Source organism: Arvicanthis niloticus, chromosome 4 (genome assembly GCF_011762505.2).
Source record: "Arvicanthis niloticus isolate mArvNil1 chromosome 4, mArvNil1.pat.X, whole genome shotgun sequence".
In the NCBI taxonomy this organism is placed as follows: domain Eukaryota; kingdom Metazoa; phylum Chordata; class Mammalia; order Rodentia; family Muridae; genus Arvicanthis; species Arvicanthis niloticus.
Window position 1 is genome coordinate 70,417,655 of NC_047661.1, and position 72,089 is coordinate 70,489,743.

A 72,089-nucleotide genomic window follows, 5' to 3' on the forward strand; every position below is an offset into this window, starting at 1 on the left:
TGAGAGTATTTATGTTATTAAAGACCCTCTGGCAGAGAAATCAAGCTATTAATATGATTCACTGTACACCTTTAATGATTTCTGGTTACTGGTAGAGAGGTTCTGTATTTATGTTAACAGGAAATGAAAAAAGGCTTCAAACCCCTTCCAAAGTAATATGGATCAGATATGATACGGGAAGACTCCTTAAAGATCTTGGCTATAGACAGAAAAGAAAAAAATCAAGACCCAACGGGACAGGTAACTTGATCTGCTAATTCCTCAACATGGGAACCACTCAATAACTGGGTTAGTCATAACATTGTCTCTAGCCAAAATTTCAGCTAAATTTAGATAACAAATCTTGTTGGTTATATAATCCTTAAGACTTTCATCCCCTCCTTCATATGGCATGAATGAAGATTTATCACAATTGGTTATTGATCAAATTAACTCATAAAAAGAACAGTTGTCTTTCACCTGCTCAAACAAGGAGCAAAAAGTAATTCTTAACTGATCTGTGTACCTTGCACAACTCATACAAATATCTTAATAGTACTAACATTTTGGTTGTGAGATTCATGTATTGTAGAATGTACAGCTCTGGCCAGATTCATCCTCAGGAACACTGAAGTGACCTGCTGTTTTATCCCTGTGCTTTCTATGCTGTCCAGAGACTTGAATCCAGAACATCTTCAGGAATAACTGATGATTTCAGATGGCCTTGCTTCATCCAACCTTTCAGACAGATCCAATCAGAACTTCAGTCAAATCCTGAGTCTTCAAAGCATACAGAGACTGGATAACAAATGCTAATGCTAGCTTTCTCAAGTTTAACCAAATTTTCTAATTTTCCTACCCTTCTCCACCCCTTTAAAGAATTTCTTGTTGCCCCTATTCAGCAGGAATAAGTTATAGAGAGTTGTCATCCTGATCTCTTGGGTTTGGTGTCTGGTTATGGTTATTTTATAAATTATAGCTAGATTGCCTTTTAAGGGATAATTTGGAAATGGATTATTAGTCTTAAGCAAAGCATTACATAACCACAATCTAACATGGGTAAAAATCTTTATAATTGATACAAATTGACATTATAATTTTATATTGGTACAGAACTTATGGATTGATGCAGATTTAAATTTTTCTTTGATATAATTTTTTCTATTGATACAAAATTGAAATTAATATTGTTATTCTTAGATAGGTATTGTGCCTATGTAACTAATTTAAGAATAGAAGGCTTAGATTCAATCCTATTTTAAAATTCAATATTGTATTTATTTACATTTCAGATGTTATCCCCTTTCCCCATCCACCCACACCCCCATTAATCCCCTATCCCATCCCTCCTCCTCCTCTTTTGCTTTTATACTGTTTAAATTACATGCAAGTATTAAGGTCAGTTCTAGGTTGAGGAACTAGCAATACAATAGATGCAAATAGTCAAGAAACAAGCAAGACAATAAACCCAGATAGTCAAAGAACATGCACAACAATAAACAGAGTCCTGTGATCACTCCTTTGATCACTATTTCTAAGGGCTTATCAGGATGACCAAAATATCTGAGCCTACTTTCCTGTCCTGGCCCAAAGTCATTTTCATGCCTAAAGCCTACTTCTTTGTTCTAGCTTAAGATTTAGATTTCTGCCTGAAATTACTTCTTTGTTCCAGCCTAATGTTAGATTCCTTCCAAGCAGCCCATTTCTTTGTCCTTGGCCAATGTCAGATTCCTGCCAGGCAGCCCCCAAAGCTCTCCACATCTTCCCCTTTTTATTGCATAAAGCAGACTGAGCCTGTCTTAGGTGGTTCTGACAAGAATTCTTTCCTTACCTGTTGTGGAATATGCATTATCAAAGGCAATGCACTTCAGTCTTAGGTTGATAAAGCTCTGTACAGAATTTTACCAGTCCTTGTTTTTCCAGCCTGTTTAATTAATAATTGTCTGGCTGGGCAGGGGGTCCATTTTCAGTTTCAAATCATGTACTTTGGCTGCCAAACTGTTGGTATAGTTAAAGAGGACAAGAATGGCTAGCATGATCAAGCTATATATGCCTTCCTAAGGTTTGACCAAAAGGGAAATACTGATCTCAGGCTATGGATAATTTTATTGGTACTATCTGCAGCATCAAAGCTCAACAAAGCAGCATTCTTTAAATTCATAATCTCACTATGCAAAGTTAAAACACCCGGAGAGGTGTTAGAATTATGCCAAATACCCTACAGGTGCCTTTAAACTTTTTTTCTAATTATAATGACAATCATTGTAAATTTTTGAAGTAACACTACTCCAATGGTATTTGTCATGACACTTGAGATAGCTCCTAACTCTTGAACCCTGAACCTCCTTCAGATAATTTGAATAGGATATAGAGCATCAATCTATTGTTCCAGAAACCTAAATAAATCCTTTTGTATACTCAATACATTAGTAACATTTTTTTGCTAGATGGTTAACAAAAATAGCTGTCTTAACTCCATGTGTCAATGCTATTGCAGAAGCAGTGATGCTAGCAATTAATGAAATTAATGCTGTTATACCAGCAATAATCAACCCTGCTACTCTCTTGCTTCAGCTTTAAGCCTAACTCACTTCTTTCAGCACTTTCAAGCTTTTTGTCAGAGAATCAAGGTTTTCTAATACTCTGGGCAGTAAGACAAAAGCTGATTGATAGACTCCCATAACAGACATGCCAGGTTTCAACACACTAACACAATTAGAAAGTATACAGTCAATGCAACTTACAATAAATGCTGTAGAAGAGACAAAACCAACTTTAGCTTGACAATTAAAAGATTCTTAACACATGCACTAACATTTGTTTGAAATCCAGATCCTGTCCCAACTGTATCTCTTGCTATCATAACATCATAGAGAACTGCAGCTAACTTCCAAATATGTCTCTGAAAATGTCCAGATCCAGCCTTCCAAATAAAGACTGTTATTTCCATATTGGATTGATTTCTAGACCAGTACATGATTGAGTCCAAATAACTGGTCAACTTTAAGAAAATACAAGAGTCATTATAATTTCTCTTTTTGATTCTCTGTCCCACAAGGTCTAAAAACTTGAGGCAAGGCAGCTTGTCCCATCTGGGATATAGGCAAGAAAAGGTGGGTCAGGAACATATGTCCAATAAAGCTTCCCAGTCACCTTTGTCAGGGCACTCAGCAAGCTCACAGGTCAGCATCATTCTTTGTCTCAGCAACAGCATGTCTCACCAATCATTCTGGCAGCCATCATGCTCCTACAGCATCCTGAAGAAAAAACACAAACATGCCCTCTTCCCCACATTAGATATTCCATTGCGTAAATGTACCACATTTTTTGTATCCATTCCTCTGTTGAAGGGCATCTGGGTTCTTTCCAGCTTCTGGCTATTATAAATAAGGCTGCTATGAACATAGTGGCGCATATGTCTTTGTTATTTGTTGGGGCATTTTCTGGGTATATGCTCAGGAGTGGTATAGCTGGGTCCTCAGGTAGTGTTATGTCCAATTTTCTGAGGAACTGCCAGACTGACTTCCAGAGTGGTTGTACCAGTTTGCAACCCTACCAACAATGAAGGAGTTTTCCTCTTTCTTCACATCCTCGCCAGCATCTACTATCACCTGAGTTTTTGATCTTAGCCATTCTGACTGGTGTGAGGTGGTATCTCAGTGTTGTTTTGATTTGCATTTCCCTGATGACTAAGGATGTTGAGCATTTCTTAAGGTGCTTCTCGGCCATTCGAGTTTCCTCAGTTGAGAAATTTTTGTTTAGCTCTGTACCCCATTTTTTTAATGGGGTTATTTTGTTGTTTGGCGTCTAATTTCTTGAGTTCTTTGTATATATTTGATATTAGCCCTCTATCAGATGTAGGATTGGTAATGATCTTTTTCCAATCTGTTGGTTGCCGTTTTGTCTTGTTGATAGTGTCCTTTGCCTTACAGAAGCTCTGCAATTTGATGAAGTCCCATTTGTCGATTCTTGATCTTAGAGCATAAGCCATTGGTGTTCTGTTCAGGAACTTTTCCCCTGTGCCTAGGTATTCGAGGGTCTTCCCCACCTTCTCTTCTATTAGTTTCAGTGTATCTGGCTTTATGTTAAGGTCCTTTATCCACTTGGAGTTGAGCTTTGTACAAGGGGATAAGAATGGATTAATTTGCATTCTTCTACATGTTGACCTCCAGTTGAGCCAGCACCACTTGTTGAAAATGCTGTCCTTTTTCCACTGGATGGATTTAGCTCCCTTGTCAAAGATCAAGTGGCCGTAGGTGTGCAGGTTCATTTCTGGGTCTTCAATTCTATTCCATTGATCATCCTGTCTGTCTCTGTACCAATACCATGCAGTTTTTATCACTACTCCTCTGTAGTACAGTTTGAGGTCCGGAATGGTGATTCCCCCAGAAGTTCTTTTATTGTTGAGAATAGTTCTTGCTATCCTAGTTTTTTTGTTATTCCAAATGAATTTGTAAATTGCTCTTTCTATCTCTATGAAGAATTGATTTGGAATTTTGATGGGTATTGCAGTGAATCTGTAGATTGCTTTTGGCAGGATAGACATTTTTACTAGGTTAATCCTGCCAATCCAGGAGCATGGGCGATCTTTCCATCTTCTGAGATCTTCTTCAATTTCTTTCTTCAAAGACTTGAAGTTCTTGTCATACAGATCTTTCACTTGCTTGGTTAGATTCACTCCAAGATATTTTATTTTATTTGTGGCTATTGTGAAGGGTGTCATTTCCCTAATTTCTTTCTCAGCCTGTTTATCCTTTCAATAGAGGAAGGCTACTGATTTGTTTGAGTTGATTTTATATCCAGCCACATTGCTAAAGTTGTTTATCAGGTTTAGGAGTTCTCTGGTGGAAGTTTTAGGTTCACTTAAGTATACTATCATATCATCTGCAAATAGTGAAATTTTGACTTCTTCCTTTCCTATCTGTATCCCTTTGACTTCTTTTTGTTGTCTAATTGCTCTAGCTAAGACTTCCAGTACTATATTGAATAGGTAAGGTGAGAGTGGGCAGCCTTGCCTAGTCCCTGATCTTAGTGGGATTGCTTCAAGTTTCTCTCCATTTAGTTTGATGTTGGCTACTGGCTTGTTGTATATTGCTTTTACTATGTTTAGATATGGGCCTTGAATTCCTGATCTTTCCAAGACTTTTAACATGAAGGGATGTTGAATTTTGTCAAATGCTTTCTCAGCGTCTAGTGAGATGACCATGTGTTTTTTTTTTTTCTTTGAGTTTATTTATGTAGTGGATTACATTGATGGATTTCCAAATATTGAACCATCCCTGCATTCCTGGGATAAAGCCTACTTGATCTTGATGGATAATTGTTTTGATGTGTTGTTGGATTCGGTTTGCAAGAATTTTATTGAATATTTTTGCATCAATATTCATAAGAGAGATTGGTCTGTAGTTCTCTTTCTTTGTTGGGTCTTTCTGTGGTTTCGGTATAAGTGTAACGATAGCTTCATAGAATGAATTGGGTAGTGTTCCTTCTGTTTCTATTCGATGGAATAGCTTGAAGAGGATTGGTATTAGGTCTTCCTTGAAGGTCTGAAAGAATTCTGCGCTGAAACCATCTGGCCCCAGACATTTTTTGGTGGGAAGATTTTTAATGACTGTGTCTATTTTTTTAGGTGTTATGCGACTGTTTAGATTGTTTATCTGCTCCTCGTTTAACTTTGGTACCTGGTATCTGTCTAGAAAATTGTCCATTTTCTCCAGATTTTCCAATTTTGTTTGTAGTAGGATCTGATGATTTTTTTAAATTTCCTCTGTTTTTGTTGTTATGCCTCCCTTTTCAGTTCTGATTTTATTAATTTGAATGCTGTCTCTGCGCCCTTTGGTTAGTCTGGCTAAGGGTTTGTCTACCTTGTTGATTTTCTCAAAGAACCAGCTCCTGGTTTTGTTGATATTTTGTATAGTTTTTTTTTGTTTCAACTTGGTTGATTTCAGCCCTGAGTTTGATTATTTCCTGCCGTGTACTCCTCTTGGGTATACTAGCTTCTTTTTGTTATAATGCTTTCAGGTTTGCTGTCAAGTTGTTAATGTATGCTCTTTCCAATTTCTTTTTGTGAGCACTTAGAGCTATGATTTTTCCCCTTAGTACTGCTTTCAGTGAGTCCCACAAGTTTTGATATGATGTGTCCTCATTTTCATTTAAATCTAAAAAGTCTTTAATTTCTTTCTTTATTTCTTCCTTGACCAAGTTTCATTGAGTAGAGCATTGTTCAGTTGCCAAGTGTATGTGGGCTTTCTGTTGTTTTTGTCCATGTCAAAGACAAGTCTTAGTCCATGGTGGTCTGATAAGGTACTAGGGATTATTTCAATCTTCTTGTATCTGTTGAGGCCTGTTTTGTGACCAATTATATGGTCTATTTTGGAGAAGGTACCATGAGGTGCTGAGAAGAAGGTATATTCTTTTGTTTTAGGGTGAAATGTTCTATAGTTAAGTCCAATTGGTTCATAACTTCTGTTAGTTTCATTGTGTCTCAGTTTAGTTTCTGTTTCCATGATCTGTCCATAGCTGAGAGTGGGGTGTTGAAATCTCCCACTATTATTGTGTAGGGTGCAATGTATGCTTTAAGCTTTAGTAAAGTTTCTTTTATGTATGTGGGTGCCCTTACATTTGGGGCATAGTTGTTCAGAATTGCGAGTTCCTCTTGGTACATTTTTCCTTTGATGAAAATGAAGTGTCCTTCTTTATCTTTTTTGATTACTTCTGGTTGAAAAATGATTTTATTTGATATTAGAATTGCTACTCCAGCTTGTTTCTTGGGACCATTTGCTTGGAAGATTGTTTTCCAACCTTTTACTTTGAGGTAGTGTCTGTCTTTTCCACAGAGGTGCGTTTCCTGAATGCAGCAAAATGTTGGGTCCTGTTTACGTATTCCGTCTGATAGTCTATGTCTTTTTATTGGTGAATTGAGTCCATTGATATTAAGAGATATTAAGGAAAAATGAGTGTTGTTTCCTGTTATTCTTGTTATTGACAGTGGAGATATGTTTGTGTAGCTACCTTCTTTTACAGTTTTTGGAAGATTACTTTCCTGCTTTTTCTAGGTTGTAGTTTCCCTCCTTGTGATGGAGTTTTCCACCAATTATCCTTTGAAGTGCTGGGTTTGTGTTGAGATACTGTGTAAATTTGGCTTTGTCATGGAATATTTTGGTTTCTCCCTCAATAATGATTGACAGTTTTGCTGGGTATAGTAGTCTGGGCTGGCATTTATGTTCTTTTAGGGTCTGTATGATATCGGTCCAGGATCTTCTGGCTTTTATGGTCTCTGGTGAGAAGTCTGGTATAATTCTTATAGGTCTGCCTTTATATGTTACTTTGCCTTTTTCCCTTACTGCTTTTAGTATTTTTTCTTTGTTTTGTACATTTGATGTTTTGACTATTATATGGCGGGAAGTATTTCTTTTCTGGTCTAAACTATTTGGAGTTCTGTAGGCTTCTTGTATATTTATGGACATCTCTTTCTTTAGGTTAGGGAAGTTTCCCTCTATAATTTTGTTGAGGATATTTACTGGTCCTTTAAGTTGGGAGTCTTCCCCCTCATCTATTCCTATTATTCTTAGGTTTGGCCTTCTCATTGTGTCTTGGATTTCTTGTATACTTTGGGTTAGTAGCTTTTTGTATTTTGCATTTTCTTTGACAGTTGTGTCAATGTTTTCCATGGTATCTTCTGCACATGAGATTCTCTCTTCCATCTCTTGTATTCTGTTGGTAATACTTGTGTCTATGACTCCTGATCGTTATTTTAAGTTTTCTATCTCCAGGGTATTCTCCCTTTGTGATTTCTTTATTGTTTCTACTTCCATTTTTAGATCCTGCATGGTTTTGTTTAATTCCTTCTCCCATTTGGTTGCATTTTCTTGCAATTCCTTAAGGGATTTTTGTGTTTCCTCTTTAAGGGTTTCTATCTGTTCTTTGAGAGTGTTATTTATGTCTTTCTTAAAGTCCTCTATCATCATCATGAGAAGTGATTTTAATTCTGAATCCTGCTTTTCTTGTGTGATGGGGTGTTCAGAGCTTGCTATGATGGGGGAACTGGGTTCTGATGATGCCATGTAACTTTGGTTTCTGTTGCTTAAGTTCTTGCGCCTGCCTTTTGCCATCTGGTTAAATCTAGTGCTACCTGTACTTCTGTCTCTGATTGAAGCCTGCTTTTCCAGTTATCTCCCTTGTGTCTGGTCTTCTAGGGGTCCAGATGTCTCTGTGATTTTTTTTCCAGCTGCACTGATTACGGTGGTATCTCTAGGATGCCTCAGGATATGGTGCCTCCAAGGTGGCAGTCTGGCTAGGTGTCTGCTGTTTTGGATGCAGTGTCTCCTCTTGGATATCTCAGGATATATTGTCTGATGCTCTGAGTTCAGTTGTTCCTCTGTGGCTCTGGGTTGAGTGGATCTTCCAGTATGTCTCAGGCGGAATCTGGGGTCCACACAACAGCTGACCTGGCAGAGGTCTGGTCCAGGCCTCAGACCCCGGAGATGGGCAGAAGCGGGGTGCTAGCAGGCAGGGGCGGGGGGTGGGGGAGAAGGGTATCTGCTGGAATCTGAGCACTCAGGGCACCCAGCTATGGGCTCATGGCAGTATGTGGGTTTTCCTACCTAACACTGGCTGTGGGATCCTTGGAGCCCCCAGAATGTCTCCAGTGGGATCAGAGGTGCACTCACCAGCAGGCCGGGCAGAGGTCTGGTCCAGGGCTCAGACTGGAGAGGGGCGAGTGGTGGAAGGGGAGTGCTAGCACTGGCTGTGGGATCTGTGGAGCCCCCAGAGTGTCTCCAGCGGGATCCAGGGTGCACTTACCAGCAGGCCAGGCAGAGGTCTGTATATTGCTTTTACTATGTTTAGGTACAGTCCTTGGATTCCTGATCTTTCCAAGACTTTTACCATGAAGGGATGTTGAATTTTGTCAAATGCTTTCTCAGCATCTAGTGATATAATCATGTGATTTTTTTTCTTTGAGTTTGTTTATATAGTGGATTAGATTGATGGATTTCCATGTATTGAACCATCCCTGCATTCCTGGGATAAAGCCTACTTGATCATGATGGATGATTGTTTGATGTGTTCTTAGATTTGGTTTGCCTGAATTTTATTGAGTATTTTTGCATCGATATTCATAAGGGAGATTGGTCTGAAATTTTCTTTCTTTGTTGTGTCTTTGTGTGGTTTAGGTATGAGAGTAGTTGTAGCTTCATAGAATGAATTGGGTATTGTTCCTTCTGTTTTTATTTTGTGGAACAGTTTAAAGAGAATTGGTATTAGGTCTTCTTTGAAGGTCTGATAGAACTCTGCACTATAACCATCTGGTCCCGGACTTTTTTTGGTGGGGAGACTTTTAATGACTGCTTCTATTTCTTTTGTGGTTATGGGACTGTTTAGATGGTTTATCTGAGCCTGATTTAACTTTGGTAACTGGTATTTGTCTACAAAGTTGTCCATTTCATCTAGATTTTTCAATTTTGTTGAATATAAGCTTTTGTAGTAGGATCTGATGATTTTTTTTAATTTCCTTGGTTTCTGTTGTTATGTCACCCTCTTCAGTTCTGATTTTATTAATTGGATACTGTCTCTCCTCCCTCTAATTAGTCCGGCTAAGGGTTTATCTAGTTTGTTGATTTTTCTCAAAAAAGCCCAGCTCCTGGTTCTATTGATTCTTTGTATAATTCTTTTTGTTTCTACTTGGTTGATTTCAGCCCTAAGTTTGATTATTTCTTGCCTTCTATGACTCTTTGGCGTGTTCGCTTCTTTTTGTTCTAGAGGTTTTAGGTGCTGTCAAGCTGCTAGTGTATGCTGTCTCCAATTTCTTTTTGTAGGCACTTAGAGCTATGAGTTTTCCTCTTAGCACTGCTTTCATTGTGTCCCATAAATTTTGGTATGATGTATCTTAATTTTTATTAAATTATAAAATGTCTTTAATTTCTTTCTTTATTTCTTTTCTGATCAAGTTATCACTGAGTAGAGCGTTGTTCAGTTTCTATGTGAATGTGGGCTTTCCATTGTTTTGGTCGTTATTGAAGACCAGGCTTAGTCCATGGTGATCTGGTAGGATGCATAAGATTATTTCAATTTTCTTGTATCTGTTGAGACCTGTTTTGTGAGTAAGTATGTGGTCAATTTTGGAGAAGGTACTGTGAGATGCTGAGAAGAAGGTATATTCTTTTGTTTTAGGATGAAATGTTCTATAGATATCTGTTAAATTCATTTGGTTCATAGCTTCTCTTAGTTTCACTCTGTCTCTGTTTAATTTGTTTCCATGATCTGTCCATTGATGAAAGTGGGGTGTTGAAGTCCCCCACTATCATTGTGTGAGGTGCAATGTGTGCTTTGAACTTTAGTAAGGTTTCTTTTATGAAAGTGGGTGCTCTTGCATTTGGAGCATAGATGTTCAGAATTGAGAGTTCATCTTGGTACATTTTTCCTTTGACAACTACGAAGTGTCCTTCCTTATCCTTTTTGGTAGCTTTAAGTTGAAAGTCAACTTTATTTGATATTAGAATGCCTACTCCAGCTTGATTCTTAGGACCATTTGCTTGAAAAATTGTTTTCCAGCCTTTTATTCTAAGGTAGAGTCTGTCTTTGTCACTGAGGTGCATTTCCTGTATGCAACAAAATGCTGGGTGCTGTTTATGTATCCAGTCCTTTAGTTTATGTTTTTTTATTGGGGAAATGAGTTCATTGATGTTAAGCGATATTAAGGAAAGGAGATTGTTTCCTGGATTTTTGTTTCATTTTTTTTGTATGTGTGTTTTGTTTTGTTTTGTTATTAGCAGTGGCATTATGCTTGTGTGGCTATCTACTTTTGGATTTTTTGGAAGAAGATTACTTTCTTGCTCTTTCTAGGGTATAATTACCCACCTTGTATTGGAGTTTTCCCTCTATTATCTTTTGTAGTGCTGGGTTTGTGCAAAGATATTGTGTAAATTTGGTTTTATCATGGAATATCTTGTTTTCTCCATCCATGGTAATTGAGAGTTTTGCTGGGTATAGTAGCCTGGGCTGGCATTTGTGTTCTCTTAGGGTCTGTATCTTAGGTCTTAGGATCTTCTCACTTTTATAGTACCTGGTGAGAAGTCTGGTGTAATTCTTATAGGTCTGCCTTTATATGTTACTTGACCTTTTCCCCTTACTGCTTTTAATATTCTTTCTTTGTTTTGTGCATTTGGTGTTTTGATTATTATGTGACAGAGGAATTTCTTCTCTGGTCTAATCTATTTGGAGTTCTGTAGGCTTCTTGTATGTTTATGGGCATCTCATTCTTTAGATTAGGGAAGTTTTCTTCTATAATTTTGTTGAAGGTATTTACTGGCCCTTTAAGTTGGGAATCTTCACTTTCTTCTATACCTATTATCCTTAGGTTTGGTCTTCTCATTGTGTCCTGGATTTTCTCGATGTTTTGGGTTAGGAACTTTTTGCACTTTGAATTTCTTTGACAATTGTGTCAATAATTTCTATGGTATCTTCTGCACCTGAGATTCTCTCTTCTATCTTTTGTATTCTCTTGCATAGATGCTTGCATCTATGACTCTTGATCTCTTTCCTAGGTTTTCTATCTCCAGGGTAGTCTCCCTTTGTGATTTCTTTATTGTTTTTACTTCCATTTTTATGTCCTGGATGGTTTTGTTCAATTTCTTCACCTGTTTGATTGTGTTTTCTTGTAATTCTTTAAGGGATTTTTGCATTTCCTCTTTAAGGACTTCTACCGGTTTACCTGTGTTCTCCTCAATTTCTTTGAGAGTGTTATTTATGTCCTTCTTAAAGTCCTCTATCATCACCATCTGAAGTGATTTTAAATCTGAATCTTGCTTTCCTGGTGTGACGGGGTATTCAGGACTTTCTATTGTGGGAGAACTAGATTCTGATTATGCCAACTACCCTGGGTTGCTGATGCTTATGTTCCTGTGCTTGCCTTTCGCCATCTGGTTATCTTTAGTGCCACCTGTGCTCACTGTCTCTGACTGGAGCCTTTCTTATTATCTTGATTGTGTCAGAACTGTTTGACATGGGTGTTGCTGCAGGGATTAGAGCTCCTGGGAGTCCCACCTCCTCTGAGTTTTGTGGGAGTGGGTGCAGAGCTAGAGCCCAAGATCTGCTTGGTGCTCAGCGCAAACTGGAAGGAACCAGTACCCCTGGCCAGGAGTGAATTTCTGGGTCCCATTGGGTCCAAGTTATTTCCTTATGGGGGCAGGTGTTGCTGTTTCCTTACCTAAGATGCTGTAGGGGTTAGAGCTCCTGGGAGCCCCACCTCCTCTGGGTTTTGTGGGATTGGATGCAGAGCTGAAGCTCAAGATCTGCTCAGTGCTCAGGCTCAGACTGGAAGTACAGATCCAGTCCTTCAAATAACTGCTAGTACAAACTGTTTAGGATGACTAAGTAATGCAAGTTAAAGGCCAGGTAATAAACTCAAGGTTATATTAGATTCTGATCTAACTATATTAAGGTGCATTTGGTAATATTTAATTAGAAATAACTAAGATTAGTCATGGTTCAACAATTCAGATATACTTTATATAGATAGATATTCTTCAAAAACGAGAAATCCATAGACTATGACATTTAAAATTATTTCATTATTAATAAATTATTTGACTAGAGACATGTCTCCTCCTGATAGTATCCCCTTCTTTGTTCAAAGAAACTGACCATCAAAGCCTCCATATGTGATTGCTCCAGTTGTAGAAAAATAGCCCCTGGACAAAAATTACCCTATTTATCGACAGATAAAAAATATTGTTCAAGAAAGAATACACAATGCAGGATAGTTGACAGTTTAGCTCTGCCAAGACAGAGTAAACAAGTCCTTTATAGTCCCTGCTTCATTTCAAGGTCTGTAAGATAGTTCTGGGCTAGAAGGCTGAAGACTGATGTCCCAATATTTTGAGGAATGAGGGACTGTCCAGGTAACCAGTTGTCTCTACAAACTGGTTAAGTTTCAGAAGCTATGTGTTGTGCTTTTTATATCTTCAGGTAATATTTAATTCACTCTTGGATTTCTGACTGGGTTGAAGACTAATGATAGTCTCATAATGAAACTCAAGGTGTTCAACATTGAAGAAGATGATACAGAAAGGATGGTTTTCAGATGGTAATACAAATTAAAATTAAACATAATTCATATATAGAATTGTAAAATATTTAAGTCAGGATAAATAGTAGAGTACTTTATGTAATTGACAAATATGATAGACTGGATGTTAATTATATATCATACCTTGCGAATTACGTAATTGTTATGGTTATGCTCAATTTGTATATGAGAGAAGGACCTGTTTTTTTTTTTTTTTTTTTTTTTTTTTATTTGGACAGAAAGGGAGAGATATTTGGAATTGGGTTTTTTTAAAAGATACTTTTAGGTTTATTTTTTAAAAAGATACTTTTAGGTTTCTGTATTTCAGCATTTTGCCTGCAGAGATGTCTGTTGCACCCACCACACGCATGCCTCTTGCTCACTGAGGTCAGAAGAGAGAGAACATCAATCAGATCCCCTGGAATTAGAGTTAGGGAAGATCATGCACCACTATGTGGGTTCTGGGAATTGAACCTGGAATCTTTGCATGAGGAATGAACCACTGAACCATCTCTCCAGCCCCTTGTTTTTTCTTTTAGATACATGGAAAACCACAGAGCCAAAGTACGCAGAGAAATGGAGAAATTTTCCCTTGATAGGGAAGAGGACAGAGATTTAATTAGCATGGTGTTCTATTGCTTCTATTGTTTCATTATAAAACTGATACATGCTTATTATAGAATGTTTTAAATGACTACATTATTTTTAAGCTCCCATCTGTTACTTCTTTTTTGAGGGGGGTATTTTTTATTGGATATTATATTTATATTTCAGATTTTATCCCCTTACCCCATTCCCCCCACCACCCAGGAACCTCCTATCCCATCCCCCCTCCTCCTGGGAATTGGTTTTAATGCTTCATCTTATTTCAGCTCCCAAAAGTGGCACTTCCGGACTTGAGGGTCCCTGCCTCCAACTGCCTTCTATTGATAATAAAGAATTGTCATACAGCAAATGACTGGGCAAGGAGTTGGGGCAGGACTTTTAGACTACATGGGCAAGGACCAAGAGAGAGAGGAAGAGGCAGAGGAACTGTCATGACTCAGAGGCAGAGGTAGCAGATTTAAGAGCTGCAGGAGAGAAACTATCCAACAATGTAAGTGGAAAGGGAATGTGCCACTATGGGCAGAACATCCCACAAAGTAACAGAGTAGCAGAGATGAAATATGGAATTTAAAAGATGTTAAGCCAGGAATGCTGGAGGGAAATGTGTGCTAGTCAAGGTATATCAAAATTTGCAGCTGTGTGTTTCCTTCATGAATTCACAGAGCTCTTAGGTGTGTGGAAACCAAAGCAGTTTAACTAATTCACTCCTAAACAAATGGCCATTGTCAAGGATACAAATAACAATAAATGCTGATTTATGTGTAGAGTAAGGAGAATTTTTTTATACATCACTGCACATAGAAGTGTAAAGGAGTCTAGCCACTTTAAAAAATAGTATGGTAATTAATAAAACAAAACAAAACCTAGAAATAGAACTCCCAATGACCCAGAGATATCACTCTTGAACTTATGTCTGAAGGACTCTATATTCTAACAGAAAGACTAATGCTCACCCATCTTCATCACTGCTATGTACACAATAGCTACAAAATGAAATCAACCTCTATGTCTATCAACTGTAGAAAGAATAGTGAAGATGTGGTACATACATACAGTGCAATTTTATTTGGCACTAAAAAAATACAAAACTTATGAAAATTTTAGGTAAAGTAATGAAAATAGGTGGAACTATATTGGATGAGGTAATGTTAGCATCTGAGAATTATTAAAGGAAGACCCCAGACTCAAATAGTATAAAAAGGCAAAGAACATTTATTCTGCAGAAACAACAAGCATGTGAGGAGTCAACCATTCATCAAAATAGAGACCAGGAGAGGAGCTCAGATGCCCGTTTTTATGCAGGGCTATGGAATTTTTCTGGAAGGGTTATGTAATCTCTGATACTATTGGCTAGGTATGTGGCTAGGCATGTGGTAGTTACATTAGTACAATTTCTGATTGTTTGCTATATTAATGTTACCACTTTTGGTCAAGCCTTAGAGAAATTTCAGGAAGTGCCCCAATTCAGGGCTCATTATCTTTCTAAACAAGATGTTTGAGAAACTGACTCAGCTCCGGGCTTATCCTCTGACAATATCAAATGTCAGGGCTGCAAATGGATTAATAACACATTGTCTGTGGCTTTCCTGAGGAGCCTTGCCTGCTTCATTAGGAAATTGAATCTTAAGGCCTAATATGGCTACTTGTTCTAAAATGAAGTGGGTTAAGTCCTCTCAGTAACAGAGGTCCACAAAGAAAAATGCTGTATGTCCTCACTTATATATGAATCCTATATTTGAAACTTTATTTGCTTGTTTAATTTGATGTTCAAGTAAAAACTAGAAAACTAGAAATGGTTGGGGATTTTAGTTTGTTTGTTTGTTTGTTTGTTTGTTGATTTTTGGTTTGGATTGGTTGGTTGGTTGGTTGCTTTGATTTGATTGTTTTTGAGACATACTCCTGGCTGGCTTGGAACCCATTATGTAGACTAGGCTGACCTTGAACTCATATTGCTCCATCTACTTCCGTTTCAAGTACTGAAACTTAAGCTGTAGACTACCAGTTTAGAAAAGGGCTATTGGTAGAGGGATGGATTAAGAAAGTTGAGATCATACAATATAGATAAAATGAAAGCATAGATGGAGAATACATGGAGTTGAAAGGTTTCATTTGGTGTGGAAGCAGTGGTGTGATAGAGGAGAAAAAAGTTAGGGATGATGACTAACCAAAATGAAGGGTGTATGAAAAATCTGTATGAAAATTTAGTATCCTATAACATAGTATCTTGTGTAATTTTAAAAGGGTTTTAAGGGAGAGAATCAACATGGTTGAATGTTGATGCTTCTAGAATCAGTGGTTACTAAACAAAATTCCCAGGACCCTGTATAGAATAATTTCTTATGAGTTGTTGGTTAGGAAAGCCTCAGAATTACCCAAACCAATGCAAGCTATTGTAAAACTGTAACTATATAACCCTATAAACAACTCTGCCCCATGTTTGCTTATGTATATTATATATATATATATATATGTATATATGCACATACATATACTATATCTACATCTACATCTACATACAAGACCAAGCCAGCACAGTCAGTCAACAGAGGCTCAAAGGAAGAAATGAGGATTAAAAAAAGAAAAGGCAATTAGACAACATTATAACATGACCTCTGCAAATGCTGAAGCCTTTTTTTTTTCCAGTCTGCTTTTATACCATTCTAGGTACAAGCAAAGAATAGGATCAGTTCTAGATCAAAGACAAAGTAGTCAAGGAGCAAACAAGGCATAAACAAAGGTCCCATGATTACTGTGTTCAGGGACTTATTGAGCCAATCAAGACACAAAGAATACATTCTTCAGCTGCATTCATATTGAGCTTTGTCCTAGCCCAATGTCAAATTCTTGTCTGAGCCTATTCCCTTGTCCAACTCAATGTAAATATTCTTGCCAAATTCCTGGAAGCATCCCCAAGAGCTCTCCACATTTCTCCTGTTTTTTTGTTTTTGTTTTTTGTTTGTTTGTTTGTTTTTTGTTTTTTTTCCATAAAAAAGATTGCATCTGTCTTAGGCTGTTCTGACAAGAATGCCTTCCTTACCCATCATTGAATATGTATTATCCAAAGCAATTCATTTCTGTCTTAGGTTGGTAAGGCTCTGTGCAGCATTTTATTCATCATTGACTGCCAGCCTGTTAAATTAATTATGCTGGCAGTCTGGGGATCTATTTTTAGTGTTGAGCCATGTATTTTGGTCACCAACATGTTAACGTTGTTAAAGGCAAGTTTTATCAAAATGGGCAGGAATAAAAGTATTTCCAGCACAAGGACCAACATGATTAAACTATATATGCCATTCTTGAAGCTTGACCAAAATGGAAACACTGATTTTAAACCATGAAAAATTTTATCAGCAGTATCTGCAGCATCAAAACTCAATGGAGCAGCATTCTTTAAATTCATAATTTCAGTATGCAAAGTTAAAATGTCCAGAGAGATGTTAGAATTATGCCAAGTACCCTGCAAGTGTCTTGAGTTTTTCCCCAATTATAGTGGCTGTCATTGTAAACTTCTGAGGTGGCAGAAATCCATTTGTATTTAGCGTGACACTTGAGATGGCTTCTTATTCTTAAACTCTGAACCTCCTCTCCAGTAAATTAAGTAATATAATAAAGAGCGTCAATCCACTGCTACAAATGCCTATTTAAATCTTCTTGAGTACCCAGAGCATTAGTAACATTTTTTACTAAATGATTGACAAAAGTGGTTGTCTTAACTTCTTGCATCAAAGCAATTGCAGAAGTGGCAGTGCTAGCTATTAATGCAATCAAAGCTGTTATACCTGCAATAATCAAGTCCACTACCCTCTTGCCTCTGCTTAAAGCCTGACTCACTTCTTCCAATATTTGTAAGCTTTTTTTTTTTTTTTCAGAATTCCAAGGTCCTGTTATACACACAGGCAATAAAAGAAAATCTGTGTGTGTGTGTGTGTGTATGTGTGTACACATATACATACACATATATACATATATATGTATGTGTGTGTGTATTTATGTGTCTGTGTATTTCTTTAGCTACTCACTAGTACTAGATTATCAGACCTTATTGCTGAGGCTACAACCTACCTTATGTGCAAGATATGAAGGAGCTAGAAAATTCCTATCTGCTGATTAGTTTTCATAGTGCTGAGAAATACTAAGCTGGCTGCTAAGGGAGAAAATATATCAGTGGTCTTACTCAGTGAACCCCTCAGATTATAATATTAAATAGTAAGACAAGATGTACTTCTTGTATGATAGTAACACAACTGTTATGGTGTAACTAGCTGCCCTCTGGATTGGAGGCCTGATCCACAGAAGAGAATTCATACCTGTTATTATAAAATTGGTGGATAGGTAAGTAATAGTCTCTAAGACAATGCTTCTTAACCTTTCTAATGATGTGACCCTTTAATATAGTTCCACATGTTGTGGTGACGACCAGCTAATTTTGGTTGCTACTTCATACCTGTAATTTTGCTACTATTTTGAATCATAATGTAAATCTCTGTGTTTTCAATGGTCTTGAGTGGCCCCTGTGAAAGGGCCATTTGACCTCCAAAGGTTGAGAACCACTGCCCTAGGTGAAAATCTTACTACCATTAATGAGCTAAATTAATGCAGCAAAAAATTACCCTCTATAAATCTGTGTTTATACAGATAGACAAACGCTACTCTCAAATTTAATCAAAGAAGCCTCTCTTTGCACACAACAGTAGTAAGTGTAAAAATTCTGTGCTGCTCAAGAATCTAAAAATAAATAACAACTGAGCACTCAGTCCTAACCAAAATACTCGGCAAAGACTCAAAGAATATCCTAAAAGAAGATGTGGAATATAAGACCCAGACAGAGAGAAAGGCTCCAAAAATACTATCTCCTATGCATGACACAGCCATTGCAAACATGAGCTCATAGCAGCTATGGTTACTTGCACTAGGCCTGCACAAGACTGGTCCTGTCAAGAGTTAGCTGTGGACGGAGAAAGCCCCACCATTCCCTCTTGAATTATTGTCTACTGATAAGAGTCTGTGAAGGGGAGTCAGTATATTAAATTGTGTCCCAGTGAGATCCCATCAGAACCCAAACCCATGGTCATACAGATGATCCTGGTTAACTCAGTGGGTCACAAAACAAACAAACAAAAGCGACAAAAACATGGTAAAGGGATTTGTAGGGAGGGTAAAGATTGATAGAGGTTGGGAGGGAGTAAGAAAGGATAGGGACATGAGTCATCAGAATGTAGTATATGCATATATAACAATGTTAAAGAATACATTTAACCCATAAAAATGTGGAGGTAGGACTGCCACGTCACTGAGTTTGCTACTTGGCATGCTCTCTAATTCTGATGCAAATGATCAAGGTAGTGAAGATTCCACATGGAAGAGTCAGGTGAAATATTTTTATTTCTATCATTAGCAAAACATAGAAAGGTATATTGGCTTTTTAATGTAGCACATTTAATTTGAGTAAGTCAGTAAGTTAGCATTTGCCTAAAGCTGATAAAATATGACTGTAAAACAGGATCTGGTCTGGGGACAGTTGTCACATATTCCTTTGAGCAGTTCTAGCTTTTTGCCTGCTAATCAGGATGCCCCATAGCTTTCCTGGGATACTGATGCTAAGCATCTTAAATTCTTATGGTGTACCTCCTCAAGTTAGATGAAAGCTACACTTCAGTCCTTCAAGAGGGCTGCCTTCTACCCCTATAAATGCCCAGTAAAGTGCATCTCACACTGTAGAGGCTCTCGATTATCTGATGTAATATTTTGCTAACAGAATAACAAAGCCAGACTTTCCCCTACTTCAATATCAGTATTCAGGAGAGCCGTACTTGTAGGAAGATATCAGGCTTGTTTAAGAACTGGCAATCTTGGGAAGACATAGAGGGTTTGTATTTTTGCCTCAAAGCTCTACCATGGATCATGAGTAAGGATTCATGGAGAAGGGAAGTAGTTACAGTGTTCAGGAAGATTACATGGGCGGGGATCTTTTTGTTCAGGGGTGCACATCCTTCTTCTTTGGTCAGAACACGTCAGTGGATTTGGACCTCTAGTAGCTAAACTAATCAGAGAAAAGGGTTTTCTTTTGCAAACCCGATTGGGAGGGGACGGAAGAGCTCCATGAATGAAGGGAGTGGACAGTTTTAGAGTTGTTAATTTGTTTTTCTAAAGTCTTCCATTGCATGGTAGTGTTACAGGACATAAACACCCTGCTTCCAGAACTTGGGAGAGTAAGCTCTGCACTGCTAGAAATTGCCTGTGCAGGTTTAACTTCAGGGAAGTGGAGGATGTCCAGTGAAGACTTTTCTTTGTGTTTGAGGACCATCTCATGATTTTAAGCCACACACCAGACTGTTCACATCCTTGGTCATCCTTTGCCGCATTCCATCTACTCCCCCACCTTTGGATAGAACACTTGTTCAATAAATTTAAATGTGAACTAATGAATGGGAAGAGCAAGAACAGACTGAAGTGAGTAAATTTACAGGCTACAAAGACTACAGGAGACTCAGAAATTCTCATGAATTGCAAATTTATTGACTGAGGAGGCAGTGGAATTGGGAGGTAGTCATTCAGAAACCAAGACGGAAAAATCAGAACAAGATACACCTTGAGCGACTCAATGGCTTCTTCTGGGGGGTGAGGGGGTGCTTAAAATGTGAAAGGTTTGGAAACCTCAGGCAAATTCATGAGAAAGTTAAGCCCATAGGCGCCCACGGAGAACTCTTCCAGCTCTGTTGTCTCCGTTGCAGCCTGGTGACCCTTACTTGCACGGCCAGGAAGGCGCCTGCTTCTGCTGGGTCTGGTGGCAGACTGGCACACCCTTGCCACCTCCAGAGCCGCCCCCGGAGGAGCCGCCACCGCAGCTGGAGCCACCGCCGCCGCCTCCAGAATAGCCGCCTCCGCAGCCACCGCTGCTGCCCCCGGAAGAGCCGCCGCCACAGCCACCGCCGCCTCCGGAATAGCCTCCACCGCAGCCACCGCTGCCGCCGCCACCACCGCTGGAGTAGCAGCCGCCGCCGCTGCCGCCGCCGGAGGAACCACCTCCGCAGCTACCACCTCCGCCGGAAGAGCCCCCTCCATAGCTCTGCTGGGGGGCACAGGAGGTCTGACTGGTCTGCTGGGAGGAGTAATAGCCCCCGCCGCCGCCAGAAGAGCCGCCGCCGCAGCTGCCACCGCCACCGCCGGAATAGCCGCCGCCGCTGCCACCGCAACTGGAGCCGCCCCCGGAGGAGCCGCCGCCGCAGCTGGAGCCTCCGCCCCCGGAGTAGCCGCCACCGCAGCTGGAGCCTCCGCCCCCGGAGTAGCCGCCGCCCCCGGAGTAGCCGCCGCCGCAGCTGGAGCCACCGCTAGAACCGCCTCCGTAGCTCTGGCACTGATACTGTTGGGACGATCCCGAAGAGCCGCCGCCGCCGCCACCACCGGAGGAACCACCTCCGCAGCTGCTGCCGCCGCCACCGGAGTAGCCGCCGCCGCCGCAGCTGGATCCACCACCGCCTGAGTAGCCGCCGCCACAGCTAGAGCCGCCGCCGCTTCCACCGCCGCCGGAGTAGCCGCCGCCGCAGCTGGAGCCACCGCCGCCACCGGAGTACTTGCCCCCTCCGGAACCGCCGCCGCAGCCACCGGAGCTGCCGCCTCCAGAGGAGCCTCCGCAGTAGGAGCCGCCGCCTCCGGATCCGCCTCCACAGCTGGAGCCGCCGCCTCCGCCGGAGTAGCCGGCGCCGCAGCTGGAGCCGCCGCCACCGCCTCCGTCACCGGAGTATTTGACGCCCCCACCAGAGCCGCCACCGCCTCCACAGCTGGAGCCACCCCCGGAGTAGCCGCCGCCGCCGCAGCTGGAGCCGCCGCCGGAGTAGCCACCGCCGCAGCTGGAGCCGCCGCCAGAGTAGCCACCGCCGCAGCTGGAGCCGCCGCCGCCGCCGGAGTAGCCGCCGCCGCAACTAGAGCCACTGCTGCCACCAGAGTACTTGACGCCCCCACCGGAGCCGCCTCCACCGCCGCAGCTGGAACCACCGCCATAGGAACCACCGCCTCCGCCTCCGCAGCTAGAGCCTCCCCCAGATGAGCCACCTCCGCAGCTGGAGCCGCCACCGCTACCACCACCGCAATAATAGCCGCCGCCTCCGCCGCCGCCTCCTCCTCCACCTCCACCAGAGGTCTTTCCACAACCCACGGGAGGACAGGGAGTGGGCTGCTTTTTCTGGTGAGACATCTTGTTTAAGAAGAAGGGGAACCCTGGAAGAAGAGCAGAAGAGCAACATTGGACCAGCAGCAAGAGGATGCTGAGAAGGAGGAAGATGCATCCATGCCAACATCCTTCTGACTCCCAGCTTCATGCCTACCAGGTGTCTGGACTCCATTCATGGACTGGATAGCTCTTCAATAGTCCCGTTAGTAGTGCCTCCCTTTCCCCTCAGCTCTGCCTTTCTTCTGCTATGTGATTTGGAGGGCAGAACCCTCACATTCCCTGTTTTTGATCTTCCTTCCATTAAGGAACACTCCATCTCTAAGGGTGCTCCCAAGTCCCAATGCTGATTCTTTAAGTAGAAAATTGAAAAAACAAAAACAAAAACAAAAACAACAACAACAACAAAAAAACCCTTCCACCTGAATTTTACCCATTCCCAGCACAACAAGAAAAGATTTGTTTGGACATTAGCTGACTGTAGGACACATTTTCTGCAAAAAAAAAAAAAAAAAGTCCTTAGTTTAAACTCTTGAGTGAGGATACGCTCCAAGGCCCAGTTATTAGACAAGACAGCTCTACTGTGTTCCTATCTGCAAACAGAGGGAAGAACTCTGAACCTTTTGGACCAGTACATCTAACCAGGAGAGAGCAGACATCTTTTCAAGGATCTGCAGGAGTCTAAATTTGGTAGAGAACTGTAGCTAGTAGGAAGTTGTAGCTCAGCACCTCACAAGTCATTTGTCAGAACATCTGCCCTCATAAACCAGAGCTTGAATTTGTGTGGCTTCTCAGATTATCTTCCGTTATCACCATTCTATAACTTATCGTCCTTACTCTCTCTTTAATAGTGAATTCAGCCATGCCTGGCAGGTTCTAAAGGATCATCCGGCCCATGGTGGCCTGCCATTGCAGTCCTCCAGTGTTCTAACCCTCAGCTCCTGCCAGAGAAGTAGGAGATAGTCCCTTCGTGGAGTTTTAACATTTTGCCCAGAAGACCAGACACATCGTCTGCCCAGCAACAGCTTACCATTCATTCTCCCAGTGCTTTCCTAAAGCCCTTCTCAATTTGAACACAGTACCTTCCAAAGGGGAGAGGTCCTGCCCCTTAACCTCTCTGCAAGCTGAGCAAGGCCAGCTGGAGCGACCAGAGAGCCAGGAGAGCCCACACTTACCCGAAGCACCAGAAGAGATGAGTGAGGGAAGGAGGTGATGGTGATGTGAGGGACTCTGGGGCTCCTGGTGTTTTATACTCGTTGTCTGCTCTGACTCACCTATTGATCAGGCACCTCCTCCCTGTGATTGCAGGCAAAGGATTGACCCATTCATGAAGATTTCAAATTCTTGGGATAGGGATAGGCAGTTTAGTGTATGACTGGCCACTTCTCTGATGTAACAGTGAGCAGGTTGGTCATTAGAGGTGGCCAGCAGAGTGGATGGTAGAAATTGTTTTCAAAACTTCTGTATAGGTTGCGTGCCATAACCAGAGGACTGTTCTTGAGGACTAGGTTCCAGACGTGTGAAGCAGCCCAAGGGAATCTCAAGATCTAAGACATTGTCTAAGACATAGAAGCCCATGCAGTTGTACCGTTCTAATTTTGATGTTTGATTTTGATTTCATTACTTTGGAAATCCTCAAAATTTTAGAATGCATCTCTGTTTTGCCCACAATTTCTCTAAGCCAGTTTCACGAATGCTTCGCTGGGTTGCTTCTGTTCTGCTTAGCTTACCGGTTGTCAGAGTTCATGAGTCCAAAGCTCCCAGTTTGGGATGGTATAACATGGACCGCACTGTAACTAACATGACTCTAGTCTACTTTAAGTTATTCCTAGTGAGATCAGGTGTTTTGATCTTTGGTACTGAGTACTGACTTTACTTGCAAAGGTAAGAACTAACAAAACAGATCCTGGGGGGCCTTTCCATCATGACCCTTTGGTTCTGATGTCCTGTGGTGCTGCACAGTGACTCTGACCTCTGAGGTGCAGCCATAGAGTGGAATGGACTTAAGGTTCATAGTTGGGTTTACCTCTCTCTATTACTATTTGCCAGCTATGTCACCATGGGCAAAGTCATGGTAGTTCATGCAATGCCACCAACAGGGGAGTTACTGAGTAAAATTTTTTTTTTTTTTTTGAGCTGTTTGATTCTCATTTTGTCTATCAAACAAGAATCCTAATATTTATTTCATGGGAACATGAAAAAGGAAGTTATGAAGTGTGAATGTGCTATATAATGTGTGTTGTTGATATTTTTGCCTTTTTCTGATGTGACAGAACACTCTTACTTCCAGTCATGCCTACCCTTGGACCCTATTGGAAAGAAGGTGGATGGAACCATCTCAGCTGTTCTCCTATAAGGTTAACTCAGTTCTCTGATGACCCCAAGGCCAAGAGCAGCCCCTCTGTGTATGAAGAACATAGTGTTTTTCCCTTCTTTCATCATTGGATCTCAGTTGCTATTAAGATACCACTGTTGAACCTTGTTCCACCCAGCTGTGTTGAAAGAACAATTCTAATCAGAAATTGTCTTAATTATGGGGGAGCATTAACGATCTAAACGATCCTGATTAGACTCTGGCTTTCAGAAACTTGTGGCACTTGTTTCAGTTTGGACAGTATGAACTCAGGTGAACCAAGGAGGATCTTGGGTGTTCCTGTCCTTGGAGGATATACTAGGGAAAGAAGCCAGGATCTGTGGAAGAGGGCAGGTGTCTCCAGTTAAAGCTGAGACACCATGGTGGCTTTGGAGGGAAACAGCACCTTCTTTTAATAGTGGTTGCTATGGGTAGGATTATTTGGCTTAGTCAGGCAACATGGGATCAAGTTTGAACCGTGGCTTCTACCACTGATTTGTGGGCCACACTGGCCCATTGCATTGCACTCACCAGGCTTCAAGAAAAGTCCAAGTTAGCATGAGGTCAGTAGGTTATTCTGGGGAAGAGACAGCTGTAATTCAAAAATTATAGCCTTCCTTCCTCTTTTGTGTTTACCATTTATTATTAAAAAATGACTATCTGAGCTGAAAGGTGCTTTCATACTCTGTGTTAAATGAAATATTTTAAATTTTATTAAAAGTGAATTATGTATTACACAAAATAAGCAGTTTGTTACATTCCCATACATACGTATAATATAATTTGATCATATTCATTCCCACTATCATCCTTTTTTGCCTCCTTGCCATCTTTCTACTTCCAAATCCCTAATAGGCCCCCTTTCTACTTTAATGTCCCCCTTTTCCTTCCACAGATTCCAGATGTCAGAGACATAAGATACTTATACTTGTGAGACTAGCTTATTTTGCTTAACATAATGATATCTAGGTTCCATTTTCCTGCATCAGATATATTTTATTCTCCTTGGGAGAATAATGAATAAAATTCCATTGTGCACATATGCCACATCTTCTTATCTAAACAGCACTTGTGCTGGTTCCACGGCTTGGCTGTGGTGATGCAATAAACTCAGGTATTCAGGCAACTCTGGTGTGAGCTGACTTGATACTGTTGGGTGTATACCCAGAATCGGTATAGCTCTGTCATACGCAAGTTGTATTTTCCATATTTTGACAAATCTCTACTGTGACTTCTGTAGTAGCTGGACTTTTACATTTTCATTAGCATTGTTAGTGTTCTCAACCCCTTCAAACCCTTACCATTTTGCTTGTTTACTTTCTTCTTGTGGAAAATCACTCTAACTAGAGTGACATGGGAATCTCCATGTAGTTTTAGTTTAGTCATCTTCACAGTGACTAAAATGCTGAACTTTTGACTGTTTCAAAAGTGCTTACTTTAGGACTGGAGAGATGGCTCAGTGGTTAAGAGCATTGGCTACTCTTCCAGAGGTCCTGAGTTCAATTCCCAGCAGCCACATGGTGGCTCACAAGCATCTGGGGATCTAATCCCCCCTTCTGCTGTGTCTGAAGACAGTGACAGTGTTGTCAAATACATAAAACAAATAAATCTTTCTTTAAAGTGCCTATTTTCTTTACTTGCCCATTTATTTATTAGATTATCTGTTCTTTTTAGTGTTCAATTTTAAAAATATATTTGGTATCTGAGTTGTCCATTGGGTGAGTAGTTCATGAAGTCTCCCCCTCCCACATTCTGCAGGCTGTCTCTTTTACTGTTTACTTTGTACTGCAAAACCTTTTATATTTCTTATAATCACATTTGTTAGGTTTTTTTTTTCTCTGTAATTCCTTGAGCTATTAGAGCCTTTGTCACAAAGTCATTGTCTGTGTTCTATCTTGAAGCGTTTCCTTTAGTAGTTTCAAAGTTTTAGGTCTTTAGGTACAGGTTTAGTTCCATTTTGAGTTGGTTTTGTACAGGGTGAGAGCTAGGAATGCACTTTTAGTCTCTTATCCAGCCCCAAAAGTTTTGAGGACCATGATATTTCTATACAGAACTTTAAACCTTGGAAAACTCAAGTGCAGTCAACTCCAAACAGCTAACAATTCAAAATGTCTAAGAACTACACTTCGTTTTAATTGACACCTGATTACTATACTTTTATAGATTATAAAATGATAATTCTTCCACTTTTTAATTAACTTATGTAGTTCACAAAGAATTTTAGTCATTTTCACATTCATTCCCCTTCTCCCCCTGGTTTTCTTCTTCCTAAGACTTGCCTCCTATTTTTACATCTTTTGATGTGTGGTAAACTGAGATGAATTTTTTTTTTACTTTTTACATGTTTTATTTACTTCATTATATTCAAATATGAATACCAAAATATTCAATAAATATAAAAATGTTACTGAGACGTTTTGCTTTCATTTTCTCTTATTTAATAGTCTTTGAAACCAATGTATATTATGCTGATGATGCATCTTAATTAGTACCAACCATATGTCAAGTGGTGTCACTATTGAAGCAGCCATAATAACACATTTTGTTGTTGGTGTCACAGTCCTTAATGGAAACAGATTGGATTGGATCATAATGGGCTCTGTATTTGATATCATAATCAATAATTCTCCAAATAAGATGATTTCTAATAATAACTGAATACTAAATCAAAAGAATAATTTTAAAATGTCTACTCATGTCCTAAAATATTTTAAAAATTTATTTTAAAATATTTATTAAACTGGATGTGATGGAACATGCCTTTAATTGCAACACATGTGAAACAAAGGTACATATATGTCTGTGAATTTGAAGCCTAACTGGTTTACCTAATGAATTCCAGGACAATAAGATTGTCTCAAAAATTATTATTTATGTTAAAATGTATTCTCTGAGAATGTAATGCATATATACAACATGTTTTGATCACACTGTACTTCACCACCACAACCACAATTTTTTCAGACTTCTCCATACCCCTTTTCAATTTCATATCCCCATCAGTAACGTATTCATTCCAGTTAGTTCTCCCATACTCTTGTGAGTGGTCCTGCAGTCGTGTGAGTGTGATAACTTGATACATATAAATTGATGAGAACAAGATAATTAGCGTTTTATTGTTCTGGGAACTTTGAGCTTCTAATTACTCTGATGTATAAAACAAATTACTGTAACTGGTACTCATCCTACCATGTCAAAGAACATGGAAACATGCTCTTCTTACTAACTATAGATTTGTATCCATTATCCATCCTCTAGCTGCTCTCATTTTCTTCCCTTCCTACTGTATAATAACTTCAATTATATTTTACTCTTATCTATAAGGTAAAATTTGAAAAGTTAATTCTGTGTTCATTGTAGAGTTAGCTAAGTGGACAGGGCATTGTGTTAAACATCACAGAGGCCCAGAGTGTGAATGTCATTGGTAAAGTTGAGGAGGAGTCGGGAGAGAGCCCTGTGATTGTCTTTGTCAACCTGTATATCATTTATTGGAAAAGAAAAAAAAAAAACCTTTAAGTAGTATATTCACTTTGTTGCCAGGGAGACAGTATGGGTGACAGGGTCTTTTAGTGGTACCAGATCTGTGGATCATAGCTCTCAACTAATCTTGTATAAATGAATGTACTACAAGTATATTGTGTAATCCCCTAGACCAAAAGTCTTCCTATTGGGATATCTGTGTAAAAAGCTGATTACTATATTGTATCACATTAGTTGGGAAATAATAGGCTTTTGCAAACTTATGACCCATGCATATTTAGGGTTTTGTAAGATTTGCCCCACCAAAAGTTTACAATTTATAGCCTTTGGACAACATAACCCTCAAATGCATGCTCACTAGCATATCTCAGACAACGTTAAGAACATGGTCTCTGACTGTACCTCTACTTGTGTTTGTAGAAGGGATAGAGACTTAAATAGTTGTGAGTATTAACAGGTATTCAGTGAGACTCACTGGAAATGAGGACTCTTGAGACTTCGAGACATCTAGGAGTGAGACATTGCAGTTCCATGTGTTCAGGGTCTCAGATACAATCCTGGATGAGATCTTTGAAGAAATCTCAGCCTCTGACTCATAAACACACAAATGTTAAAGACTCCTTGCTTGTAAGTTTAACTTACCTCTTCAGGAGCTCCCTACTTCTGCAGGCATCTTCTTCCTAGCTGGGAAGGGGGAGGGAGAAAAGACAATAGAAGGATGGATATAATGATGCAAAATCGGGCTGTATTTACAAGCTCTCTTGGAAGAGATTTAGGGAAGGAAGGGCCTTGAATCTGTTTGACAAGGCTGCATCTCTGACAGTGCCCCTGGTTCTTAGGGCAAGAAACTGAAAAAAGATTATATTACTTGATTTTGGGGAGCTTCAGTCTATTAAAAGCTTGCTGGTCACAACTTTTAAGGATCTAGAGTTTCACACCCACCCCTCTTGACTGATCTCTAGCTGCTTCCCTAACTGAAGTTAAGAGAAGTGGTTGGGGAAGAGCAACATGCACACAGGGTGGGGGTTGGGAGCTCCGCATCTCAGGAACAGGTTTGGAGCCTTTTTCTAACTTAGTCAGTTAAGGAATGGTTTTGGAGTCTGGCCCTTCTGAGGAAGTACCTCAGAGTCCAGGTACCTGCTTGAGGCTACTGTTTCTTTCCTCTCTTCAGACTTCCTGGTTGGTTCTGTAAAGGGTAGTTATCTCTGGGTGTTAAGTGGAGAGAATGGCTTTGAGGTCTGAAGGATTGTCTCTGTGGTAGAAGTTTCTCTCTCGGAGAGAATTGGAATTGGAAGCTCCATTAAATCCATTCCATATACCTCATCACTTTCCCTTTCTGAAGCCTTGAGGAACTGCAGTTACTGTGTACTGCATAATATAGTTATTAGTACTACAGTTGTTGCAGTTGTGAGTTACATAGCCTGTTCATACACATCAGTTGGAGTGGTTGGTCTTTTGAGTTAGAGCTTTCCTTGGGGAAGGCTCCATCCAATTCTTTCTTTTACTCTGTATCTTAAGGCCCCTATGTGCTGAGTATCAGAATGTGGGCTCAGGTTGGCTTTCTTTTGAGTAGAGGTCATTTGTGGAGGTTATTATTTCACCAGGATTGAGTACTATGTTTAATCATGTAAAGATCCCCAAGAGCTTAAGGATGCCTAGAGGGTGAGCAGTGTATCTAGGCACACTGCCCACCTGGGCCTAATTCACTTTTCATGTGAATTTATAACCATAGACTTGTCCACACTGCTGCTGCTACTGCTGGATTTTTCTCGACAGTCCCATGCTCTCAGTCATACATTATCCTCTTTTTTTTTTTTTTTCTTTTCTTTTTTTTTTTTTTTAAGATAAAGAAGTATCTCTGAAGGTGTTGAATTGGCTCAAATTCTCAAAGCCTTTAAAGTGCCAAGGATAGTATTAGGTCTGGTAGGATGGCTCAAGAAGTAAAGGTGCTAGTTGCCATGCAACCTAAGTTTGTTCCTCTGACTTCTGCATGTGTTGTTTTCATCATCCCATCTAGTTTCTGTACTACTTTGTCCCCTTTCCATATCTCTCTTCTTTTTGTCCATAGAGGGGTGCCATAGAAAGAAGGGATCAAAGAGATTGAGTCAGAAGTGAGCTAGATTGACTATGGATAACAAAACTAAAGCCTGGAGACAAAACTGAATTATCTTGTTGAGGTCACAAACTGTTGGTGACGAGGACAAGTTTAGGGCACCTGAGCATTCGTGTGAGTGTGTGTGTGTGTGTGTGTGTGTGTGTGTGTAAAGTGAATAGATGAATATAAAAGCTAGGCTGGTTTCAGCCTTCTTAATAAATATCTCTGGGAGGCCAGGATGCATTCATGAATGCTTCCAGTTCTTCTGGGACAGTTTTATCCACTCATGGTGCTGGACACTCATGTAGCTATCTTCTACTCATCTCTAATTTACAGAGGTAGATGAAGATCTCACAGCAGAGACAGGCTAAATCATTCCTCCAGGCCACAGAGAAAGGCCAAAGCTAGACTCTGGCTTCCTGGTTGTTCCAGGAAGAGTTTGGTTGAGCTGGCAGAATGAGAAGGTGTCGTTAAACAGATAGAAAACGTTTCATAGCTTATTCTGACAATCAAAAGGAAGCTGCTAGCCTGGGCAAGTTAGCTTCTGTCCTGGAAGAACATCTCATAATAACAAGGCCCAGCTTTTACAAGAAAGCAGCTGCAATATAGCCTGCAGGTGCAGGGCCCACTTCTTGAGTTCATATAAACTTTACAAGAAGGGAAGAGCTTTGAATGGCATCTGCATTGTGGTCCAGCTTGGTTCTGAGATAAGGAGCATAAACAGAGGCTTCTCGGGTATATGATGGCTGTTGGTGGCTGAAGAATGTTGGCTCCTTAACTAGCCTATTCTTTTATTTCTTTAAATGACTTATCTGTGTTACTTTAACTGAGCCTAAAGGCAAATAGATTCTGGAAGTTAATAGGACAGCAAGGAAAGAACAGAAGCATTCCAAACCCACAGCCTTTATCTTATTTGTCCTGAAAGCCTTAACCTATGCCTTAGTTTCAGGAGGTGACCTGCACACTCATGCTTCTTCTTTATTCAAGGTCACTGAAAAACAAAGCAGGGCAAGGGCTCTTTTCATCTTGATTTGATTATTTTCCTTTGAGACATGGTCTCTCCTGCTAGCCCAGGCTAGTCTCAGACCCCTGTTCCTTCTGTGTCATCCTCAGGAGTGGGGAGTCAAGCTTGATTACATGGAGCTCTTAAAACTCCCCTGTTATTGCAGTGGGCTTTGCTTATCACTTTTGTAGTCCCTGAACTTATAAAAAGTTCACAACTGAAGTGTGGATCCAGTCACTGTCTTGACCAATAAATGGTATTCTTGAAACTTGTTGATTATTCTCAATTTTTGAGGATTCTTCAAGTTGTAGACCTTATTTCAATAACTGGACCTGCTGAACTCAAGTTGATGACCTCTGGACAAACTTCCCCTGTTTGTAAAAATAAAACCATTACAGTTTAGTTGATCTCTAGTAAAGAGAGTTCCAATGCCTTTGTCCATGGAGTCAAAATTTTGGGAGTTCCACATCTCTCAGATGAGACTTGATTGCTTAAACCTCCATAGTCTCATCCAACTCACAGCTGGATCTCAGAGTAAATACTTGATAAACATCTGCTCACCAGCTAAAGGGATGGCTCTGTAAAATAAAATCGGATTTAATTTTCCACTAAACCATCTTAAATAAGCTGGCCACACCTATCTATTTTTTCCTATTATCTACCATCTTCCATACAAAGTACCTAATTCCGCCTTGTTTTTTTTTTTTTTTTTTTTTTTTTTTTTTTTTTTATCTTCAGAATATTGCCTGCATCAGACTCTGGCTACTTATATTCAGTACACTGTCAGAGATTTTAATTAACCTTGAAGTACAGACAGGACCCCTGTTAGTCTTTGATCTGGAGGTATTGGGAATGTGTGTGTGTGTGTGTGTGTGTGTGTGTGTGTGTGTGTGTATGCAGGTGCACAGGTGCACATGCACACGCAGATGCTGTAAACCTGGCTTTACCACCAACAGTTTGTAAACTCAGTAAGTTACTAGCCTCCAGTTTTGTCAACCATAAAGTTAATCTACCTCGCTTATGACCCAGTCCCTTTGACCCCCTATGACACCCTTCTCTGGAAAGAAAGAAAGGACACATGAGGTAGGGAAGAAACTAGAAGTGGTGGAGAGAACAAAAAACTTCTGAGAAGAAAGCATGGGAACCTCAATCCTCCCTGGGTGCCAGCCAGCACTAACTGCAAATTGGGACTTTTGAGAAACTTGGTAATGTTTTTCTCTCTGAAAGCATTTTTTCCCATTAGGTTGAGAGTGAGGGAACTGGGAGGATCCAGCAGGAAGAATGGGTGAGTGAAGGTGACCTATGCTATGAATGATCTTTAGTGTTATTAGCAAGGGTGTGGACAATTGTATAGGATTAAGAAAGGCATGTAGGTAGTCTGCATTGCTTCCATCTTCCTAAACTGGCTTATGGTGCTTTGGACCGAGATTAACTTGTGTGTGTATGTGCTCTGGAGAGTCAATCCTCTGGCAATGGCATTTCAGCTACTAGTAACTTACTTACTTTGCTGGAAATCAGATGAACAAGCAAATAAAAGTCCACTGACAACAGGAACCAACACAGCAAAACACAGCTGTGACCTAAAATTCTATTATCCAAATACAGTCTGCATCAAAAGTTTGGTATTTTCATCTTGTTTCTTTCTTTCTTTTTCTTTTTTTTTCTCTTATGTTATACTTTTTTTTCTTTGACCTTCAACTTTGGAAGCTGACATTTTGTTTAAAACTACGTTTAAAATGCTGAGGAGAACTTTCTCTTTTTTCTTTTTTTAAATTATCATTTATTTCTTTTTCTTTTTTTTACACTCCAGATTTTATTCCCCTCCCAGTCCACCCTCCGACTATTCCACATCCCATACCTACTCCACGCCCCCTGTCTCCATGAGGATGTCCCCACCACTCCCCACCCTACCAGATCTCTAAACTCCATGGGACTTCCAGTCTCTTGAGGGTTAGGTGCATCTTCTCTGACTGAACCCAGACCCAGCAGTTCTCTGCTGTATATGTTTTGGGGGCCTCATGTCAGCCAGTGTATGCTGCCTGATTGGTGATTCAGTGTCTGAGGGATCTTTGGGGTCCAGGTTAGTTGAGACTGCTGGTCCTCCTACAGGGTCACCCTCCTCCTCAGGAAGCTGACTTTCATGTGACACTGCTAGGCAGATAACCCAGTGCCACTCTTTGGTCTGTGCAGCCCTCCGTGGTCTCAATAAAACTTTATCGTTGAGTTCTGTTCCTCCCCATCTTGACACTTAGACCTTCAGCTGCCCTGCAATATCTGGACCTTAGGTACTCCGTTGGATTTCTTTGGGTCTGAATTGTCTCCCTGCACTACTGTGAACTGTGAGCACAACTTCCCTTATATGAACAAGGCCAGCGAGGAAGACTGCTTGTGTATAGAGTGCCTCTCTCCTCTCAAAACTTCCTCTTGGCTGCCCTGACTTTTTTTTTTTTTTTAAACATAATCTTGTGCCCAAGCCTCTGTTTTCCTTCACAGAATCCTTGATTTCTCTATGTATGCTGATTTTATCGTGTTTTCTTAAATGTCATCTTTCCTTTTTTACAAGCTTCTGGGCCAGAATTCCCTTGAGAATGTGAGGTTAGAAGCCACCACTTTTGATGTGTAGTTAATAGGACACAATGAAGGACAGGAGAGGGAGAAGACAGTCTAGAGGTGCATTCGGAAACGAAATAGGTTAGAATACGTGATAGCTAAATGCTAAAGCTTGGGGAGCACAGAAGAGATCTTAGAATAGGAGACATTTTTGTTAAGACTGCAAAGTGGAAAACTGATCTGCTCAGTCTTGAGTGCTCAGTCTTAGTGTGCAAATGTATAGAGATGTCTGTGTATCTGAATGATATATAAGCATATATATGTCCGTACGTGGGGGGCAAGTGTGTACACATGTGATGTGTATAAATGTATCTATGCATTTTCATGTGCCTGTGTTTGAGGTGTGCATAGACATGTTTATATGTGGAAGATATGAATATGTATGTTTGTGTATGATACATGTGTATACCTGTGTATGTATGTATATAACCCTTGTCCTCTTTAGGTATCAGCTTTTCTCCTGTATCCCACTCTGTCTCAGGAACTGGTTCCCTTTCCCTGGAAAGCAGATAGGTTGCCGGCCACCTCCCTGTTCCAGGGGCTTCTCTTTGATTCTCATCTGTTAGCTCTTAGTGTGATTAGTATCAGCATTGTTATTGCTAGCAGTGCTGGCATAGAACTGACTCACATGGTCCTTCATTATCTCTGCCTCTAGCAAAGCAGTAAACCTGCCAAAATTATGGCCATTCTTCTACTAACATTCTTCAGTGTCCTCATTTTATAATCAAGCAAAGACTTATGTCTAACACTAAGTACAACTTTGCCCTTCCTGCTGAGTCAGGGTTTTTATGCATTCATGTCAATTGCTGTACTTTAATTATTGCTATTTCTATTTACCTTTCAATACTCTTATCAAACACCCCGTCCATGAAGGCTCCCACCACATTGTGTAACAACCTGATTGAGCCCAGTAATCCTGTTTCCCATTAGACTAAGGTTTTCCTAGGACTCGCTCGCTGTCTTACATCTCAAGTATCTAGCACAATGTCTGATATAGCCATAATGAATGCTAGTAGGGGAAAAAGTGGATGACTGCAACTTTTGGGTTATTAGCATCCTGGGCTGGGTATCAGGTGTTCGGCCTTGAGGAAATAATATTAAGTTTTCTTCCTATTTCTCAGCTTCTCAACAATATTGCTTCTGGTAAGCAGGGATGTAATTGCAGCTTTTAATGAGTCCAGAGTCTGTGGACACATAGTTAGTGTATAAAAAGATAAGAAATAAAGAAGGAAATGGAGGGAAGCAAAGAGAAGAGGAAGGTAGGAAGGACAGAAAAATCTTACTCACATTTGTGACAAAGTTAGTTTCAGTCTAGAGAAAATAATAACCACCTCTTCTCCAGAAGATCAGGGTTCTCTGGTTTTATTCTAGCCATAAGACCACTTGACCCCCTAAGAAATCAAGTGAGATCATATTGCTTTACAAGTTTTAAAGTATTTGTCACCACTGGCTTCTGAATTATTGTTCTTTCATTTTCAACACAAATGTGATGTCAGTATCTGGATTAAATTATTCTTGGCACTTAAATGCAGCTCACACTAATTAGTACATTTTTTCCTCCTCATGGATTGCTGAGGAGTTGCATGAACTGGACCATGCTTGCTACTAGTGAATCATGAGCTCTCCTTCATAGTTGTATATCTCTTTTGCATTAGGACAAGTACTCCAGGTCTATAATTTTATAGATATGATTGCTTAGGGATGAGGTAACACTGCAGGAAAATGTCTTTTAAAATGCTTTCAGCAAGTAAAAATAGTGAGTCGGCCTGGAGAAGGACATTAAATGCAAGTAACTGTGGCGGTACGTAGATCTTGGAGAAACTACCATGAAGACAAGTGCATGTTTCTTTTGCTTTCCTCTACTGTTTTCTGTGAAGGGTTCAAAGGCCTCCTGAGAAGTATGGTGTAATGCAGGGTTCCTGCTGTGTTAAACCATGGTTGTAGAGCAGGCTCCCTTGTCTTGGAACACACAGCCCCACCTCCATCAGAAGCAGATTGCTGAACCCAGAGCAGCCCCACGAACTGACACTGACAAGGCCTATTTGGACAAGGACAGTGGCATGCTTAGGCAGTGTCTCTGAGTGCCTGGAGTGTCCCAGAAACTTCCATGCTGCTTCCAGTTCATTTCTAAGAATGATCCCTGTATTATGAAAACCTGGGTATAAACCTGATTTAGTGCCTTGCCTGATGCAGGACTACATTGTGCTCCTTAACTTTTCTGAACCTTCTCTTTACATGTAAAATGGATTTGTTTTGCTGATGACTTGAGGCTGTTGTGAGGACTGAAGATGATCTGTTTGGTAAAGCTACTAGAAAAGACTGGAGGATGACTAAAGCTCCAAATGAAGACTGACAAGGATTCACTTAAATTAGGGGTGGCCATCTGATGGCCCAGAGTGGCTTTCTACCTTCTCAGCCTACTGTGAATAACAGTCAGGGCTGTAGTACTAAAGAAACAAAAAGAAGCAAAAGAACCTGCCAAATTGTCAGATGTCAATTATGGGATGTGAAATGTGCTCAGGGGCTTTTTATGGTGGGTTTGTATTCTCTCTGGTTCATGTTGGACCAAAGTTCTGGTCAGCCTTGCTCTTTCTGTTCTTAGCTCCCTTTTTCTCCTTTAAGTCATTCAGTACTATTATTGCCAGTGGTAATAATGGCCATTCACTGAGTTCAAACTATATGCTGCACCCTATGTACAGTGCTCTCTATGTGTCCCCATGCTCCATTCCACCTCCTCAGCATCCATGTCACTGCTGTGCACAGATTTTGGATGCTAGTGAAGTACGGGGTGTAAAACGCTTGTTAAGGTTGCACATTCAGAAATAACTGAGCCTTGGATAATAACTTTGGCAGCCAGATTTTTCTGGATCCAGGGCTCTCAGAATTTTTTTGTTTTTTGTTTGTTTTGTTGTTGTTGTAGTTTTTGTTTTGTTTCAATAAAGCAACTTTTATGTTTTTTTTTATGGTGGTATTCTTATCGAATCAGCGGCAGTACGTAGGTTCTGAGAACTATGTAGTTGCTGTATATTGTTCTAGGTAGACAAGACAAACGAATCTTTGCTTTTGTCTTAGAAACATACATTCTATTTCGACGGTAAAAAGACTGAGTTTTATGCTGTGCAGCACTGTCTTACTTTTCTTATTTAAACCAAGGAGTGAATAGGGGTGGTTGATCTAATTTCCTCTAGCTTTGATTGCAAATTTCGTGTCAGACAGCCTAGATATTTCTAGTCTTAAAATTCCTCACAAATTTGTTGCCAGCCCATCTTCTTGTCTGATGGATAATCAGTGAGTTGGAGATGCTCAAGTGTATGTGTTGAGTATGTTTAGAGATTAGACCTCAAATTCTCTGAGTTAGAGGGTAATTTTGTTGGTCTTTTAGTCTTGGGGGCTATTCCAGGCTGAATTTTCTGAGGAGTCCAGAAAATTGAGGACCTGTGGAGGCTGAAATTCTAGCTGACCTCTTAATCTTTCATGAGAAAATACAGGAGTCAAGTTGTTGGTTATACAATGTTGTTTACATTGACTACAAAGAACTCAGGGGGAGCTTGCTGATCAGATCTTTGAAAATAAGAAGACATGGAGGAATGAGTGACGACTTTAGGAGGAGCTTTGCGTTTGTGGTCCTACACGGATATGATTTCATTGGAGGTTGAACTTGCCCTGATGACCAGATCACCCAGTTGTACTTGAGATCCAGCCCATGGTGACATACTACCATCACTTCTATCATTATCATTGCCATTGCAAGTCAGCTATGGACAGAGCATATTAGTATCACACTTAATCCACATTTTTGCTGAGCATAATATTAGATCTAGAAGTTCAATAAAATCCAGAGGAAGGAACCAAGGGCGTGTAGGTGCATGGTGACATTAGTTGTTGTTCCTAATCTACCTAATCCCAGTGATTCAATCATAGAACAATGGATGTGATTCAATTGAACCTTTGGCTGACAAAGATGGAACTAGTCTGGTTTCTGTCCAAATTCTTATGTTTGCTACAATGAGTTTCAGAAATGCTTCTGAGTTCCAGAGATGCCATGGCTGGTGTGATTAGTCTATGCCTGGACAGGCTGTTTTAGGCGTGAGGATCTGCCTCTCTCCCTTTCTTCTTCCATCCTTTTCCTTTCCTTCTTCCATCCTTCTGTTCCCCTTTTCTTTCTTTTTTCCCCTTTCTTCCATCTCTTTCTTTTAAATAGATTGCTTTCTAATTTCTGACCCTAATTACTTATTTTGATGTTTATTATAGAACAGGACAATTGTCCTTAGCTGAGCTCGGTGTCTGTGGGGATGTTTGGAACAGGTGTGGCCAATGGAACATTGCTACCACTCTTGGAATGTAGCCTTACCTCCTACCTGGTGACCTTCCCACATAGGAAGTGGCAATTAATGTGGCCAGGCTCTATCAGGTATGACCACAGCTTACGAAGGGCGAGCTAAGAGAACCACCATGGCTATCATTATCAACATTATTGTTACAAATCGGCTATGGACAGGATATATTGATAAAGCTTTCTTACCCTCATTTTTTTTTCTTTAGAGTATGTGTATAAAACTAACATCCTAGATAAACTCCAAGTGGAGTGGACACAGAAGCCTGAAATTCAGAGCAACTTTTGTGACTAGAAAGGAGCAAGTGAAGTCCAGTAGTGCACCCAACTTGGGAGCCATTATATTTGAGGTCATTAATCTCTTCATCTACTTTGTATGTATTTCAGTAGAACTGGAAACAGAGTTATTACTATTATTTTTGCTTTGTACACCTTTTTAATTGAATATTTTTATTTTAGTAATCACCAACATTATGTCTACATTGCCAGTGTTTCCAATTCTTTGCCAAATGTCAAGCACAGACTGGTCACCATCTGCTAGCTCTATCATCTTCATCATTACCTGATTCCTGCTACTTCCTCTGATCATCATTACTGTTAATACCACCACCTCTACCACTCATTATTACAGCTGTGGTCACTAGGAATATCAGTGCCACCTCCACTCGTTCTCATCTTCATTACTATCGCCTCCACTGCAGTATCCACTTTAGTGACATTACCTCTGTTGTTTCACTGCCACCATTACCAGTGTCATCCTCACTATTGTGCTACTTCCATTTGTTATCATCATCACTAACATTAGCACCATCACTCCTTAGCACAATTGCCATCAAACACCAGCATCTCCAATGCCACTATCTCTACCACTACCACCTCTGTCTCCATAATCACCATCTCAAACACCAGAACTATCACAGTCACCTTCATCATTGTTACCATGATCTGTTCTCGTCAGTAGTGCTACCACTGTTTCTACTACTGCTATCACAACCAGCTAGGGGATATACATAAAGGATATACAGCCATTTCCACGTGATTAAAAGTCTTTGGAAGAGAAGTTAAAATTACTTTGTACAGTAAATAATTGAGAAGTAGAAAAATAAACACAAATTGTAAGGAATTATAATCAACATGAAGTAAAGTCTTCCATGGATTTGGAGGAAGACAGTGGGATGAAAGTCTATGAGGAAATTGTGACAAATTTATTGGGGAACTTAATGAATATTTTTCCCTTATTAAGTGAATCCCCTACAGGGTACCTTTTTTTTTTTTTTTTTTTTTTTTTTTTTTTTTTTTTTTTGGTTTTTCGAGACAAGGTTTCTCTGTGTAGCCCTGACTGTCCTGGAACTCACTCTGTAGACCAGGCTAGCCTAGAACTCAGAAATCTGCCTGCCTCTGCCTCCCAAGTGCTGGGATTAAAGGCCTGCGCCACCACTGCCTGGCCCCTACAGGGTACCTTAAGAAAAGAAAAATAAGACATTTTTAAAAAAAAAAAAAAAATTAGACAACACATTTAATGCATAAGTATGTTTTTATTTCTTGATTATTTTTATTTTATGTAATTTAAACTATGATATTGAAATGTAGTCTTCTTTATATGGGTTATTTTATTTATCTACATTTCAAATGTTATGTCCTTCCCAGTTTTCCCTCCACAACCTCCTTATCCTCTCCTCCCTTGCCTCTATGAGGGTGCTCACTCACCCACCCACTCCTGCCTCAGCACCCTAGCATTCCCCTGTGCTAGGTCATCAAGCCTCTACAGACCCAAGGGGTTCCCCTCCCATTGATGCCAGATAAGGCAGTCTTCTGCTACATTTGCAGCTGGAGTCATGGGTCCCTTCATGTATACTCTTTGGTTTGTGGTTTAGTCCCTGGGAGCTTGGGGCGGGGGTCTGGTTGGTTGATATTGTTCTTCCTGTGGGGTTGCTAACCCCTACGGCTCCTTCAGTCATTCCCCTAACTACTCCATTGGAGTCCCCACATTCAGTCCGATGATTGGTTGCTGGTATCTACATCTGTATTGGTCATGTTATGGCAGAGCCTCTCAGGGGACAGCCATACCAGGTTCCTGTCAGCAAGCACTTCTAGGCATCAGCAATAGTGTCTGGATTTGGTGCAGGATCAGATGCATGAGGACACGGGGAGGGGGAAGAAGTACAGAAGTTTGGGAATTTGAATGAATGTGTGTAGCAGTGGGGGATGGGGAACCGGGGTAGCCACTAGAAAGTCCCAGATGACAGGGACCCAAGAGGTTCTCAGTACCCAACAGGGATGGCATTAGCTGAAATACTCAACAAAGAAACGATAGAAACTGTAGAGACCATATCCAGTGGCTAGGCATGGCACCCATCTTAAAAATATTAATCTAGAATTTCTTTTTTCATAAGGAAACAGAGGGACAAAGAGTGGAGCAGAGGCCAAAGGAAAGGATATCCAGAGATGTAGTCTTTTTTAAACATTGATCTATTTTAGGTAAGCATGAGATTCCTCCTGACCATCATTTCCAAGTCCTGATCCGATAGCACCTTCACACAAACCACTAATGTTATAATTTGATGTGGTTTATTCTGATTTCATTACCTCTATATATTTATAAATGATATGATTTTGTATCTTATGTTACCTGAGTAGTTTAGTTTGTCTTTATTTTCCTTGTTTGTTTTTATTTTTTTTCATTCAGTAATAAATTAGCACAACAGTTAAGAAGATGGATCCTGGGGCCTGGAATGACTGGATGCAGATGATAGACTTGTTACACCTTAGTCACATGATCCGAAGTATTGGATATGCTTAGGCCCAGTTTCCCTTTTTGAAAATCAGGATTGCAGCATACTTATATCCTTGGGGTTAGCAGCTAACTTGTATAAGTATCTGGAACCATGTTGGGGTACACAGTGCTGACAGGTATAACGTCATATTACTACTTACCACTATTTCTTAATAATGTAAGTTTCATCTTCCCTAGTTACACAACCATTTCTAAGTTGATAGACAGAGGCAATTTTAAGGCTAGAAATATCTAGGCTGTCTGACACGAAATCAAAGCAAATCAAAGCTAGGAAATTAGATCAACCACCCCATTCACTTCTTGGTTTAAATAAGAAAAGTAAGATCGTGCTGCACAGCATAAAACTCAGTCTTTAGATCAGGTACCCCGGATCCTTCCTTGGTTCAAATAAGGAAAGTTGCTCTGATTTCAATGACTGCAGACAAAGCTCAAGCCTATTTTTAAATGTATCCTTATTTATGTGAATGATGTGGTTTCATAAAAGTGGGCACGAAATATAGTTAGTCAGGTGTGCTCAGCATACATTTAATGTCAGTGCCCCAGGATCAGAGGCAGTTGGCTCTCTGTGAATCTGAAAACAGCTTGGTCTACATAATGAGTTCTAGGCCAGCCAGGGCTATACAGTGAGACTATGTCTTTTAAAAAAATAAGAAGCAAGAGATATAAATTGCTACTATCATATTCCTACGATGGTTTTATTTTTAAAAATACAATGGTTGGACAGTTCAGTGGCTAAGAACACTCACTGCATAATTAGGATTAAAGTTTAGATCCTAGGTTCATAAAACAAGATGGGTGTCTCATGCACATGAGTAACTGTATCTCTGAGGGGAACAACACAGGAAGATTACTGGGGTTTTCTGGATTCCAGTCTTGGTAACAAAAAAACTGAAGGCATGCCACAGTTCAGGAAGAGGACTGCCTCAAAGGACTAGGAAGGGTGGTCGAGAAGGCGATCCACTTCTGGCCTTCAGTGTGCATGTAAACAAGCATGCACTCATATGCGTTCAGTCTCTCACAAGCTACTAAATAGATAATTAAAAATGAAAATACAATGATGTCTTACAAGTATTTGCTTCCTGTTGCTTTTAATTTTGATTCTTCTGTAGTCTGAGCCACAGAGCAATCTATAGGTAACTGAGTTTTAGGACCAGTCACCAAATTAGGAGTACATTAGAAAGCCACATCTTTGGAAGACATACTACATACTGGACTTTCTTCTAAGTACATCCACATAATTGACTATTCAGCTTTAATAACAAGAAAATGTAGAGATGAAAGGACAGAGGCTATAACCAGTAGATGCTGTATACTGCTAAAAATTTTGTTAGTATATGCATCACTCTTAGTATCTTCTCAAAGCCTAGAATGTTCAACAAATGTCAGTGTTATTCTAGGGTTAACTTGGTGTTTGCTCACATATGAAATAAATATAAATATCATTAAGTGCCAATGGAGATTCACAAGAACACATTTGTGGTTGGCTAGAAACTAATAAGTGGGGCTGTTGTGCTGAATATCCAAGAAGCTAATGTGGGAAGCCCTGTAAACAAGGTGTGGAATTGGATCCTGGGGTAAGTGGGAAGGATCTGAGAGGAGTTGATACCGACAGGTCAACAAGACCAGTCAAATTCAGTGATGACCAAGAGTAAAAATCAGTTGCTGTGGGATGGTAGTGTATTGTAGGTAGACAGGAATGAAAGGTATGATCCAGAAACTTATGCTGGAGGAAGAAAGAAATGACCTTATTCATTCATTGCTTTATTGACAAGAAGCTGCAGATACAAAGCTGAGAATGACATAATTTCTATCTTCAAGTGCCCCACTTTTAGTATGGAAAACATAAATGCAAATGGATGATCACAAGACTGCAGAATATATATGCACAGATTCAGGAGCTGTTACAAAGTTTAGAAATGCAGATGAGCACACCTTCTGATCTTGGTAATGATGACTGAATTTGACTGGTCTTATTTGCCTGTCTGCATAATAAACAAAAGATGCTCAGGTCTGGTTTCTTCAGAGATACATTAGAGGATGAAACAGGTAAAGGCAGGCAAAGGGAAAAGGCTATGTAGAAATGGAGTGGTGAGGCACTTTTAAAAACCACTGCAGGGGTATGGAAAGATACTTCATGAAATGGATCACATCACAGAGGGATCAAAAAGTTATGTTAAAAAGTTTTTTTAATTATTATTTTGCTGAAATTTTTAATATATAATGTATTCTAATCATCTTTTCCCCATCAACTCGACACATATCCTTCCCACTTACCCCAGGACCCAATTCTACACCTTTTCTTTTTCTCTCTCTTTAGAAAACAGTCAGGCAAACAAACAAATCAGAATATCAAAAAAAAAAAAAAATGGAAAAAAAGGCTCACAAGAAATACACACAAACCAATCAAGCAACTAACCAACAACAACAACAAAAAGAAACCAAGAAACCATAAAGCAAAAGATCAGTAAGACAATAACTCTTATAATCTTCCCACATCCTCTTGCCAATGGCTCTCTGAACCATGAGGAAAGAGGTTTGATTAAGACATCCCATTTAGAACTGAGTGTTCCAAAGTCTTTTACTCTGCACATTGCCCACTTGTGGGTCTCTATGTTAGTCCTTACTGATGCAGGAAGAAGCTTCTCTGATGATGGCTGAGAAAGGCACTGATCTTTGGATGTAGTAGAATGTGGTTAGGAATCATTTTATTGTTCTCTTCCTTTAGAGGAACAATGATATTTGGCTTCCCTGTAGACTCATGGCCTTTCCAGTCTCAGGAGTTTGGCTACTCAAGCAGAGTCAGGCCTGGGTTCTATCTCATGGAATGGTCCTTCATTCCAATCAGAGAGTTTATGGTTAATTCCACATAGTCATGCCCCTACTGTACCAGCACACCACACAGGCAGATCACTGCTGTAGGTTGTAGTTTTAATTTTCACCTTAAAGGAGAGGACTACTCACAGGGATTTTTATATAGAATTACAATTGCCTCTTGAATGACAGATGTGTTTTCTTCTTTAATAACAACATCCCAAAGAAGGGCTGAGCCACCTTGAGCTTGGTTCAGGCTTATTACCAGGAAACAGAACAGAGCCTGATCCATCAGAACCAGCAGATTCTGGCGAAGGTCAGAAGGTGGGTCTTAGTAAAGATGACTGAGTTTGACAGGTCACATTGGCCTGTGGGACAACGTCACGTGAAGCAAATGAGTAAGTCATTGAATAGATTATTCCTAATGAGCTGGTGTATTTATTTCATACAATTTAAAAAATAACGTGTGAAATTGACATGTAGTTGCTCCCATCTCACTGCTGAGTGAGTACGTGCAGTATGAAAATGCTGGTACCTTTACCAGACTCCAGTGTCTTCCAAGTACTGTTGCAATATGGCCATCATCTTTAGAAGTAAGAGAAAAGTGAGGCCGTTTTTCCTGCCATGATCCAGAGCCACCCTGTACAACTGCAGAAAGCAGAACCTGTGAGCATATGCTGCTCTGTATCCAAGGGGACTTATTCTGTGGAAAAGTGACTATGAGCTCTGTTTGGGGCCTGAGGGATAAATAAGTCCTTTGTGAATTGGAGGGACCTGGGAGAGCAAAAGTACTAGCATTTTCTGCTAAAATTAACCCTTCTTCTAGGGTAAAAGCAGTATGCAAGACTTGAGTCTTCTCAAGGGAGCGGGTTCCTACCTGCTTTCACCACACTGGATTGGCCAGATCAGCAGGACTCTATCCATCACCCACTGTGGAAACTGCTCCCTCCCAGTGAGGCCTTGCTCTGCTTGTGAAGCTCACTGGGTTTAGCAACCTGGCCTCTCCCATGTGCTGCCTTTCTAGTTCTTTCTGACAAGATGAAGGTTTGTTTTTTTTTTTTTTTTTTTTTTTGTTTTTTTTTTTTTTTACCTGCTCAGCTGGGAGGATAAATGGGTGGAGGGGATTGTAGTGAACCAGGTAGCCCCACCTGGCTCTGCAATTCTGCCACATGGGGCCCATGGATCTTGTGAAGTCTGAGGCAGCCATAACCCACATATTTAGGAAGAAAGAATGCCTTGGGATTTCATAGCTCAACATTTTAACTCTTCTCTCTCTCTCTCTCTCTCTCTCTCTCTCTCTCTCTCTATCTATCTATCTTAAAATACCTACAATTGTTTCTCTCTCTCTCTCTCTTAAAATACCTACAATTACCCTTTATTATGTGACAGTCACTTGTCATGAACTTTGAATCAGACTTAAGTTCATTTCAACAATAAACAAGAGAAGTAGGTATTATTCTCTATAGTTTACAGATAAAAATCTGTTATGTCCATTGTTAATCGTATCCATTGACACCCAGTTCTCATGAGCATGTACTGTTTTGAATGCTGAGGAGACAACAGATAGCACTGTGACAAGGATGGTAACAGCAGCCCCAGGTGGGATGATGGACATGAGTGTGCTTGGTCGATCTCGAAGTGCTGCCTGCCTCTAGAAGTAGACATCCTTCCAAGGATAAAGGTTCAGTGCGTTGCAAACATTGTGCAGCACTACTACAAAGCTGAACCCTGTTGCTTGGGCTGCTTTGCCCTAATCGTGGTATTAGTTTTCAAGGCTCCAGGAGTCAGACAGGGAATAATATTAACACTCCATTTTCACATGCTGTGAAGGGACTGCTATCATCTGTCACCCTCTATCACTCCTCTATTCCAAGACTCTCTGCAGTGTTTGAATCAGGCCTTGATGCTGCTTGGCAGAGCAGGGATCCTGGCAGCCCCTTGTTCCACGGACAGAGATCTCCTTCATCCTCTGAGCCATGAATCTTTGTCTATACTTGTGCCCAAAGGCCTGAAAATACATGAGCACATGAAGAAAATTTGAGGAACTTGACCGATCAACCCTTAATTAGTTTGTAATTAACAGTCATCTCCTGTTCCCTCAGATGTCTGAGTCAAGAATCTTTCATTTATTTTGTTTATTAATATGCCATTCTTATACTTTTATAATAGAATATGCATGTTATAAATTTCATCACATAGAAACAGCAAAAAACAGAATTGAAAAAAAAGGCAACAGGAATCAAATGAATTAGCCATTCCACGATAGATAGACACATCAAAATTTCATAATTTAGAAATAAATATATTTAAGTTTTAGTTTTTCAATTTTTAGATTTTAGCTAATGTAGAAACTCTCACCATCAAAGTATAAGATGTTTTCTAACTTATTTTTATCTAAAAAACAAATAATCTAACTTTTGATTACAAAAATAATCCTTATTTAGAACATTTGTAAGATATAGACACCATCAGAGTGAAATGATCTTTATGCCTAGATTACATTAGTAATATTTATAATTATTTAGAATATATGTTATGAATTATATATAATTATATAATTCCATATTTATTATTTTAAGGCCTATTTTTTATTAAGCAATGCTATATCATGCTTTCTGGGTTTTTTTTTTAAACTGGCCAAACACTATTGCATTCTACAAATAAGATTTTTATTTAATCAATGCTGTACTAGTAGTTTGTGTGATTACTTTCCTCCTACTGTGCTGCACTTTCTCTAATAAATAAACATCAATCATTTTCTTCACCTTTTAAAAAAATTTTTATTTCACTTATTTATTTGTGTGTATGTGTATGAACACACACGTGGAAGTCAGAAGAGCTTTGGGCAAGTGGTTCTCTCCTCTCTTTTGAACTCAGGTCTTCATGCTTGCCAGCAGGCACCTTTACTTTTGAGCCATCTTCAGACCCTCAACTGTTTTCTTGTGGCAATTTCCTAGAAGCAGGTACCAAGTTCAGTATCCATATATCCTCTTTTGTGTCCCAGCAAGGACAGTGTGGAATCATTCCACTTAGAATTGGATTCCACCTCTGCCACCTGCTGGCTGGCTGGCCTTAGAGGTGTCTCAGGATGAGGAATTCCTCCCTGGTGAATGTGCCATGACAACAGCTCTTCCTTTACTGTGTTGCTATGAAACACAAGGGGTTAATTCCTGGTAAATACTTAGGCCGTGCTCTGACCCATAGCAAGCTAAATCCCTGGGCTATCATCATCATTACTGTTGCTGTTACCCTTGCAAATGTGTCCTCCTAAAAGAATGTCCCAGTTTAGACTCCCACAAGCATTGTATAAGAGTATTATTTCCACATGCCTTTGTCAATACCTTTTATTGCATTGTTTGTCAACTGGATAAAGCCAGATTGTTGCTTTAATATTTTTTCTGATTACTAATGATGAACAGTTTTTTGCATTTTTACTGGTATTTATTGTGTACATTTCTGAATTTTCACTCATGACTTTTTCTTGCTTCTGATTTATTATTAGTTTCTTTGATACACAAAGGATATTATTCTCTTGCTTGTCCTATATGTTGTAAATATGTTTTCAATCCCAAGATTTTTTTTTAATGTGTTGTGTGGTGTATGTGACTGTGTGACCATGATCATGTAAGAAGGCCAGAGGGTCCTGTTCTATCATTCCCTGTCTTATGTTTTTTAAAGATTTATTATCTGTCTGTCTGTCTGTCTATTCATATGTCTGTTTCTGCTTGTTCATATGTGTACTTCATGAGTGCAGTGGCCATGGAGGCCAGAAAAGAATACTGAATTCCCTGGAACTAGAGTTCCAGGTGGTTGAGGACTGCCTGGTGTGGGTGCTGGGTACCAAACCTGGGTCTAGAGCAACTAGGCTGGTGAATTTCTGGGAAACCCTAGTGATCCTCCTGTTAGGGGTCCCTGACCCAAGTCCTGGGATTATAAATGCATACACAGCCCTGCCTGGCTCTTTATGTGGGTTCTAGGGAATTGAATTCAGCTACTCACATTTACCCAGCAAGTATGGTTGGCTACTGAAGCTTCTCCCACCCTCCTGCATTGTACTATGTAATTATGTTTATGTCTTTAGAGATATGAGTTGTGTTTTTCCTTGTTCTTGCTTATCTTTCCTCACTTAGAAACCCTTAAGTTCAAATTACCTATCTTTTAGCAATGTCTAATTTTAAGGTTGTTAGGTTTTTTTTAAAATGTATTTCTTTATTTTATATGTAGGTTTTGCCTGCATGTACATATGTGTCTCATGTGTATGCCTGGTGCCTGTGGAGCCCAGAAGACGGTACTGGATGCCCTGGAACTAGAATTACAGATGGTTGTGAACCACCATTTGTGAGTACTGGGTGTCAAAACTGGGTCCTCTGAAAGATTAGGAAATGCTCTTAACCATAGTGACATCTCTTCAGTTCTGAGATTTTAGCCATTGCATTTGGGATTAAAGTAAAATTACTCTGAAATATTAATGAGTTTCTCCACATTTTTGCCCAATTATTTATTAATTAGTTATTCTAAATCAGATACTCTTCTCTCCCAGCCCACCTCCCAGTTGTCTGTCCTGTTCCATTGATCTTTGTCTTTTCCTGTGCTCATATTTTTAGTTTATTATAACATTTGTGTATTGAATGCTACTATGCATGAGGAACCCCAGCTGACATAGAAATATTTTCTTGCTATTATTGTTATTTCTACTGTCATTTTGTTGTACCTACAAATAAACTATTGTCATTTAAGTTCAGTCATCTTATACTCAGTACTTAATTTGGGAAATTTGATGTCTTAATCACTTTTTTTTCTTCGCTGTCTATACACACAAAAGTTCTTTAGCATTAATGAAGTGTAAAATAATTTTAAATTTTACAATAGTTTTAGAACTACAGTAAAATTGTAAATGTAGAGTTGAGGGTGTTTTTGTGTGTTTCTTAAACCCAGTTTTTTGAGTTGCTAACATTTTATATTATCATGGCACCCATTGTCATGCCCTGGAATCTATTTCAATATACATTAGTGTGAGAGATAGCTTACGGGATAAGAGCACTGCCTGTTCTTCCAGAGGATCAGAGTTCAATTCCTAGCACCCACATGAAGGTTTAAAACTGTTTGTAACTCCAGTTTCAAGGGATCTGATGTGTATATCTGCTCTGCAGGATCCTACATGCATAGGGGATGAGGGCACACATAAGCTTATGTAACTACACAAACATACACATAAAGCAAAAGATAAATAAATAATTAAAAAGATGTATTTGAAAAATACACATTAGTATGAACTAATGCCAATATTTTGTTTGAAGCTCACTAGGTTTCTCCTGATGTCTTTCTTAGGTTTCAACAACCCATTTGAGACAATGACTTAGTTGCCAGCCTTTCTTAGGCTTCTCTAAATGTGTCAGTGTCTTAGAATTTGTTTTGTGACTGCCTTGACTATGTTGAGAACTATCACTCAGTAGTTTAGTAGTTTGTCTCATGTTTCCTTCATGATTAAATCTGGCATTTTCTAATATGGCTACAGCAAAAAGAAAAATTGTAATCCACTGTAGGATCTTGGTTTTCTTGAGGGAGACATTTTCCCTACTAAGAAACATCTGTAAGCATAACTTTAGAGAGGTGTATTGAGTGTCCATCAAGAGTGTAGTGCCTATACAGAAATAGCTTATCACAGTTTTCAGTGTGACCTACATAAAATTCCAGTTCAACACATGGTGGTTCAAGGCATCTTCTGAACAGTAAGATTGATGTCTTTTCCTACTTAGTCTTACACTGGCCTTACAATAGTGAGTTTTATTCCACTGACCTAAATCCTCAAACCCAGTCTTACTGTGTCTTAGTTTGTCCTGCAGGTAGAACTTAAAGGGGCAGAGTGGTAGAGGTAACTTCCTCAGTCTGTGTTGCCCAGTGTTTAGTAGGAAAAACTCAGAGCCAACATAATTGGGTTCAAAACATGGTTTCATGTCTTCACTAGGTCTGTACCACAGTGACCTAACTTCTAGATGAGGCAGCTCACAGCAATTAAATATGTGTTACTTAAACAGGAGGAACAAATAACAAAGCTTGAATAGAATGTGAAGGCTCTCTATCATCATAGATCTTTTTTCCACACCAGTCATTGATTTTAACCTAAAATTTAAATGTATACAAAGGGCCAATCATCCTAATTCAAACTTCATAACAATTAATAATAATTATTATGAATAATTAATTAAATATTATGAATAATTAAAAATTGCATCCACTTACATAAGAGGGGGATGTGGAAGAGGTAGAACTTGGGACTAGTCCATATGCCTGTGAGTCAGCAATACTAAAGCAGTGCCCCATGTTGTTTGTGTGGCTTAATTTTTGGTTTTGTTTTTAAATGTTAAAAAAAATGCCTACTAATGAAAAGACCACAGATTATCTCCATTATATTTTTCAGGACAGTTTTTACTGTAGGGTAAATAAGTTAAAATTATTCTGTATAGCATTTACATTTTGGTTTGAAAGTAAAGAAATCTATGCAATATATAATTTGTCAAGTTTAATTTTTATTTGGGGAAAGGAGTCTTTCAGTGTCTCCAAAGCAGGTCATTAATTAATTGAAAGTCCTCCAAAAAGAGAACTATTTAGGAAATGTGGTGTGTGGTGTGCGGTGGTGGAAAAGCTTAGTTTTTTGGAGGGAATAACTTTATTCCTCCCCCCTTTTTTTTACTTATTCACTTTACATCACACACACACTGGTGGCTCACATTTGGATAGACCACACCATGCCAAAGCAGTTCCACATGGCAGAGGTTTTATTAGAAAAGACCAGGGACAAAGAGGGGAGAGAGAGAAAGACAGGGGAAAAAAAGGGTAGAAGGTGGGGAAAGTTTAGACTTTTATCTAGGCTGTGACATAGGTAGGCTGTTGGTAGGTGAGTGTGAGAAATAGGTTCTGGGAAGGTATACAGGGTTGTCATGGCAACAGATGTCACCTATGTGTGACATTCCTGAGTTTGGAGGTGGTTTGACTCTGGATACCAACAATTTTAACACTGACATTGCATCTTAAATAAATGTATGTGATGTTCTGGTTTTAAAAAAATTAAAAATGAGGCAGCTGTTGTATGGTTGGAATGAGAAAGGCACACTACAGGTGCACAAAAGTATTAGCTGTAGTAATCACTATTCTTTTGGCTGAACCTTCTGGCCTCTGTGGATAAGAAGTTCCCCTCTAAGATATGTACCTGAATACTGTTGACTGTATTCACTTACTGGGACTATTTGCTTAGTTGGTAGCTAGGTTGATAATCAAACATGAAAGTGAAGAAGTCAAACTAGTACTCTAATCAAGAAGGAAGTCTATTTGCCAGCGAATGAAGCTAGGCTTTGGGGCTACCCACAGAAAAGGCTGGGTTTTCTCTAGGAAGTTAGGAACTTTACATAAATCCTTGGCTGAGTCCTCTGTCCTGCAGCATAAGTAGATAGTTGTACCCCCCTCCCCCAACCCAAACAAACAACAACAAAGAAAAAACCCCCCAAAACAAAACAAAACAAAAAAACTGAAAAGGTTGCTTAGTTACTGAAACAAAAGGAGAAAAAACAAACAAAAACCCAGGACAACAACAACAAAAGAAAACAAAAAAACTAAAACCTTCTGTGAGGCTCCTGGCTGGCTTGTCTCAGCACCCCTTTGCCAATGAAATGCAAATGTTCTCACTGCCTGCCTCCTTGTAAAAACAAAGCACCATGGAATTAACTAAATTTTCTGAGTTAACTGAATTTCCGGACAGAATTTTCCAGGATCAATGCTTGCATGAATGTCCAATGGCAGATGGAACTGTTGGATTCTAAGGATCCAAACCCATGGGATTCGCTCCCCCAGAAATACTCACAGAAGGGACTCGCTGCAATCGCATGAGGTTTATTGATGAATAGATGAATTGACAGTGATCGGTGCACGGGGCCCCTCTGCTCGCAGGCGAAGAGGGAACTCCAAGTGGAGGAAAGAATGGTTTATATACAAAGTTCACAAGGACAGTTAATTGCTTCTTGGACAATACTAAAAAAGATTTCAAACAGCTGTTCCCAAACCTAGTTTCCATTCCCAGTCTAGGTTCCTAAGTAAAACCCAATTTACACCTTTATCTTTATGCTCAGGGAGAATTCCTTTAAGTGACTTCTGTTTACCCAGGTGGTTCATTGCCCTTATCTTGGGCCCTATTCTCTGGAATGTTTGTTTGAGCCTTGGGAATGTACTCCTCCAACGAAGTGCTGCGTGGGTGGGTGGGTGGGTGGGGGGGCACAGCTAGTATTTGAGTGTAAATTGAAACTCTGAACCTAATAATAACCAAAGAATCCTTCATGCTGTGACCTGAAATTACATTCTTACATTTAATTTTAAGTTCACAGACGGAGGAGACTTGGAATTACATTCTTACATTTCATTCTTACAGAACCTAGTCTCTTGGAGCTGTGCCTGAACCATGCATGAAAGTACATCATTTGTCTTTCATTTCTGTCAATCAAACAACGATTCATTTCATGTGAAAATATTTCCATCTTTCCAAACATTTGTTTTAATTCTACCAACTAAAGAATTGAAGTTATACTTTTTGGGCTTGGAGTAATTTCTCTGAATCTTTGAAGTTATAAAACATCAGAAAGTGTTTGTACTTTAGCATCTCAGTTTTTATCTGAAAAAATAAAATTTTCATATATAAATCATGAACTTGAGAGCACAGAATTTGTATTACCATGAATCAAAAGCTAATTGATGCTGCCTTTTAAGCAGTAAACATTGTTCTGATAGTTTTTTTTTTTTCTTTTAGCTTTAGCCATAATGCTTTAATGCTATAAGGAAAGGAGAATTGTGTTATTATTTATTTTCAGAACTTTAGGATCTGGCTGAATCCCAAGCCAAATATTCTATTACATGCTTATTGAGTGAACTAGTAGGTGATTGGACACATCATGTCAGTTTGCTGAGTAATCACCTTTGTATTTAGCTGCCAATATGTTTTATGTTCACAGACTCACTATCAGTCTATAGTGTGAAATAGAGTGATCTTTAACATAACCTGAAGTGGTGGAGAGAATAGTTAGTGATACTCACCTATCTTTATCTTTAGCAGCATCTGGAGATGCATACACTGAAGGGTTATTTGTCAGCAAGAGGATCTAGCTGAAGTATTGATAATTACCAGCTGGTTCTAATTGTTGCCTCTCACCTGACCCTTTCTTACAACATGTTAAAAGCTCTTTGTAAAGACCTCCTCTTCTTTCAACCCTGTCCACGAGTCAGCCCTACTGAGCCACCTCTAGGTGGAGATTTGTCGGGGTGGGGGGCTTGGGGGGGAAGGGAGGAAGTAGGGGGGTGTTAGAAGTGGGAAGTGTGGTGACTTCACTAGGTATTTTCCAGGGCTGTGTGAACATGGTACAAGCTCACACTCTAGTCACCCCCAACTCTGCTGTACCACTGAGTCCAAAATTTCTGCATTTGAAACTGGGTCAAGATAAATTCGGGTGATAGTTTTGGGTGACAAATAAGTTGAGCTACAATTATCTAAGTACTAGAGTCTGGAGTCAATGTTTTCACCCTATTTTTTTAGCTCCAACAAAGTAGTCAATATATAACTAGAAAAACACACTTGTCATTTGAGGACTGAGCTCTTAATTTCAATGTGAACTAGTGAGTCAGTAATTTTTTAAATTGATATTTTATGCAATAAAAAATGAAATTTGAAATGAGTAATGTTGAGTGTGTGTCTTTTGTGGGTACTAGCATTTGGGAGGTCTTCTGGGTTGGAGCTTTGCCTTGCTTCTCAAACCGGAACTTAGGGTCAGTTTTGTGTCTCTCCATCCCTGCAGAAGGCAGGGATAGCTTCCTCTTTATCTTGAAACCTCCCTGAACTTAGTTATGACCCATTTTCCAGCATTGGAGACAGTTTTCTGAGGGTAATCACTCAGTCATCAGATAGGGGCTTGATTCAATATAGATGAAATTTGTGGCCAACACATACTAACTTCTTGGCCTGAGTCAAGAAGTGCAAGGGAAACTTGGTCTTATTATCCAGAGTTATTGTACTGCTTCTGAGTGCATATGCACATGCTTGTGGCACATGGCGTGCAAGAATGTTGGGGTAAGCATCATGTGTGTGAGATTCTATAGAATAATATGGAAGAGTTGCTTCCTTTCCCAAATGAACACAGTTGAGGCAAAGAGGCAGATACGAGTTCAAAGAACTTTGAAGATTAGCCACATATGGAATCTTTCCTGACCTAAAGAGCATTTGCCATTTGGACCTAATTCAAGAATTTGCTCTTGATTCAGCTTCTGTGGCATTAAAGGCTCAGGTGTGGCTACTTTTGTAACTGGGGCATGGTGCTCATGTGAGTAGTCCAGGTCCACCCATAGAAGCCTTATAAATGGAAGTCTGGGCTTCGGCATTGGCTTCTTTACTGGTGTTGGAAAGCATGTGTTCAATTTGCTTTTTCCCCACCAGTGCACCCACACCCAGAATTCTGTAGCAAGATACCCATCATTGCAGCCTCTTATTTCCTCAGGTGAGTCTGGTCCAGGTTGTCTCTAGATAGCAAAACCAATCCTGGTGAATCCAGACATCCCCTCAGCCCCTCTCTATAGACCTGCAGGCTATTCTGTCTTAATCTGTTTCCTGAGCTGCCACTTAAAATTTCCTGGTCATGCCGAATCTACTGTTATATTAGAATTGCTTAAGTCTATTGATCATGTTTCCTTTTTGGACTCCTATATTCTCTCCTCATCCTTTTAGCTTTCTTTACTCCATGTTTCTTTTGTAGATTCTTACTCTGCTATTCAACTCTGAGATCCAACAGTATCCTAGGATTATTGGGACCCTCTTTTCCTTGATCTTGGTTTCCTCAGCCTCTCTCTTATCTCTAATATCTTCTGTGTGATAGCAACTCTCAAATATATCTATCTATATCTATATCTACATCTATCTATCTATCTATCTATCTATCTATATATATATATATCTCTGAGCATCTATCTCTGAGTTCCTAATATTCACCTCTCTGAAAGTGCTCTAGAATTCACCTAGCAGTCAAGGTAGAACACTGGAGATTTTAGCTATTTTTTTTTTTATCCTCATTCACATCATGAAAGGATGATTAAATAAACAGGAATACAATAATTAATCTATAGATAGGTATGCTGCTCTGATGTTATTAATAAAAGGTACTATGATCAGAGTTCTGTTGGCAAATTCATGCCTGAGAATATTCATTCTTCTCTCCCCCCATATTCATTACTTTTCTGTTGCTGTAACAAAACACCCTGACTATAGCAACTTATAGGAGAAAGTGTTTATTTGGGCTTATGAAGCCAGAGGAATAAGAGTCCATTACCATCATGGCAGAGAGGCATAGCAGCAGGAGCCATAAATTGATACCTTATATCTTGAACCACAGACAGAAATCAGCTAGGACAATTGGGAATGATATGAGTCTTTAAACTCTAAAGTCTACCTCCAGTGATGCTCTTCCTCCAACAAGGCTATATCTAACCCCTCCCCAAACAGCACCACTAACTGAGGAACTAGTGTTTAAATACATAAGGCTATGGGAGACATTCTCATTAAAATAGCATTTCTCCAATATCATTACATCATCATCATCACCACCACCATAATCACAACAAAATGTACCCATCATTTTTTTTTTACAATGATCCTGACTACATTCTGAACTAGTTTTTACACTATGAGTTGTGAGGCCTGACAGACACAAGATCTCAGATCTGACTGAAAACACATTTGCATGGCAGGCATTACCTACCCAAAGGTGCACTACACTCATTCTAGAGCACACTGATTAGGTGCTCTAGAAGAGTACCTATCACTCCTCATACATATGCTTGAATAAACTCTTAAGCATCAGATTCCAATTCAGATTTCATTCTGAATGAGAGTGTCACTAGAGGTCTTTTTTCCTGGATAATGGGTGTAGTTTTAGATCAAGAATATGGGCCTTGCACTCAGATGGTCTGGATTCCAGTGCTGCTGCTTACTGGCTGGATAGTTTTATAAATAGAAGAAAAAGTTTATTCTTGTAGCTCCACAGCGATAAGCATAAGTGACTGTCACTACAGTAGCAGGGAAGTACACGAAACAGGCTGGTTGGAGATGGCAGTGGCAGGCTGAGATCTCACATTTCAAACAATAGCAGGAATCAGGAGACTAACTGGATAATCTTGATGAAGTTACTAAAACTTTCAGGCCTTCAGTTCATTAGTGGCTCATTCATTCAACCATTACTATCTACCGGAACCTGATGAATGGTGGGACTGAGGAAAAGGATGTGTGTTAGACATACAGAGTACATGAGTAATACTTGTGATTGAGGCATCAGTGGGGGCTGATCTGGGATTCTATCCCACCTCAGTACTCCAGTTCTGCTACAGTATCAGTTTGCTTACTGATCTCCACAGCATCAGAATTGTCCCACAATTGTTCCTTCCTGAATTTTCTCTTAAGTCACTCACTGCTTCTTCTCTAACCATTTTCCTAAAGTCTCTTCCCCTCAGCACCCACATGTTGGGAGTTCCCAGGAGCATGGTCTTCAATCCTCTTCATGATCTATATTCTGCTGACAGTGATGTCATCACCTGTAGCCGCCAGCAGCTAAGGGTAACTGGGTTCACCTGAAAGGAAGGCTAGGAATGAAAGGGGAACGGAGGGTGAGAGAAAACATGGGGCCAAGACAACGTATTCTGATCAAGGCCCGAAGTTTAATATTTTGCTTTCACATATAAAGGGGAAGCCCCACCCCCCAGAGTCTCTTCTCGTTTCAGTGGCTGGGTGAGGGATTTGCGTACTACTCATATAATCACAGATCCTCTGGGTAGATTCCTATGCCTACAACTCCCCACTCTGGAGCTTTTGACTCTGAACACCTGTATTTGCTTGGGTGTTATAAACATCTCAACATGAATGCACTAAAAGCTGAGTCCCTGGTCAGCTTCTTTTCCTGGTCACCATCAAACCTATCACTCCATCTGCCTCAGTTCATCAGATGGTGGCTGCTGCTCTAAGTGATTGTTCCAGAAACTCTGGGTAAAGCTCCTGTCCTTTTAGCCTGTTACCTGTAATCTGTTCTCATACTGTTAGAGTGATATTTTAAATATGTAATTATAGTAATAGTCTTATACCTTAAATATTTAATAATGTCTTATTTTTAGGACAAAGTCTTCTGGGAATTGACTCTTGTATATACAACCCTTCTTTTGTAGTTTTTAGTTAAATTCTATCTTTGTAATTTGTGTGTGTATGTGTGTGTGTGTGTGTGTGTATGTGTATGTGTAATTTTTCCCCAAATACTTTGTTTTTCTATTCATGAATTTTTTTTTATCTTCTCTTCACCTGGATTGTCCCCTGGTTCCTTGCTTTTTACACCAAGGGATTCTTCTCTATTTTTAATATAGCAAAATTTAGAATTATATGTTTACTTCAGTCCATATGTGATTACTTCAGTGCATTATATGTTTACTTTAATGATTTATTTTTTCTACTGGAACTTGTGCTTGCATACAGGAGTGCATCTGCCTGCTTATCACTGTATTCATAGTATCCTGGAGAGAGCTTGTCATGTAGAAAGTGCTCACAAATAATAGTGCAGGCAAATTCTTTTTCTCTAATCATTTTATGAATATTAACTTATTTATATTAACAAGCAAAAGAGGTATGTCATACTGTTATGTCTATGTTATAAATAAGAATACAAGGCTCAAATAAAGACTTACTCAAAATCTCATAGATGTTTAGAAACATGAGATTTAAATCCAGGCATTCTGATTCCTGAGTATCTGTTGTGTTTTAAATCATTTAAAAATCTCCTGTCATTGGGTAAAGTATCAGGATAGAGTTTCTGAGCTAATGTTTCATTTTTGCCTTCAGTAGATGAGAATGTTTTATGTTTCATACTAACACTTTCTAAATTAACCCTTATTTTCTTGATCATTTAATTTATGTTTGTGAGATTCACCCGCATTGCTTTGTGCAGTAGACACTCATTTGCATCGGTTTATTTATTTATTCCTTGGTGGTAATTTGAGTTATTTCCAATCTTTAACTGCTAGGAGTCACACTAGAATGTTATCCTGTATAAGCTTTGTGTGACCACATCCAGGGCCCATGGCTAGGAGAGAACTCTGTAGTCACTGTAGTCACTGGCTATGCATATATTTGGTTTCACTAATTACTCATAAACAATTTCCAAGATGGTTGCTCCAGTTTGTGCTCCCATAGCCTCGTCAACACTGGCATTCTGCCCTTTAATTTTAGGCTACCAACTATGGTTGGTTGGTTGGTACGTTTGGTTTTTGTTTTGTTTTTAAATTTGGATTTCTCAGATATACAATGGGATAAGCAGTGTTTTTTTAATGCTTGTTGGTCTACTTAAATATTTTTGTTGCTACGGTGTAGGTATATAACACATAAACCTGAGACTCTGGTGAGTAAGGCCATTTCACTAACCACTTAAGGCACCTTTTCCCAGAGTCCTGGAGAGAAGTCCTGTCTTCCATGCTGTGAGTTACTAAGAGAGTGGAAGCAGTCAGTGAAAGACAGTTCCCACTTGTTGCTCTTCTGCTGCTGGTTTGAGAAGCCCATGCTGTGGTTTTGGACTGTGGGCACCCCTTTTGTGACTGGCCAGCCAAAGCTGTACTTTTTCATTTAGAGAGGAACAAAATCTCAGGGCAACTGTAAGGAATTGAAGTGCAAAGGTATATGAATTGAAACACTGAAAAGAAATCCAGCCCCCAATTCCTAAAACCCTTTCAGACAGACATTTGGTTTCTGCTTGTGTATTTTCAGTGATGGTAAAAACATAACAGGCCAGGTATTCATTTAAAGGATTTTCAATCCTGGTTCATGTGTCATTGTATTCAGAGACCTCACCCTCTAGTTTCTTTTATTTAAAAGAGTAAAAGCTGGTCAGTGCCAACCAACAAACACAACATCAGGAACAGGCCCTGTAGCGGCATGTATCCTGCAGAAATCTTGGCAGCTTCTATTTTCCTGGCACCAACATTTATTCTCCATTCCCATATGACTGGCTGGTTTATTGTTTGTGAACTAGCCTATTCAGAGACAGGCCCTCTCTGAACCATTCCAGGTATAATGTATCTAGAAGAAGGCTGAGTGTATCTGTGATCATTAGGTGGTGCTGTTGGGAAAGGAGAAAAGCTTTCTTAGAAGCTTCCAAAGGAGAATAGGTAAGCTATGAGGCAGGCTGCAAAAAGGGGAGATATAGAAGCTTTAGTTGAGGAGGCCAATGGCAGCCAGCCTACATTGTCCTTCAGACAGCTCTAGGGGTAAGGCAGGTGTTTGTAGGAGAGAAAGAAGAGCAGCAATGACAAAGTCTAGCCTATATGGCATGGGAATAGTGGGACAAGGCATATGCCCCCGTACACTAGCTGTCTTGTTCAAGACCTGCTAATTTAGGTTTATATAGTAATAACCTTGGCACCTGCCTACTGATCTAGCTTCCCACCAAATCACAGTGACCGTGTTTACAAAGAGGACAGGTATTTGATTCTTCAGTTTTCCAGAAAAGTCTCCAGATTGTAAATTGCTCCAGTTTGAACAACCTTACTTGCTTTCCTTCTGTGCATCTGCAACACTAAGCAACATATCTCTGTGTGCAGGTACATTATGAGGCACAACAATGACCCAGGTTGTCCAAAACTTGGTGGGTTCCTAGGGTACAGAATTTTCAGTGTGTAAATTAGGAAATTCCTTGATAAACCAAGATGAGTAGATCACTTCATCAGTTGGGATAATGGGGTCCCAGAGGCTATCATTCTCTTGGTGCCTGCATCAGAGGTTCTGTTGGTTGACCAGTTATGAGGGTATCTTGGATTTCAGGTTCCTGGCCCTACAAAATCAGGTAAAGACTGTTGCTAGCTCCAAGAGTCATTTAGGGCTCTTGGGCTGTCAAGATACATGTTATTCTCACACAAGTATTGAGAAATTGTGGTACAGATTCCCAGGATGGGCATAGCGAAATGGAGTACAAGAGGCAAGGAGATGACCTCCCTTGTATGCTTTCTTTATTTTTAGAAAATAAGCCTCAAAAAGGGTTCAAGGAGACACAAGAGAGGATCTCATAGACTCGTCAACACGAAAGTGGTGGAACTGAGTCAGAGAAAAGCAAATGCAGGCAGAATGGAGGCTGTGAAGAGTTGTCAGGTAGAAAAACAAGTGGGCTACATGGGCTGTGTCTGATGACAAAAAGTTAAGGATAGAAGAGGAGAAGACTGGAAGAACAGCCCAGCTGGAAGATTAGATTTGGAGATCAACAGGTATTTCTACAGTGTACTTAGGACTGACATCTTAGCTCCTTAAACATATCAGAGAACCTTAAATATGAGTGAGCTGCTCTCTACTATCTACTTGTCCTTATTTTTGCCTTTAAGGGTGGTTAGGAACCTAGCCCCTCAGAACGCCATCAAAAAGTGTTCTTCTCATGTTTCTAGGGAGAACCCCTGCTCCCGTCCCAGTTCTGCCCCGACAGCTGGGTGAGACTGAGAGTTAAACACTGGGGAAGTTTGCCTGTCACCCGCTTTCTTGTGCATCTCCAATTCTTGGGGGCACAATGCATCTACAGCATCTATGGCAGCTTCTGTTATAAGAAAGTTTTACGCCTTCCGCCTCTGGCCTGGATACCAGTGGCTCGAGCAGTCTCCCAGCCTATCTGCTTCCCTCTGGAAACTGAGTTCCGAGGCACCCTAGGGAGGGCACAGATCACAGAGCAGAAGGTAGGAGAACCTGCCCACAGCCCTAGGCCTTAGAAGCACATCTGGCAGTAGAGAGCCCCCCAGAGGGCACCTGGCTGCCAGACCCTGCCCCTGCAGAGAACCACTCCCCTTCCACCTCTGGCCCGGATACCTGTGGCTCCAGCAGTCTCCCAGCCAATCTGCTCCCCTCTGGAAACTGAGTTCGGAGGCACCCTAGGGAAGGCACAGACCACAGAGCTGCAGAGGCACCCAAGAGAGGTCAAAGATTGTAGAGCTACAGGCATCCTAGTGAGGACACGGCCCACAGAGCAGCAGAGCAGGGGACGCCATATCCTGAAGCATCCTAGAGGAGCAACTACATTCAGAACAGCAAATACCTAGCTGGTCTACCACTGTGGAGACTCCATATCCTGAAATATCCTAGAAGAGCCACTGAACCCAGAGCAGCTAGAGCTCAGGATCATAGAGTCATCCATACCCCGAGGAGTTCTGATACAACCAAGATAACTGGAAAGGCAGACTCCAGTCAGAACCAGTGAGTGTGAGTAGAACTACAGTTAACCAAATGGCAAAAGGCAAGCGCAGGAATGTAAACAACAGAAACCAAAGCTACTTGGCATCACCAGAACCCAGTTCCCCCACCATAACAAGTCCTGAATACCACATCACACCAGAAAAGCAGGACCCAGAATTAAAATCACTTCTCATGATGATGTTAGAGGACTTTAAGAAGGTAATAAATAACACTCTCAAAGAATTTGAGGAGAACACAGGTAAACAGGTAGAAGCCCTTAAAGAAATGCAAGAAAACACAACCAAACAGATGAAGGAATTAAACAAAATTGTCCAGGATCTAAAAATGGAAGTAGAAGCAATAAAGAAATCTCAAAAGGAGACTACTCTGGAGATAGAAAACCTAAGAAAAAGACCAGAAGTCATAGATGCAAGCATTACCAACAGAATACTAGAGATAGAAGAGAGAATCTCATGTGCAGAAGACACCATGGAAAACATTGACACAACTGTCAAAGAAAATGCAAAATGCAAAAAGCTCTTAACCCAAAACATCCAGGAAATCCAGGACACAATGAGAAGACCAAACCTAAGGATAATAAGTATAGATGAAGGTGAAGACTCCCAACTTAAAGGGCCAGTAAATATCTTCAACAAAATTATAGAGGAAAACTTCCCTAACCTAAAGAAAGAGATGTCCTTAAATATACAAGAAGCCTACAGAACCCCAAATAGACTAGACCAGAAAAGAAATACCTCTCGTCACATAATAATCAAAACATCAAATATACAAAACAAAGAAAAAATACTAAAAGCAGTAAGGGAAAAAGGTAAAGTAAAATATAAAGACAGACCTATAAGAATTACACCAGACTTCTCACCAGAGACTATAAAAGCCAGAAGATCCTGGACTGATATCATACAGGTCCTAAGAGAACACAAATGCCAGCCCAGACTACTTTACCCAGCAAAACTCTCAATCAATATTGATGGAGAAACCAAAATATTCCATGACAAATCCAAATTTACACAATATCTTACCACAAATCCAGCCCTTCAAAGGATAATTGGTGGAAAACTCCAAAACAAGGAGAGAAACTACAACCTAGAAAAAGCAAGAAAGTAATCTTCTAACAACCCTAAAAGAAGGTAGCAATACAAACATAACACCACTGCCAATAACAAAAATAACAGGAAACAACATTCATTTTTCCTTAATATCTATTAATATCAATGGACTCAATTCTCCAATAAAAAGACATAGACTATCAGATTGGATACATAAACAGGACCCAACATTTTGCTGCATACAGGAAACGCACCTTTGTGAAAAAGACAGACACTACCTCAGAGTAAAAGGTTGGAAAACAATCTTCCAAGCAAATGGCCCCAAGAAACAAGCTGGAGTAGCAATTCTAGTATCAAATAAAATCATTTTTCCTAAAACAAAAGAATAGACCTTCTTCTCAGCACCTCATGGTACCTTCTCCAAAATAGACCATATAATTGGTCACAAAACAGGCCTCAACAGATATAAAAAGGTTGAAATAATCCCTAGTACCTTATCAGACCACCATGGACTAACACTCGTCTTTGACATGGACAAAAACAACAGAAAGCCCACATACATTGGCAACTGAACAATGCTCTACTCAATGATAACTTGGTCAAGGAAGAAATAAAGAACGAAATTAAAGACTTTTTAGAATTAAATGAAAATGAGGACACATCATATCAAAACTTGTGGGACTCCATGAAAGCAGTACTAAGAGGAAAAATCATAGGGCTAAGTGCTCACAAAAAGAAAATGGAAAGAATGTACATTAATAACTTGACAGCACAACTGAAAGAGTTAGAACAAAAAGAAGCTAATATACCCAAGAGGATTAGATGACAGGAAATAATCAAACTCAGGGCTGAAATCAACCAAGTTGAAACAAAAAGAACTATATAAAATATCAACAAAACCAGGAGCTGGTTTTTTGAGAAAATCAACAAGATAGACAAACCCTTAGCCAGACTAACCAAAGGGGGCAGAGACAGTACTCTAATTAATAAAATCAGAACTGAAAAGGGAGACATAACAACAGAAACAGAGGAAATTAAAAATTCATCAGATCCTACTACAAAGGCCTATACTCAACAAAATTGGAAAATCTGGATGAAATGGACATTTTTTCTAGATAGATACCAGGTACCAAACTTAAACGAGGAGCAGATAAATCATCTAAACAGTCGCATAACCCCTAAAGAAATAGAAGCAGTCATTAAAAACCTCCCCACCAAAAAAAGTCCGGGACCAGATGGTTTTAATGTAGAATTCTATCAGACCTTCCAGGAAGACCTAATACCAATTCTCTTCAAGCTATTCCACAGAATAGAAACAGAAGGAATAATACCCAATTCGTTCTATGAAGCTACCATTACGCTCATACCTAAGCCTCACAAAGACCCAACAAAGAAGGAGGACTACAGACCAATCTCTCTTATGAATATCGATGCAAAAATACTCAATAAAATTCTCGCAAACCGAATCCAACAACACATCAAAGCAATCATCCATCATGATCAAGTAGGCTTTCTCCCAGGAATGCAGGGATGGTTCAATATTCGGAAATCCATCAATGTAATCCACTACATAAATAAACTCAAAGAAAAACCCACATGATCATCTCATTAGATGCTGAGAAAGCATTTGACAAAAGACAACATCCCTTCATGTTAAAAGTCTTGGAAAGATTAGGAATTCAAGGTCCATACCTAAACATAGTAAAAGTAATATACAGCAAGCCAGTAGCCAACATCAAACTAAATGGAGAGAAACTTGAAGCAATCCCACTAAGATCAGGGACCAGACAAGGCTGCCCACTCTCACCCTACCTATTCAATATAGTACTGGAAGTCCTAGCTAGAGCGATTAGACAACAAAAGGAAGTCAAAGGGATACAACTAGGAAAGGAAGAAGTCAAAATTTCACTATTTGCAGATGATATGATAGTATACTTAAGTGACCCCAAAACTTCCACCAGAGAACTCCTAAGCCTGATAAACAACTTCAGTAAAGTGGCTGGATATAAAATCAACTCAAACAAATCAGTAGCCTTCCTATACTCAAAAGATAAACAGGCTGAGAAAGAAATTATGGAAATGACACCCTTTACAATAGTTACAAATAATATAAAATATCTTTGAGTGAATCTAACTAAGCAAGTGAAAGATCTGTATGACAAGAACTTCAAGTCTCTGAAGAAAGAAATTGAAGAAGATCTCAGAAGATGGAAAAATCTCCCATGCTCCTGGATTGGCAGGATTAATATAGTAAAAATGGCCATCTTGCCAAAAGCAATCTATAGATTCAATGCAATCCCCATCAAAATTCCAAATCAATTCTTCATAGAGATAGAAAGAGCAATTTGCAAATTTATTTGGAACAACAAAAAACCCAGGATAGCTAGCGAGAACTATTCTCAACAACAAAAGAACTTCTGGGGGAATCACCATCCCCGACCTCAACCTATACTACAGGGCAATAGTAATAAAAACTGCTGGTATTGGTACAGAGACAGGCATGAAGATCAATGGAATAGAACTGAAGATCCAGAAATGAGCCCACATACCTATGGTCACTTGGTCTTTGACAAAGGAGCTAAAACCATCCAGTGGAAAACGGACAGCATTTTCAGCAAATGGTGTTGGTTCAACTGGAGGTCAACATGTAGAAGGATGCAAATCGATCCATTCATATCTCCTTGTACAAAGCTCAAATCCAAGTGGATAAAAGACCTTAACTTAAAACCAGATACACTGAAAGTAATAGAAGAGAAGGTGGGAAAGACCCTCGAATACCTAGGCACAGGGGAAAAGTTCCTGAACAGAATACCAATGGCTTATGCTGTAAGATCAAGAATTGACAAATGGGACCTCATCAAATTGCAAAGCTTCTGTAAGGCAAAGAACATTGTCAATAAGACAAATCAGCAACCAACAGATTGGGAAAAGATCCTAACCAATCCTACATCCGATAGAGGGCTAAAATCCAAGATATACAAAGAACTCAAGAAATTATACTCCAGAGAATCAAATAACCCTATTAAAATATGGGGTACAGAGCTAAACAAAGAATTCTCAACAGAGGAAACTCGAATGGCTGAGAAGCACCTTAAGAAATGCTCAACATCCTTAATCATCAGGGAAATGCAAATCAAAACAACCCTGAGATACCACCTCACACCAATCAGAATGGCTAAGATCAAAAACTCAGGTGATAGTAGATGCTGGCGAGGATGTGGAGAAAGAGGAACACTCCTCTATTGTTGGTGGGATTGCAAGCTGGTACAACCACTCTGGAAATCAGTCTGGAGGTTCCTCAGAAAACTGGACATAGCATTACCTGAGGACCCAGCTGTAGCACTCCTGGGCATATACCCAGAAGACGCTCCAACATATAATAAAGACATGCTCCACTATGTTCATAGCAGCCTTATTTATAATAGCCAGAAGCTGGAAAGAACCAAGATGTCCCTCAACAGAGGAATGGATACAAAAAATGTGGTACACTTACACAATGGAGTATTACTCAGCTATTAAAAATAATGAATTCTTGAGAGAAAAGTTTTACTTTAACAGGAAGAGTGATATGTAGGAGGAGCTAAGTGGGAAGGAGTATTGAGAGGAAGAGATGGAGTAAGGAGAGAAGATGAAGGAGAGGAAAAGCTAGGTGATGAGAGAGAGAAAGAGAGAGGGGGCATGGAGGCAGATGTTCACAGGTCTCCACCAGTCAAAGATAGTTTTTATATCTAGGTTGGGTATTGGGTTCTGATTGAGCATTACCAAACTTATAAATCCTTTGATTAACATTTAAAAAAATTGTATAAAAGCAAAAAGGAAAGGGGGTCATGGGACAGGGGTTTTCTAGGAAGGGGAAATGGGGAAAGGGGATGGCATCTTAACTGTAAATAAAATATTAAATAAAAAAAGAATGAATAATATTAAAAAAAGAAAGTTTTACAAACAGACACACAGTTCATAGCTTCTGTTTGTGGGTTCCAACTTTCTTCTTTTATACTTCATAGAAATCTCAACTATGTCTGTTAAAAGCTCTTGAAATATTTTAGGACAACTGTCCTAGTCCTGCTTCTTTTCTTCCTTCCATCCTTCCTTGTTCCTCCCTCCCTCCCTCCCTTCCTCCCTCCCTCCCTCCCTCCCTCCCTCCCTCCCTCCCTCCCTCCCTTTCTTCGTCCCTCCCTCCCTTCCTTCCTTCCTTCCTTCCTTCCTTCCTTCCTTCCTTCCTTCCTTTCTTCCTTTCTTTTTAAAACCAAATATATGACAAGTTTCTGGTTGTCTGTCTTCCCAATTGCTCTAGCTACATTTCTTTTTCATGCCATTGTGGCTCTTTGGAGCCAGGTTGAACACACTGTGGAGGTGATGGGACTTTCCATTGCTCTTTTGAATAATAAGTAAATCCATATCATCCTCCCTTGAACTTTTCCCCCATAGGCCCACTACTGTCATATACCCAGTTAACTATCACCTAGAAGTCCCAGTACTGGAAATCTCTTTGGTAATGCATCTTCTCCACTGCACACATGCAGTCAGCTGGGCCAATCTGGCTGTCATATGGCTGATCCTAGCTGTTCTCCTGGCCTTCAGGCTTCATGATCATGGATTGTGAGGCCTGGATCAGAGTTCTGTGAGCATGAGATTGTGTGTAGGTTCCCATGACAGCTAGATGAAGGCTTTTCCAGTTGCTTGGCGTCTGCTTTCCTATCTTTAATCTGCAGCCTAGTACCCTTCCTATTCATGGAGACCTCCCCTGTAATCACATGGCTCTTTTTCTATCTGATATGGTTGGACCATCCCTGCTCATTAGTCCAGCACTTCCTTTCCAGGTCTGGGTATCTGATTTTGGATTGCAATGGGTGCCTTCAGTGTTAGTGGACAAAGACTTTTTCTGTAATTGAGCCAAGCTAGAGACATAATAGTGAGACTTGTCAGCTCAGTAGAAGTTCTCAATGGTAGGATTTTGGGGATCTTTGTGCAGGATTCATCTGTGAACCAACTAGGCCCAGGAGATTAATGGAATATTTTCAGTGTGGAAAATGGGTGAGAAAAAGCTAATTAGCTAGCCAATGAGGCAAAAGAACTTTAATTCAGGCATCTGGAGATGGTCAGGGACTTGAGAGTTCCAGAGGTTTGGGGAAAAGGTGTTAATGAGAGTGGATAGCAGAAAAAGACAGTGCTGTCTCTGCATGGGGATACTGACCTCTTGGCTCATCATCTCTCCAGTAACTGGCAGAGTGCCTGGCATTCAGAAAATTACTGGATACTGCTTACGAGGATGAGAGATATTTGAAAAGACAGTTTCTGAAAACCTCCCCGAGTGTCACATGAACCTTTGTCATGCCAATAAGAGCTCTGTTCAGGATTCAGAGTGACTGGGTTAGCATTCTGAATTATAGGGCCCTTATAAGGTCAAACATGCTCCTTAATAGATGGCAGCTGAGCTCCCTGAAGCTGTTGTGAGAACCTTGTTGAAAAAGCACAAAGCTCAGGACATGGCCTATATCACCTGCATATGATTCCACATTGCCTCTTGAAACCTTTCCTCAAATTCTGTCACATTTGTGTCTTATCTTAGAAAAATTTCTAAATCTGAGAGTATGATCTATGTGACAGGAGGTCCTCAGTTGAGTTAAACAAGTTAAACATATTCTCCAAATGGCCTTCATATGCTTCTCTCAAGACTGTAGAGAGAGAAGGCAGGGGATGGGTAAGGAGCTCCTGTTCTACTCTGAGGCCAAGCCTTGACACATCTTCCCCACAGGCCAGGTCAGGGCATTCATGAAGAAATGAAGAGCTGGCTGTTGGCTCTTCCATGCCAGTGCAGCACTTCCTTGGCCCTTATACACAAGTTCACAGCTGTGTTTTGTCCTTAGATGGGGGAGCACCAGAACACAACCAGGTCACCTATATTAGCTTTACTGAAATCTGACCAAATGGCAGGACAAACAATTTTGGTGCTCACGTTGTGTTAATCTCAGAGGCACTTTATTTCTCTTTGCAGTTTGTTGTCAATGGGTTTATTTGGTGTAGCTCTTCCACACAATTTCTCTCCCTCTATTTCAGTCCTTTGCTCTTGAAACCACACCAAAGAGGGAGTAAACTATTGTGGAAAGAACCTGGGCCTGAGGTTTACAGTATGAGATGGTGTCAGCTTTTGCTACATTTTTTAATATGTGAAGTGTATACAAATGATCCTGGAGAGGTGTGTGTGGAATGTGTGGGGGCTGGTCTATGGGATCCAAAGATCTCTCTGCTGCAGTTTCATGCATCTGTGAGATATGTTTTCATTCTTTCCACAGACTTACCTCTAAAAGGAAAATATAATTCCCAGAGAGTCAGCCAAGGTAAGGAAAAGACACATATCTGTAGGAGGAGCTAAGGTGGAGGGAGTAAGGAGAGGAAGAGGAAGAGTAAGGGAGGAGGAGGAGAAGAGGAGGAGCTAGAAAGATGAGAGGGAGAACGAGAGGGGGACATGGAGGCTGACGTTAGCTTGTCTGTAGCAGTCAAAGGTAGTTGGTATATCTAGGTTGGGTATTGGGTTACACCTCTGATTGTAAGGACACATATCACATCAGAAATCAGCCTTAGGAAGAGCTTTATTACATATTTTACTTTCACCAAGGGGAAAAGGCAAGAAAACTGGAGACAATCCAGCTCCTATCACAGAAACACAAACTAAAGACCAGACACAATATCTGAAGCCCTCTCAAACCAAATGGTCCAAAGAAGATCATCTACAAAGCACAAAGACTGACAAAGATCCCAACTTGTATTTCTTATTGGCTGTTTGAATTCAGTCTTTGAAAAAATTTTTTTTTTTAATTTTACAAAGCACAGACCACATTACAATGTCTAGCCATTCTTTTTGTTTAGGATGCAGAAACAAAATTAAACCATTTTTGATTTTGTAGCATCACCAACTTCTTAATACTGTAAAGCTGTTAAATTAAGACTCTCTTGAGGCTTGAAAGAGAGCCTTGCAGACTGAAAGATGGATGAGGGCATCCTTGGCCCTTATGCACTAAGAGCTAAGTAAGGTTTTGCCCAAGGAGAGCTGTGTTAGGCTTTGTTGATCTGCCTTGATAACCACGCTCTCTCCTATACTCTTGACTGTCTGCCAGCTGCTGAGAACACTTATTCACAGAGGTTAATAAAGTACAGAGAACTATCTTCAGAGGTACAGACCAAGTCCTGGAATGCTGAGGAAGTCAGGAGACAAGACAGTATCTTATACAGAGATACCCACAGGAGGAGGTCACCGTAAGGACTGGGGTTGTATTTTCATCTGTTGGCCACCTTTTTGACTCCAGATGGCATTTGAGCAGCTACTTTCCCTTGCTCTGGGACGAACACTTCTCTTGTACCTTCTGTGGGAACTCCTCCACACATTTTGTTTGTGCTAGCTCTTGGCATGGCTCCGCACACTGAGGAAGGCACTGGTCTTGGCTTAGAGGTAGACATGGATCTTGACCTTGCTGTGGGCAGGTTCCTTGGCTTAACTCCTGGCACTGAGGAACACATCCCTCCTGAGCTTGCTGTGGACACTTATCTTGGCAGGGGTCCTGACATGAGGGGGCACACATCTCCTCAGCTTGGGCCTGGCACTTTTCTTGGGTCTTTTGAAGACATGGGGGTGGCACACATGGTTGCTTGCACTGTTGATCACTGAAAGACATGTCAGGTGATTTGAAGAGCCTGAAAACAAACAGACAATTTGAGACATTTTACATTAAAACACCAAGGCTGGGGGCTAGAAAGGTGTGCATGAGTGTGAAGGACTGAGAGTGGGGTAGGGGGAGAAGATAAATAACGCCAAGTCTGATTTTTGTTCTCTTTTTTTAAAAAAAAAATCCCTATTTTAGATCCCCTTGACACTTGTTTCCAAGATGAAAGTATTCTCCTATTCTCCCAGACTTTTGTCTAGTCGTACCACAGAATCTAGCTAATAATTTTTAAAAGTCAGGGACAGTACACTAAACAGAATAAATGAGATAAAGTAGACCAAGAAATGGCAAGCTGTCTAAAAACTACAGTAGAAAGTATAGTCTAGTGCAGGAACAGAACAGTGGTGGCCTCTCAGAGATGGAACATCGGGGATTAGAGGAAAGGACACCAGAGAGGAGGGAGAAAGAGAGAAGGAGGGGGGGAATGCTTACCTGATCTTCAGTGATATTCAATGAAGGATGTGGACTGTGAAGTCTAGGATGGTGGGGACTTTTATACAGTACTTGGAATAGCCTCCTGGAGGACGGACTGGCCACGTGGCCTAAAGTCCTAATTGTGGAGTCACCGTAACAAGCTTCATCTGAAATCACGAATGGTTTGAGTCACTGCTTGTGATGCCTGTTAATCAGCCTGCATTTTGGCCTCTGGGTTCTCACCAGACCTCAGCAGGGAGGGGCTCCACACAGAACTCTTTCATTAGAGGCAGCAGGAAAAGAATGTTCATAAAATGTTATCTGTCTGTTAAACCAAGGCTGAAGTCACTTGTCTCCTCACACTGTTTCAGGATGTGGTAAGAGATAAGATCAACCTTGCTCATCTCATCTTTGCCAGTAGGAAGAATTTGTACCTAAGGCCTGGGGTCTGTCTGAGTTAAGAATTTGTATGGCTTATTTCATACACTTCCACTGGCTATTCCTATATGAAGCATAAAACCCTTGCATACTTTTTGTCTAGGCTAGCTCAAGGCATGGTTCTACATTTTGAGGTAGATGGTGATCTTGGCTCGGAGGCAGGCATGCAGACCCCCCACCCCAAATGGCTTGCTTTGGGGTTGGTTCTAAGCTGAGGATCCACAGTATCCTAGGCACAATGAGTATTTTTCCTGTATAAAAATTCTGACTGAAGTTAGAGTAATTTCTTGCCCCTGAGTCAGGTAATATGGTGAAGGGGAAAAGAGAAGAAGCCATCCTCATTTTCTCTACTTTGAGATTTGGTGCTCTTTGAAAGGTAGAGTTTTCCATGTGACCAAGGAAACAAGTTGAACTAAGGTAAGTCTGTCTCCTTGCCTCCTGAAGGACTTGTCAAGTTTAGGCTAATGAAAACTGAGAGTGGAAAGGAAAGTTTCAAACCAATATACCCATTTTTTCCCTAGGTCTTGTCACTTTCATTGATGACCCCTTCTTCTCTGGACACAGCAGTATTCAAGCTATATTCAAGTCAACCACCTTTCAAGAATCTCCCCTGGTCACTGTAAACTAGACAAAAGTTTACTTCTCTATGAAACTGCATCATATTTATGCTTGTAATATACAGGACATTCAGTAGTGCAGTTAGAAATTTTTATGTAAGGTCATACTCTTTTTGTAAGTTCTAAGCCTTGACAAAATCACATATATGATAACTGAAAGGCAAGAGAAGATAAGTGATTATTGATAAGTACATGTATCCATGAAGGAATGCAAGGGTTGATATACAAAACAGAAGTGAGCAGAGGAGAATCTACTCAGAAGCTTCAGTCCCACCATAGAGCCTTTTCTTTTTCTTCTGCTGAAATAATTTGTTTGAAAATTCAAGTACAATACACAAGACAGAGTAAGTACATTGGATTTTTAAAGTGACACAAGAAATGACAATTCACTTTTTAAAAAAATCAGTATAAAGTACAATTCAAGGTAGAAGTAGAACAGGCTTCCCAAAGATGGAGCAGCAGAGGGTGGGGACAGGGTGGGGGTGGGGGAGGCTTACCCTAAAAGTCAACAAAATTCAGTGAAGAATGTGAACTGTGGAGCTCATTAAGGTAAAGACTTTTAATAGAAAATATATTAATTTATTTAACTAAATATTAATATTTTGGGGAAATAGTATTCATGAGAGGAGTCTCTAGAATCCCTAAAGTGGTGAGCTGATTTTCATCTGCTAATATTTCAGTAACATTAAATTAAGTAAGTAATTTAGTAAATTAAGTTAAATTTACTAAATTAATTAATTTAAGTAATTAAATTAATTTAGTAAGATTAAATTTCAGTAACATTAAAAATGATAATGCTCTGGGGGCTAGAGAGATGGGTCAGTGGTAAGAGCACTGACTGCTCTTGCAGAAGACAGGTTCTATTCCAGCATCCAATAGCAACTCATAACTGTTTATATCTCCAGTTTCCAGGGATCCCATGTCCTCTTCTAGCTGCTTCAGGAACTGAACACATGTAGTAATATGCATACATACATTCAAGAAAAAGCACATACACATAAAATAAAAATAATTTTAAAGAATTATAATGCTTCAGTTAATTTTGGGTTAAGGTCTTGAAGAAGTAGATGCAGTTTGTTTCCTGAGAGGTGATCAGCAAAAATCAGGAATGTCCCTAAATGTTAATATAGGTTTGGGATACTTGATATAACAAAAGGTTTTTGCTTTGTTTTTGTTGTTGTTATTTTTTTATTGTGTGTATGGTGTAGGGCATGCACATGAGTGTGCAGGGATGTCCACTCACGAGAAAGCCAGAGGAAGATGCAGAGTGTCCTCTATTTTTCTTGC

The 72,089-nt window shown here is 40.0% G+C and overlaps 2 protein-coding genes and 1 long non-coding RNA gene across 4 annotated transcripts; 1 reads left to right on the plus strand and 2 right to left on the minus strand.

Moving 5' to 3' along the window:
* Window positions 1–20,145: 20,145 nt before the first annotated feature.
* On the minus strand, window positions 20,146–23,058 carry Loricrin (loricrin cornified envelope precursor protein). 2 transcript variants are annotated; one of them, XM_034501244.2, is made up of 2 exons: window positions 22,991–23,058; window positions 20,146–21,865 (listed from the first exon to the last, which is right to left on the minus strand). In XM_034501244.2, the coding sequence occupies exon 2, from the start codon at window positions 21,840–21,842 to the stop codon at window positions 20,394–20,396; it is 1,449 nt and encodes a 482-aa protein (XP_034357135.1). In that variant the 5' UTR covers window positions 21,843–21,865; window positions 22,991–23,058; the 3' UTR covers window positions 20,146–20,393. The 2 variants fall into 2 exon arrangements, with proteins under 2 accessions (XP_034357135.1, XP_076788947.1); XM_076932832.1 differs by lacking the exon at window positions 22,991–23,058 and adding an exon at window positions 21,973–22,059.
* A 30,669-nt stretch (window positions 23,059–53,727) lies between these two features.
* LOC143442040 (uncharacterized) lies at window positions 53,728–71,255 on the plus strand. Its single transcript, XR_013109928.1, has 3 exons — window positions 53,728–53,820; window positions 67,909–67,953; window positions 70,707–71,255. It is a non-coding gene; the product is annotated as an uncharacterized LOC143442040 (long non-coding RNA).
* On the minus strand, window positions 68,202–69,899 carry Prr9 (proline rich 9). The gene is made up of 2 exons (XM_034501291.2): window positions 69,766–69,899; window positions 68,202–69,304 (listed from the first exon to the last, which is right to left on the minus strand). Exon 2 carries the CDS (start codon window positions 69,283–69,285, stop codon window positions 68,935–68,937), a length of 351 nt encoding a protein of 116 aa, XP_034357182.1. The 5' UTR covers window positions 69,286–69,304; window positions 69,766–69,899; the 3' UTR covers window positions 68,202–68,934.
* Window positions 71,256–72,089: the final 834 nt, after the last annotated feature.

What these genes read in the sequence shown, in the direction of transcription:
- Loricrin (XM_076932832.1), bottom strand. Translation starts at nt 21,994, where the DNA reads ATGAATGGAGTCCAGACACCTG. An exon ending in GAATGGAGTCCAGACACCTG is followed by an intron (nt 21,866 to 21,972) that starts GTAGGCATGAAG and finishes CTCTTCTTCCAG; the next exon opens with GGTTCCCCTTCTTCTTAAAC.
- Prr9 (XM_034501291.2), bottom strand. Translation starts at nt 69,285, where the DNA reads ATGTCTTTCAGTGATCAACAGTGCAAGCAACCATGTGTGCCACCCCCA.